This window comes from Lepidochelys kempii, chromosome 7 (assembly GCF_965140265.1).
Source record: "Lepidochelys kempii isolate rLepKem1 chromosome 7, rLepKem1.hap2, whole genome shotgun sequence".
In the NCBI taxonomy this organism is placed as follows: domain Eukaryota; kingdom Metazoa; phylum Chordata; order Testudines; family Cheloniidae; genus Lepidochelys; species Lepidochelys kempii.
The window spans coordinates 57,556,399-57,621,360 of record NC_133262.1 but is presented as its reverse complement, the minus strand read 5'-3'; the positions used below and the strand labels follow the sequence as shown (position 1 = coordinate 57,621,360).

The window sequence follows — 64,962 nt, the reverse complement described above, 5'->3', positions numbered from 1 at the left end:
TGCCTGCCCGGCAGAAGATGGTACAATAGGACTGCTAGCAATCCGTATTGCCTGCCTGCTCACCATAAGATGGTTCAATAGGACTTCCTGCAGGATTAAAGAGAATGACCTGGTCAAGTCACTTCTAATGTAGACCCTGCACCCATGTCTGCCCAGGCGCTCCTGGCCGATGTGGCCAGGAGCACCTCGGACATGACGATGACGGCTACCAGTCCTATTGTACCATCTGCTGCCACAAGGCAAGGGGTTGCTGCTGCTGTGTAGCAATGCAGTACCAAGTCTGCCAGCACCCAGGAGACATACAGTGACGGTTACCTGAGCGGGCTCCATGCTTGCTGTGGTATGGCATCTGCACAGGTAACTCAAGAAAAAAGGCGCGAAACGATTGTCTGCTGCTGCTGTCATGGAGGGAGGGAGGGAAGGGGGGGCCTGACGATATGTACCCAGAACCACCCGTGACAATGTTTTAGCCCCATCAGGCATTGGGATCTCAACCCAGAATTCCAATGGGCAGCGGAGACTGCGGGAACTGTGGGATAGCTACCCACAGTGCAACACTCCGGAAGTCGACGCTTGCCTCGGTACTGTGGAAGCACTCCGCCGAGTTAATGTACTTAGAGCATTTTCTGTGGGGACACACACACTCGAATATATAAAAATGATTTCTAAGGGTATGTCTACACTACAAAATTAGGTCGAATTTATAGAAGTCGGTTCTTTAGAAATCGGTTTTATATATTCGAGTGTGTGTGTCCCCACAGAAAATGCTCTAAGTGCATTAAGTGCATTAACTCGGCGGAGCGCTTCCACCGTACCGAGGCAAGCGTCGACTTCCGGAGCGTTGCACTGTGGGTAGCTATCCCACAGTTCCCGCAGTCTCCGCTGCCCATTGGAATTCTGGGTTGAGATCCCAATGCCTGATGGGGCTAAAACATTGTCGCGGGTGGTTCTGGGTACATATCGTCAGGCCCCCGTTCCCACCCTCCCTCCCCCCGTGAAAGCAAGGGCAGACAATCATTTCGCGCCTTTTTTCTGTGTGGACGCCATACCAAGGCAAGCATGGAGGCCGCTCAGCTCACTTTGGCAATTAGGAGCACATTAACCACCACACGCATTATCCAGCAGTATATGCAGCACCAGAATATGGCAACGCGATACCGGGCGAGGAGGCGACGTCTGCGCGGTCCCGTGAGTGATCAGGACATGGACACAGATTTCTCTGAAAGCATGGGCCCTGCCAATGCATGCATCATGGTGCTAATGGGGCAGGTTCATGCGGTGGAACGCCGATTCTGGGCTCGGGAAACAAGCACAGACTGGTGGGACCGCACAGTGTTGCAGGTCTGGGACGATTCCCAGTGGCTTCGAAACTTTCGCATGCGTAGGGACACTTTCATGGAACTTTGTGACTTGCTTTCCCCTGCCCTGAAGCACATGAATACCAAGATGAGAGCAGCCCTCACAGTTGAGAAGCGAGTGGCGATAGCCCTGTGGAAGCTTGCAATGCCAGACAGCTACCGGTCAGTTGGGAATCAATTTGGAGTGGGCAAATCTACTGTGGGGGCTGCTGTGATGCAAGTAGCCCACGCAATCAAAGATCTGCTGATATCAAGGGTAGTGACTCTGGGAAATGTGCAGGTCATAGTGGATGGCTTTGCTGCAATGGGATTCCCTAACTGTGGTGGGGCTATAGACGGAACCCATATCCCTATCTTGGCACCGGAGCACCAAGCCGCCGAGTACATAAACCGCAAGGGGTACTTTTCGATAGTGCTGCAAGCTCTGGTGGATCACAAGGGACGTTTCACCAACATCAACGTGGGATGGCTGGGAAAGGTGCATGATGCTCGCATCTTCAGGAACTCTGGTCTGTTTCAAAAGCTGCAGGAAGGGACTTTATTCCCAGACCAGAAAATAACTATTGGGGATGTTGAAATGCCTATATGTATCCTTGGGGACCCAGCCTACCCCTTAATGCCATGGCTCATGAAGCCGTACACAGGCAGCCTGGACAGTAGTCAGGAGCTGTTCAACTACAGGCTGAGCAAGTGCAGAATGGTGGAAGAATGTGCATTTGGATGTTTAAAGGCGCGCTGGCGCAGTTTACTGACTCGCTTAGACCTCAGCGAAACCAATATTCCCACTGTTATTACTGCTTGCTGTGCGCTCCAAAATATCTGTGACAGTAAGGGGGAGACGTTTATGGTGGGGTGGGAGGTTGAGGCAAATCGCCTAGCTGCTGGTTACGCGCAGCCAGACACCAGGGCGGTTAGAAGAGCACAGGAGGGCGCGGTACGCATCAGAGAAGCTTTGAAAACCAGTTTCATGACTGGCCAGGCTACGGTGTGAAAGTTCTGTTTGTTTCTCCTTGATGAAACCCCCCGCCCCTTGGTTCACTCTACTTCCCTGTAAGCTACCCACTCTCCCCTCCTCCCTTTAATCATTGCTTGCAGAGGCAATAAAGTCATTGCTGCTTCACAGTCATGCATTCTTTATTCATTCATCACACAAATAGGGAGATGACTACCAAGGTATCCCAGGAGGGGTGGTGGAGGAGGGAAGGAAAATGCCACACAGCACTTTAAAAGGTTACAACTTCAAAATTTATTGAATGACAGCCTTCTTTTTTTTGGGCAATCCTCTGTGGTGGAGTGGCTGGTTGGCCGGAGGCCCCCCCACCGCGTTCTTGGGCGTCTGGGTGTGGAGGCTATGGAACTTGGGGAGGAGGGCGGTTGGTTACAGAGGGGCAGCAGTGGCAGTCTGTGCTCCAGCTGCCTTTGCTGCAGCTCAACCATACACTGGAGCATACTGGTTTGGTCCTGCAGCAGCCTCAGCATTGAATCCTGCCTCCTCTCATCACGCTGCCGCCACATTTGAGCTTCAGCCCTGTCTTCAGCCCGCCACTTACTCTCTTCAGCCCTCCACCTCTCCTCCCGGTCATTTTGTGCTTTCCTGCACTCTGACATTATTTGCCTCCACGCATTCGTCTGTGCTCTGTCAGTGTGGGAGGACAGCATGAGCTCGGAGAACATTTCATCGCGAGTGCGTTTTTTTTTCTTTCTAATCTTCACTAGCCTCTGGGAAGGAGAAGATCCTGTGATCATTGAAACACATTCAGCTGGTGGAGAAAAAAAAAGGGACAGCGGTATTTAAAAAGACACATTTTATAAAACAGTCGCTACACTCTTTCAGGGTAAACCTTGCTGTTAACATTACATACATAGCACATGTGCTTTCGTTACAAGGTCGCATTTTGCCTCCTCCCACCGTGTGACTACCCCCTCAACCTTCCCCCCTCCCTGTGGCTAACAGCGGGGAACATTTCTGTTTAGCCACAGGCAAACAGCCCAGCAGGAATGGGCTCCTCTGAGTGTCCCCTGAAGAAAAGCACTCTATTTCAATCAGGTGACCATGAATTATATCTCACTCTCCTGAGGATAACACAGAGAGATAAAGAACGGATTTTGGTTGAATGCCAGCAAACATACACTGCAATGCTTTGTTCTACAGTGATTCCCGAGTACGTGTTACTGGCCTGGAGTGGTAAAGTGTCCTACCATGAAGGACGAAATAAGGCTGCCCTCCCCAGAAACCTTTTGCAAAGGCTTTAGGACTACATCTAGGAGAACCGCAAATGCCAGGGCAAAGTAATCCTTTCACATGCTTGCTTTTAAACCATGTATAGCATTTTAAAAGGTACACTCACCGGAGGTCCCTTCTCCGCCTGCTGGGTCCAGGAGGCAGCCTTGGGTGAGTTCGGGGGGTACTGGCTCCAGGTCTAGGGTGAGAAACAGTTCCTGGCTGTTGGGAAAACCGGTTTCTCCGCTTGCTTGCTGTGAGCTATCTACAACCTCCTCCTCCTCATCATCATCTTCGTCCCCAAAACCTACTTCCGTACTGCCTCCATCTCCATTGAAGGAGTCAAACAACACGGCTGGGGTAGTGGTGGCTGAACCCCCTAAAATGGCATGCAGCTCATCATAGAAGCGGCATGTTTGGGGCTCTGACCTGGAGCAGCCGTTCACCTCTCTGGTTTTCTGGTAGGCTTGCCTCAGTTCCTTCAGTTTCACGCGGCACTGCTGCGGGTCCCTGTTATGGCCTCTGTCCTTCATGCCCTGGGAGATTTTCACAAATGTTTTGGCATTTCGAAAACTGGAACGGAGTTCTGATAGCACAGATTCCTCTCCCCAAACAGCGATCAGATCCCGTACCTCCCGTTCGGTCCATGCTGGAGCTCTTTTGCGATTCTGGGACTCCATCATGGTCACCTGTGCTGATGAGCTCTGCATGGTCACCTGCAGCTTGCCACGCTGGCCAAACAGGAAATGAGATTCAAAAGTTCGCGGTTCTTTTCCTGTCTACCTGGCCAGTGCATCTGAGTTGAGAGTGCTGTCCAGAGCCGTCAGAATGGAGCACTCTGGGATAGCTCCCGGAGGCCAATACCATCGAATTGTGTCCACAGTACCCCAAATTTGAGCCGGCAACGTCGATTTAAGCGCTAATCCACTTGTCAGGGGTGGAGTAAGGAAATCGATTTTAAGAGCCCTTTAAGTCGAAATAAAGGGTTCATTGTGTGGACGGGTGCAGGTTTAAATCGATTTAATGCTGCTAAATTTGACCTTAAGTCCTAGTGTAGACCAGGGCTAAAAAACCAACTTCTATAAATTCGACCTAATTTCATAGTGTAGACATACCCTAAGGCCTTGGATGTAGACTGTGATTCTATCCTTTCTCCAGAGAAACTCAGAACCCTCATCAATCTAAGCTATGAAATCAACAAACTTCTGTCCCAAAAGGCTGAGTTTGCTTTATTCTGTTTGAAGCAAAACTACTTGGAATTTGGCAAGAGAGCTGGCAAGCTGTTGACACACACATTTAAGCAAAAGGCTTTCAGAAATAAGATTGCTCCTGTTCATGATAGTAGCAATAAATTATATACAACACAGTCAGATATTAATAAACAGTTTCATCTAAATGATATTTAGCTGAAGAAGAAATCAGTGAAGAGGCCCTAGATAATTTCTTTTGGTAGACTGTCTCTGCCACAGTTCTCTGACTCTCAGAAGGAACTTTTAGATGCCTCTGCAAGAGGCTCTTTGGGGCTGCTCCTGGCCCTGCCCCAGGAAAAAGACCCTGGTGATGGCGGCTCCTGCCCCACCCTCTGCCAGTTGCAGGCATACTTAGCACCTGTCTCAGGCAGCAGTGCTTTAGACTCCTCACACCTGTGTCTTAAGTTGGCCAGTGGGCCTGGGAGGGCAACAAGAGGAAAAGCCAAGATGGTGGCCGGCTCAGAGAGGGGCTGGCAGGGGAGGGGGTGTAACAGCAGTTTTCTCAGCTGTTAATTCTTTTCTTCCAGCCTCAATCTGAATCCTGCATAGCAGCATGAAAGGCACTCACCATTGTATGTTCCAGCTGGCACCATGCCTCTCAAGATACATGCAGATGGAGGATGGTGAGTTCATGGAAGTTTGGAGAGCCTTAGAAGGTTTCACATAATGATTAATTTTTTTGCTCTGTCACTGAGTACACAAGGGGCAAACACAGATGATCAGCAAACAAAGGTTCAAAGGAGTTCATTCCTAGTTTGTCAATATCCAGTAACCCTTCGTTAGCCCTAGATAATCTTGTTGACCCAGAAGAATTGAGAACTGCAATTGGCTAATTGCTTGCACTTTCCATTGTACTTTTGCACCGTACAGTATATAAAAGATGGATTCTGAAATACAAAGTAACCCCCTGTTAGAACCCAGAATAATTGTTACACTCTGCAATGGAACCTCTGGGAGCAACAAGTGTTTTCCTGGTGATTTGTGTCTCTTGCCTTCTTTTCCTTTCAGCATGGAAAAAGGTGTCTGGAAGTGGGAAGCTGCCACCTGGCCCTGTTGCTTTTCCCATCATAGGGAACACGCTGCAGCTGAATATGAGGAACTTGCCCCAATCTATACATGAGGTAAGGGGGCTTTCTCCGTATCCAGGGCTTTGGCTCAGGTGGGTTTTAAGCAGAGACTGTGGAAAGAGAACTCTGAAATTTCTGGGGTTTGCAGAGTGGCTCAACTCCTCATGTTTAAGGCTAAATATTTTTTCCACAGAAATATTTAATCTTGAATGCTAGATACAACCTGTTCCTGGCAATGTGTTATTTTTATGATAATGTGTCTTATTCACAGGTAAACCAGAATACACCCTCTCAGTTGTGCTGCAGCCTGTACAGGTTGTGCTGCAGTGGGGAGTGTGGTCTGGTGGTTAAGCAGGGAAGCAGACAGCAGCCCTAGGTTCTGGTCCCAGCTCCGCAATTGATTACATGTGTGTACCTGGGGAAACCACCAAAGTTCTTTGTATGTTTCCCTCTTGTAAAATTGATCTAATGATACTTGCCTTCTTCACAGGACAAGGGTAAGGCCTAGACTGTTGCTCTATTCTGTAAAGTTGACATATCCCTCCTGGGTGGAGATCCAGAAAGGACAGTGATTGTAGAGGGGCTCCTCTCCCCACACACATCCAGGGGTAAATTGCCTTATAGGAGGACTCAGGTCCAGTGTTCTGGTGGACTCACCTTTCCTTGGCAGCTGCTCCAGAGAGAGAGTGAGACTGACTCTATATCCTAGTGGTTAGGCCTAGGTCGCTCACCCAGGATGTGGGAGACCCAAGTTCCTTTCCCAATGACTGTTCACTTATTGATATGCAATGGAACAGCTTCAACAGGAAAGATGGAGAGAGTCCTGCTCCAGAATGACCCACAGCGTGGTGGTTTAGGGCACTCTCCAAAGAGAAGGGAGACCTGGATTCAGATCCCTTCTTCACATCAGGTATGGGGGGGAATTAAACCCGGCTCTCCCACATCTCAGGTGAGTAGCATTCCCACTAAACTAAAAGTGATTGGGGCGGGAGAGGGGGGAGGCACCTCCTCCTCCTTTTCTGGTGCATGTTGTATGGATCTAATCTGTTAGGTGAGCTTTAAGAGCAGATGAGCGAGGGAGGGCAACACTGCATTTGAGGATCAAGACAGGCTGGCTCGGGCGTGTGTTAGGCGCTGGCCATAAGGACTGAGGTAGCCGTGTGCATGAGAGCTCTTCCATCAGTTTGTAATTAGATCCACTCTCCTTCTTATTCTTAAGTGGATTTAGTAAAAACGTATTGGTCCTTTGTGTTAATCTTTTACAGCTCAGTGCAAAGTACGGCCCGGTTTTCACAATACGCTTAGGCTCACAGCGGGTTGTGGTGCTGTATGGACAGGAGGCTGTGAAGGAAGCTCTGATTGATCAAGGGGATGAGTTCAGTGGAAGAGGAAAACTAGCACTGGCTGACAAGCTTGCTAAAGGAGCAGGTATATTGCTAACAACGTCAGCATGTAGCGCTGATGTTCTCTCTTTGTGGAGAACACGACTGAGAAGATCGTTGGTGTTTCATTTAGTCCTGCTCTTTGAGGGATACTCACTATAGCCACTTATTCATGTCCAGTGTATTTCTTATTTTTACATGGTACCAGCATATGTACTTTGCTCTAATTACTGTGACAGTTTACACTGTGTTAGAGAACAAAATATAGCCATTGTGCATGGCAATCAATGGAATTATTTTTCTTGTTCATAATTGCTATAAACAGCAATGAGATTAACGTGTGGGATTTTGAGTTTCATACAGAAAAAATGTAATCCAGGGTCTCCAGTAGAACACAAATACAATAATGTTTGCCTTGACGTTGAACCTTTCAATGACCCATGTTTCCCTAGGTTAGAAATTTAGCAAATTGAGTCTGCCCCCACCCTTCTTTCCTATTCTCCTCCCTTTTCCAGGCATTATATTCAGCAATGGGGAGCGTTGGAAGCAGCTTCGCCGATTTGCCCTCACCACGCTCAGAAACTTTGGGATGGGGAAGAAAAGCATTGAGGAACGGATCCAGGAGGAAGCCTGTTTTCTGGTGGAAAGGCTCAAAAAAACACACGGTGGGGAATTGCTGCTTGTAATTCGGAAACTGAGGAGTCAGCTAAAGACTCCTGTCTTCCTTTATTTTGTGATCTTAACTTTGGTTCAAACACCTTATAACTCAAGCCATTAGCTGCACATATAACAACCTGTGTTTAATATAAAGGAAAAATATGTGAGAAAAGTGCCCGAGATGACCTTTCCTGGCTGTTATTTCCCATGTTTTCGACCCTCTGATCTGTGGCCAACGGGCAAATGGAAAATGTTTGTCCAGAGTAGGCAGAAGCTAACACAGTGAACCATGTTAGAGTGGATTAGTTTATCTTCCGTGTGTTGGGCTAATAAGACACTGAGGCCTACAGCTTGCTTATTCTGATTTTCTTCTCTGCTAGATGTCTGATACGAGTCTGACTCCTACATTGCATGGGGATGGTCTCCCGAGGAAAGTTTGAAATCACTGTGTAAATTTACAGTGCTTCCTAAGAGGAGATGATGATTTTATTATTTATTTATTTATGTTCTATTCGTTTCTAGAGGTCCCAGCCAAGACTGGGGCTCCTTCGCCTATGGGTTGTGCTAACAAACAGTTTGAGACAGTCCCTGCCCCAAGCAACGTACATATTAAATACACATGACGAAGAAAAAGTGGAGAAAGGAAGAATTATTTTCTCTCTTTTAGAGATGGGGAACTGAAACACAGAGAGATTAAGCGACTTGCTCGAGGTCACACCTGGAAGTTTGTGGCAGAGCTGGGAATTGTATCCAGATTTCCTGAGACCCAGGCCACTGCCTTAACCACAAGACCATCCCACCTCTTGCAATATACAGTACGCCATTAAGGGCTAAAATGAAGTTGACTGTCCGTCTCGGTGAATTGTGTGTATGAGAGGAGAATACACGGAGAACCTTCCCCACCCGTGATTCAGAAACAAGGGAGAGCCACTTTACTGCTGTTGCCACGTGTGTATCCTGAGCCAAGGGCAGCTGCTCCTGTAGATAATGACCCAAAAGAAATCTGCCTGGGTGAGGGCCAGGAGCAGGAGTCTGCTGTGAGGCGAGAACACACTGCATGGAGAAAATGCTGCTTCTGGATGTTTTCTCTGTGCAAAGTGGTCTCAAGTCAGAGGGGTGAAATCTTGTAGACAATTCCCTTGAATACTGCATAGGCCCTGCTGCATTACAGGAGTTTGTGACGATGCTAAAAGCAATGGCTCAGGCAGAATCTTCTGAATGCAGGATTCTGTTCTGAATGGGATACTGTCTGTCAGGCCTGTGTAAAGAGCCCACGGCAGACAGGCAGGCCTCACTCGGAGAGGGACTGATGGTCCCTGGTCAGACCAGAGTGTGTCAGGCAGAGAGCACCAAAGGAGACAGTGTGAAAACTGATTCCCAGCAAAATGGGGATAATTATTTAATATAAATTTACAGGGATAGCATTGGGGAAGCTGTAGGTGGAGAATGAGGGAAATATCTGTGTTATTTTTCATAAATACCTTGTGCACCTCAGTTTACCTGTGTGATATTATCCTGCCTGACTGTACAGAATTAAGTAAAAGGAGGCTGAAAGGGGGACAGCAAGAGGAAATGGAATAATGGCAAAGATAAGTATGATCAGAGAGAATGCCACTGGTAATAATGGAGAAGCTGTTAGTTTGAGAACAGCCCCAGCTTAGCTTCAGTTAATTGGCAAAGTATTGTCTTCCCGGACAGAAACTAGCATCCAACAGGGATACTAAAATATTAGAGATTCTCACCGAAGCAGAAAGGGAGTTGAGTGAGATGGAGGTAACTGGGCTGCATGGAACTTACCGAAGCTTGCAAGGATAGATTGTTTCGGTAAAAGGTATGTGTGTAGAAGCCTTTATTGTTTCTAGTTTTTGCTCTGTGTGCTGCATACCTTTAAGTGGATAAATAACACTTTGTTTTGGAGATTGGTTTTTTTTTTTTGAGTCGCTTTGATCACCCGCTGGTCACAGGTCCCTGGAGGGAAAGGGCTCACAGGTGTCCAGCACAGAGCAGCCTGTCATGCTAATATAGTTGGGAAGTAGTGAGTTTGCTGCTCAGCTATCCAGTCCAAGGGTGGTTAGACTGCAGGGTTCCTCCCATTCAGAGCAGGGCAGGAACTCAGCCTGTCACCTGAGGTGGGGTCTGGAGAGGGGCTGAGAGGGGTCTAAAGCCCAGCTCACCCTGGAACTGTGACACCAGAACTCACCCTCCCCAATGAATATTCGGGACTGCACTCTCGGTCTGGGGCCAGGACATCCAGAACTTTCCAATAACATCAATGGATGTGATGCTGTAGGTGAAAATACTGAATTAAAAATTGGACGCTGGTTTGGTTTTGTTACAGAGCGACCCTTTGATCCCACCATCCCTCTCACCCATGCTGTCTCCAACATCATCTGCTCCATTGTCTTTGGGAACCGGTTTGACTATGAAGATCAGAAGTTTCTGGCATTCATTAATCTCACAGAGGAAAACAATGAACTCTTCCGCTCCTTCCTGGGACAGGTGTGTTCAGTGGTTTTTTCCACTCTTCTTTGTAATGGGGGAAGAGATAGATCTTTCTTTCTTTCACTGTTACTTTTCCTTAAATAATTATTTCGTTCCCATAATGTTCCTGTTCTCCTCATAAGGCGGCAGCTATTACCAATCCCAGCCTCAAACTTGTTTCTAAGGATTATTTAAATTCCCACACAAACCACTTCATTTCCTCAGAATTACGTTTGCTCAAGGACTTTCCCTTTCAACACTCTTGGTAAAAATCAAGGAAACTGCCAATTAAAACATTAGCATCCAAATCATTGCAATTCACATGCCTTAGTATATTCACAATGGGATACCTGAATGTGGTCACATTCCTCACCTGCAAAGCAAACTCCTTTTCGTTTCTAGTACACAGCCACCCACACATCCCATTGCTGAAAATCTCACCAAATGCACAACAGTTGAACTCAGTCAAAATCAATGGAGTTCCAGCAGCAGAGATTTGGCCCCTTGACTCCAACCTGAGGACGACTAAGATATCTTTTACGTTTTATTTCTGCCTATGAAAATCTGAGCTAGGTTTGGGAACTTGAGTGTGATTTTCAAGAACAGCACGTTTGTATTGGTGATGCTTTTGTGTTGGAAATAATGGAAATTATTGTAGCGAATAGAACTGAGTGTCACTGCAATTTCTGTGAGGAATATGTGTGTATTGAGTAGAATGAGTTAGTGAAGCATGAGACGTTCTTTCGAATGCATTTGCACAGGAACGTGCCACAAAAGTATTGTATTGTGCTGCTGTAACTGAGTCAATTGGGTCAATTGATTATTTGGTGTGTCCAGATAAACCAAGATGTGCTTTTCCTTCCATCATTCTAGCTGTACAATTTTTTCCCAACTCTCATGGATTATATACCTGGGCCTCACCGGAAGTTAGTTAAAAATTCTGAGGAGTTTAAAAGATTTGTTCTGGAGAGAGTGAAGATGCACAAAGAGTCTCTGGATCTCAGCTGCCCTCGAGACTTCATTGATGCTTTCCTCATCAAAATGGAACAGGTATGTGAGGGCAGCCGCCCTTCCCCTTTGTTGTGGAGTGGGTTATACATATCGTGGGTATTTATCACTCTGTACAAGACCCAAAGGCAGACCTGGTCTCTGTCGCTGGGATTTACATTCTGAAAGGCAAGCCCTGCTCACCTCATTTGTGTGAGTAGTGCCGGTGATGCCAGTGGGACTACACCAGTGAGTAAGACAAATCTAAGCTTATGTGCACACTGCAATGAAAGACCCACAGTACAGCCATGGCTGGCCCAGGTCAGCTGACTTGGGCTTGAAGGGCTCGGTCTGCAGAGTTATAATATTGCAGTGTAGATGTTGGTGTTTGGGCTGCAGCCCAGGTTCTGAGACCCTTCCCTCTTCCTGGGCCTCAGACCCGGGGCTACAGCCCAAGCCCGTATGTCTACACTGCAATATTATAGCCCCTCAACCCGATCCCCACGAGTCCGAGTCAGCTGACCCAGGCCAGCCGTGGGTTTTTTATTGCAGTATAGACATCTTAAAAGGACAGAGCACCCAAAGTAGGTATCAAAAGCACTTGGAAACAGATTGGTTCTGTTTGTAATTAAGCCATTAAAAGAGGTTTTATTAAGTGGGTGGACAGAGGCACTTTTACTGCTCTGTGTTAGCCTCAGTGGGATTAGCAGGAGAATCCAGTTTCAAACGGCTGCCTATGCCCACACCTACAGACCTAACCTACCATCTGTTTCTTTGGAAACCCTCCTGCTAATCTCATGTAATATTTTGCAATGACAGCCTATTACAAGTTCTATCAGTGCACTCCTCGTTCAACAGGTAGCCAGGTATTTGTGTTTTTGTGGGTTTTTGCTTCCTTTAGAGCATCAGACTCAATCCATCTGGCTCCAAGATTAAAAACGGGTTAGAAACATTTGGTTTCCTTTCTAATTCAAGGTTATCAAGGCAATTCGTGCTGCCCAGGCAAACAAAATAGGAAAGCAAAGGAATCAACAAGTTCAATTTTAACCGTTGGAAATACAGATGAAAACTAACCTAGTTACTGTAATGCTCCAGTTCTCCTCTTTTACAAAAGACCACCTATTTCCACAGCAATGGCCTAAATCACCCCTGAAGTGCTACTGCAATCTCCAGGGCCATGGCCCATTTTCTGTAAGGATTTTTATAAAGATGCCGAGTGGGTCACAGAGCAGGTAGAAGATGAGAGGGTTTGGGCCTGTATGAATAGATCCCACACTTACAGTCAATGATCCAACAACTATAACAAGTCTCTCTACAGGAGCAACAGAATGGCCAGTCAGAATTTAACTCTGAAAACTTGGTGAGAAGCACAGTAGACTTATTCCTTGCTGGAACAGGGACATCCAGCACCACCCTGAGATATGGACTCCTGATTCTTCTGAAATACCCAGATATAGAAGGTACCCTACAGACACACACACAATTTTAAGTTTTGGAGAGATGAGGGGATTGCATGGCTCAAGGAATCTGTAATGGGGTACAGAGCCCTGTCCCTTAAGTCACTAGATCAAATCTGGCTTGGGCTGGAAGTGAGCCATGTCACCACTGTGTGCAGGCTGATTTGTGAGAGAGATGTTTGGGGATGGGTGTTTTAGTTCAGTTTGTGTGGACAGGTGTCTGCATTCGAAAAGCACCATCACAACTGCCATTACTCGGCCTCCTTATGGGCAGTCTCAGCAGAGGGCTTTCAGACTGAGTAGGCCCTTGTGACTGGATTCCTTTCTCACCTCGCGGTTCACATTAAGGCTCACAAGCCAGGGGAAAGTGTATGTGTTTGTGTGGGGGAAGCCTGCGCTGCCATTGGCCAGATGGTGCCTGGTCTGTGGGTAACAGGTACCTTTGCATTCTAGGGCTGTCAGACTGGCACCCTCCCCTCAAATAAAGGCAAAGCCATTTCATTTTAGGATTTAATCATCTTGTAGGTGTCAGGATTCAGTAAGGGCTTAAATCAAAACTCTGTCAGTGCAAGAGATTTATCAAAACCCAGTTAATATACAGCGCTAATTTCCACCTCATCAGCTTCCTCCATGCTCATGTGGATGATTGACTTTGGTGTGGGAAAATTTTAGGCCTCAATCTCTTGTGTAGCAGTTAGTTATATGCTCTGGTGATAACATCATACTGTGCTTTCTTTTATAACATAACCAGGCATGAGCCATATCACTGCCCTAATAATTACATTATAGACATTTTGTTCTAGATACCACGTACAATAGTTTCAGTAACCCAAAACTAACTGTTATATTGTTATAACTTGTTATATTCCCAACATGTATCTGCTGAGACATGTATATTTCTGACTGTGTTACAGAATGGGGGCAAAATTATGGGAATCCTGTTCTTTAGCTTTATTGTTAACCTTGTTCATTTGATGACAGCGAAAGTTCATGAAGAGATTGACCGTGTGATTGGCCAAAGCCGAAGCCCCTGCATGGCGGACCGAAGCCAGATGCCCTACACAGATGCTGTGATACATGAGATGCAGAGATTCATTAACCTTGTCCCGATGGGTGTCCCACATGCAGTGACCAGAGACACTCATTTCAGACAATATGTTATTCCCAAGGTTAGTTCTCAACATTTCTCCGAAAAATCCAGTTCTACGTTTTCCTTTTTTCAGTTTTGAATTATTCACAATAGAAATGTTTGCCCTGGTTTGAGCATGACAGGTGTTTTTCACAGTTACCAACAACGTTCCAGTTATTATTGCATGAAGAAGAACAGAACCCTGCATTCTGCAGACTCAGCTCTCCTTCCAGAAGACAGGCTTAGAGCCTCATTCAAGCTTTTAGATATGGAATAGATATCAAACAAGTATGCAATAGTTTCCCTCTTTTTGGGAGTCTCTTTGGGGAGTTCAATTTCTGAGCTGATTCCATCTCCACCAAGCTTTAGACATTCTGAGGTGTTAATATGCACCACAACTCGCAGTGACCATGTCTTAGGTTGCTAATTGAGTTTCACTTTGAGTTGTATAGGGCTTTTTAGCATTGTTATCTTTGTGTGTGTTAGTTATGGGGAAATTATTGGTGTGATGACTAAACTATAAAGACCAGGGAAACTCAAATGCTTTCAAATAGCAGCTGAGAGATGCACCTAACACTTCTGGATCTTAGCCAGACTTTCCCAAACCTCTTTGATGTAGAAACCAGGGCGGTAACCTAATGGGAGCAGCTTTTCTCATGAAATTTCAGGATCTAGTTGTTCCAGGTGGGCTGCAGTTTGGTGGGGTTACCTTTTGTCATGGAATCTGAGTATTTCTAGTTCTGGTTGAAGGCATGAATTTCCCGGGGATGCAAGGAAATGAAGGAAAGAAAAATGTGTCCCACTACCCAGCTCAGTGAATTCTGGGGGCTTTTCACTTTGAACAGTATCCACTTAAACTTTCTTTATCTGTGTTTACTAAATCAGGGCACTACTATATTCCCTGCTCTGCAATCAGTCCTAGGTGACAGCAGGGAATTTCCAAAGCCAGAGCAATTTAACCCGGGACATTTCTTGGATGAAAATGGTGCCTTTAAGAAGAGTGACTTCTTCATGCCTTTTTCTGCAGGTAAAAAAAGCCATGTTTATTTCAGATCCCAGACCATTCTCTCTTAGCTTTGTCTTGAGTATATAAAGAGTTCTCAGACTGTAGTCTGCAGAGCATTTTTGGGCCAGCCATGAAGCAGAGCCTCTCACAACAGCGAAGTATCTGTTGGTCTCCATTCTGTTTTTTAACTAATTGAACATGCACTACTCTCCACTCTGCCTGGCAACTTCACATCTTCCTTTGTCTGTCTGTGTCAGCTTGCAGTGGACGTATTGTGATTGAATGTGCATGCAAAAAATTGAAGGGAGTAACATGCAAGAGGGCAGAAGCCATCTGCATAGTCACTGGGAGAGAGATCAGTAGGGGCTGCTTAACTTCTCAACTTTACTCCAATCAATGAAGATCCCGTCACTCTGTTAAAAAACCCTGTTTGCTGTTCTCCATCCTAGTACTCAGTATGCCTGCACCTCGCTACCTGTTAATTCCACCTTCCACTCAAGAACCACTGTGTCATTCCCCCCTTAAACATATTAACTGACTTGGGACCTGCATTAACTCTTCCTCAAACCCCATTATCTGCCCACCTGTCTCCACATATTTGTATTTAAAGAGCTACTTACTCTGTGGAACTCAGCCTTTGAAATGATCTGTGAGTGGCTTCTTAAGACCGCAAATGCTTTCATACCTTCCTGAACTCTGAGAGACGGTCATTATCCTCCATGTCATTACCCGGAATCACTCTGTGCATCTAATTTTAATCTGGATGTTTACTTCCATTGTAACAGTATTTAACATATGTTGCAAAGAAAGATTTCCTGCATCTCCTCAATATTCCTTTTTCATTTCAGGGAAACGGATTTGTGTGGGAGAGGGTCTGGCTCGGATGGAGATATTTTTGATACTGACAATGATTTTGCAGAATTTTACCTTGAAATCTCTCGTTGACCCCAAGGACATTGATATAGCTTCAGTACCAAGTTTAGTGTCAAATGCACCAAAATCATACCAGCTCTGTGTTTTGCCTCGATAAAGATCATGAAAAGTCACCTCAATGTCCTACACCAGTAGTGAATTTGATTGTCTATGATCCCGGAGTCATTAGTACAGTGACAGAAATGAACTCATTGTCTTGAAACAGACAGATAAATAACCTGGCTTTTTAAGTAACTGTGATTTAACAAAATTAAATGCAATACCAAAAAAAAAAAAATTATTGACTCCAAAGGCATGTACAATAACCCAACAGTGTTCTTAGCCTGGCTCAGGTGCGAATCTGTTCCTCACATAAGTTGGGTATGTTTTCAGTTCATTTGTGGTGCAGTTGACAACAATTGAAACTACTTTTGACAGCCATAAATGCTGCTTTATTTACAAGGGGCTAGTATGTTTCCAGCTCTTGAGGTCTGATCAGCCAATCAGAGTAAATTGTGGTGATGTAATGCTTATGATTGGACAGCCTGCTTTGATGCGGGGAGTTTCTGTGGCACTGGACTGAACTAGAGTTCCCCCTCCCCTGCTCATTCATGTAATTTCAATTTAGCTCAGTGGAATTAAACTTTCACTTAATAAAGATTCTTCTTATTTCTCCAGCTCACCTCCATGCTCCTATATATTTATTTAATTAACATATTTATTGCAGCTATCCAACACATTGCAGGTCAGGGACTGAGCTGGGTTGATGGTGCCTAGGGCAAGAGAAGTTGTGCAACTGTCTATCTTTAGCCGGTTGATCAGACACCCTATGCTTAGGGGACCCTTACACCTATGGGCGTCACATATACATCACCCTTAGGATACAAAGTTAGAACCTCACGATCTGTGTGTTTCCTTCTCCTCTCCCTTCCTTTCTCCTTCCAGCTCTCAGTATCAAGTCATGTACTCTGCTGCCTCTGTACCTCCAGGGACCCTCTCCCTGTCTTCATTCACCAAGGGCCTTCTCTGCTCCAGCAAATCCCTCCTCAAAAACCAACCCTTCCCTCTGCTTTGCCTCATCAGTCATCCTCCGACTTCTAGTAGCTGCCAGGTTTGTGTAGCTCCTTGTGTGACATTTCACACTGGTGACGTGAAATCCCCCAAATAGTTGCAGCAGTTGTTGGGAGGCAGGCATGGATCCTTCTTTCCTTAAAATCTACGATTCTGTCCATTCCCCATACTGTCTGATTTCTACTATTGGTGAGATCTTGGGGTCTTCTTACTCTCCAGGGGTTTGCCAGTTCTCAGAAGGAAAGGTGTGCAATTGTATATAATTAGCAAGTTAAAAAAAAAAGTGAATTCAACCCAAGCCCAGTAGAATATCCATATTATAACATACAGTATTATACCATTGTTGTATAATCTTAATTTAATCTTTTTACAGACCATTCTCATTTGAATGTTATAAACATTCTAATATCTTTAACTCTGTAATCAAGCAGACTTCACGAGAGGTGAGCTGGGTCCCCTGCTCTAGCATTTGCAACTTTGTTTATTATATACCATGAACTATAACATTAAATTAACTGTAACTAAAGATGGACAGGAAAGTGAATTTCACTTTTGTGAAAAATTTCAAGGTTTGGGGAAAATCCATAGAAATTAAATTACACAATCTTTCGTTTTGCAAACACCAAAATATTCCTGCAATGGAAACATTTTAGTATTTCTGATGTGAAATATGCTCCCCTGGCTTGCGGGCTGCTCAGAAGAAGCTGGGGAGTCAGGGACATTGGGAGCCTGGTTTCCATGGAGCCGTGACCCCCTAGGAGCCCTGGTGCTGCAGCAGTCCTCCAAGTGGACTGGAAGGAGCTGGAAACCCTGGCTGCCAAGCTCCTTGCCAGGTGGGCTGCTGAGGAGCCAGGGGTACTGGGAGCCCAGGCTACTAAGGGGTCTGGGAGCCCAGGAGCCCTGGCAGGTTGCCAGGCACAGGACCTGGAGTTGGAACAGAAGACTGCCTGAGATGGCGTAGGGACAGCTTGTCTGGGGGGATTTTGTCACGCTGGAAGAGGAGGACGATATAGAGACTTATTTGGAGGGCCAAGTCACGAAGAGGGAACACCCTGAGTCAGAGAGATGGGCGGCGTGGGGGTGGAATCCAGAGAGTGGGCAACTGTCAGAAGGCAGTGCCAGACAGGGTGAGAGCTAATTCCAGGGCTTAATTTGTAATGAAAGAGGTGCCAGGGTTCAAGCAATTTTTTTACTTCCATAACCGACTCAGCAAGCCCAAAGGTGCCAGGGGTATGAACTGCCAAGCCTAGACCTATTGGGGCTCAGCCCTGGCAAGCCCTGGCACAAAGTAAGGACTGGCTAATTCCCACACAGAGCCAAAAGGAGTCGCACTTCAGTGTGTAAACCCATTTATATATAGATAGATAGATAGATAGACCTAAAAATATACTGTTTCCATGTGAATTGTTGTGGATGCTGCACATCCCCCGTCTCTGTTTAACTGTACCATGTTGTTGTTAAGTGCTGAAGGCTGGAATGTCATTGCCTTGGTAATGCTATTCAGGCTGCTCCACACTTCTGTTCACGAAGCATCAACATTACTAGTATTAGCAAGTAGTGCAGCATGTTAATTTAGCTGACCTCAATTTACTCATGAAGAAAGACCTCAGGCACTGTTTGGTGACAAAGGCCATTGGCCAGGTTTATTGCCCTGAAAGCACAGTCCTAGAGCCAAAAAGAAAAGGAGGACTTGTGGCACCTTAGAGACTAACCAATTTATTTGAGCATGAGCTTTCGTGAGCTACAGCTCACCTAGAGCCCTGGCTCTGTGTTTACAGGTTCACAAACACATGCATGTCCAGAGGCAAGGAGTGGCTCAGTCAGCAGTGGGACTTTCTGCTATCCCCTGTGCTGCACACAGGACCAAGGTGAGGTACCCAACATTTATAGACTGAGACGAAAAAACTGGGATACACAACTTACATACCACCTTACATATTTTATGGCATCTGTTTGTTCCTGATATTTTGGACAAAACATCCCTCTTCATTGTTCTGTCTGACCATCTGATCTACTAGATTGGGGTGTATCTGTACTAGCCTTCTGAAAAGTATTTATGTAAATATTGTGGCAAAATACCTTGTTCACCTCAGCAGGCTCAGTCCTTTCTTAGCCTTGGAGACTCAGGTTTGGGGCAAGGCAAATCCTTATAGGTGGCACAGGGTCCTGCTACTCCTCTCCTCAGTCGGTCCCTTGTGCTTCTTTTCTTTTCCCTTCTGGGGAGGGAGTGCAGCCTCCCTACTGGGAAGGTTTGGTGTCTTGCTGCAAACCGCCTACTAGCAGCTTCCCTGCTCCTCTCACTCCCTCAGACCCCATCTCCCTCCACCTAGGGGAGGGTTTAAAAAGGTCTCAAGTAGTTGGAGTCAGCTGAACCTAATTTGGTTCCCTAGCAACCCCTTTTCCAACTGAACCTTATTGCCCTGTGGTTCTCTCTCCACAGTGGATAGGGAAGGCCTTTTAACTCCCTAGGACTAATTACCCTCCCCACCCTCCTCCTTTGTAGCTGTTTGTCCTGGGTTTACCACAATATCTAGTGTGGTGTATTTGTGGCAAGACCAGGCCAGCTCTGGTTCACAGCCTTTGGTTCAGGCCTTAGGTTTCACACCAGGCTCAGTGCTCCAGGCTCTCTCTCTCTCCACTACATCTGTCATCATCATCATAACATCCGAATATGATATCCATTATTTAGGAAAATGCTTTCACTCATACTCTAATCATGTTCTTGTGTCTCTGGACCATTCCATTTGCTTTCATGTCTGTCCTTCCATCTTTGTTCTGCTTCTTTTCTGAACATCCTTGTACTCCTTGGTGTGCCTGGTGTCCTGTAGCTGCAGTGCCTTTATTCCCATTCAGTCTGTTGTTCCTGAATGATTCACCTTTTCTCACCCCCCAATATTACAGATTCATAGATTCCATGGCCAGAAGGAGCCTTTGTGATTCTGGTCTGACCTCCTGTATAACACAAGTCAGACAACTCTGCCCGAAGTAATTCCTAGAGCAGATTGTTTAGAGCACCGGAACTGGACACAGAATTCCAGCACCAGTTACACCAGTGCCAAATACAGAGGTCACATACACTCTCTACTCCTACTTGAGATTCCCCAGGTCATTGTCTTCACCATAGTGTTCCCCGTCTCCTCGTGAACAGGAGGCAGACCAGATCTTTGATGTGAGCAGCAGCTTAGGGCCGTTGCCTAGGAAGAGTTCCACAGAATTCTCTGCCTCCAAGAGGCACATGCAGTAGACTCCAGAGCTTTCACAGGATTTTTAACAGATTTTTAACTAAATTTCCTTCAGTTATCTCGTTGGTTTGGAAGTTTTTCTCCTCAGAACTGCTCAACTAAAAAACTGAAACCCACCTATTTTGGCTTTCTGAGGAAAGTCTGAAGGACAGCACCTCTGCTCCCCACTTCCCTCAGAAATGGCAGACGCAGGCAGCAGGCTTCAGAAACTCAGCTTCCAGCCAGCTTGTGGGCAAGGTCCACACCAAGACAGTTAAGCAGGCTGATGCCGAGCCAAATTCTGGTCAGCAGTTAGGCAAGGTCCATGCTGAGATGGTTGAGCAGGCCGCATGGACACTTCTTTCATAGAGACCCGAATCCCTGGCATGGAATTAGAGGTAAGACTTTCAAATGAGTTGTGAAGTGCTTGATGTGTAAACCAGGGAGCAGAAAGGATGTGTGTGGGGGGGTTGGGAGATGCTTACTTTGGAGTTAGACTCTTCTTCCTATTTCCATTCAATTACAGGAAAACGCACCTCTTTCAAGCTCGTTTAGATTCAAAGTTGATTGCTGTCACCCTTTCATTGGTTCAGTACCTTCCCGGGTTTCCCTCAGAAGTCTCTTCAACTTATGACTATATAGTTTGAAGGCATATGTGCATTAGAGTTGTAATTCTTTCTCTACAATTATATTTCCTTTGTCATTGTGGTGGGAGATGCTCAGAACATGTTTAAGTTTAGAGTTTTAACTTTTGTTTTTATTCAGCCTGTTTTCTGTGCTATTCTGTGCCGTTCAATTTTATTAGAATTCTACCAGAAATGAAATTCTATTTTCAAAAAGTCCATCCTGTTCTTTACAGTTAAAATTTAGAATTCTCAAAATGGTCTTTTAAAATTAAATTATTATAAAGTCTTTAGCTTACATATATCCAATCCAAACCAGCTCAAAGGTAAAACTGAAACATGTGACTTCTTGCATTCCTGAGCAGCTCCACGAAACCCATGAAGCAGGAGATACACGTCTTGTTAGTCCTTTGCATCATAGGGGAGTCCACAACCCCGTGGTGTAGCCCAGGAGTTCAGGTTCCCAAATCCAGTGGGATCACTCAGGTTTGCATGGACTTCACGAAGTTTAACTCAGTATCACAATTTGATGGCTACCTCATGCCATGTGTCAACAAATTCCTTGCACACCTTGAAAAGGCTAAATACATAACCATGCTTGACTTAATGAAAGGTTACTGGCAGATACTCCTGGCTTCTGATTCCAAAGAAAAGACAGCATTTGCTGCACATCCAGGGCCGTCCTTAGGATTTATGGGACCCTACTCAGTATTATTAAACTGGTGCCCCTATGACCGACAGCAGCCCAGACTCGCAGTTGGGGCGGGGCGGGGAGGGAGAAGACAAGGGAGCAAAGGATAGTGAGATCCCCATACCCTCTCCTTCATGCAGAATGGACATGCAGAAGGTACCTAATTAAAAACACTGAACTTGGGAATAAAAAAACGTCAGTCATAGTTTTTTTTGATATGCCCTGAAGTTTGTCAAACATTTATTTGCAAAAACTTTGTAGTAAGGGTAAGTCAGCTGTCTTGCTGAACACATCATTAAATATTATGGAATACATGATGCAGCTCTTCTGTTTTACATTTTCTTAATCAGTATTTCTAAACTGATTTTATATTTTAAATGTACTCTTAAGCCTTCATAAAGTAATCGTTCCAGATTACTACATATTTAACTCACTGAAACAAAGACATTATTTTAAATTAATCAGTCACAGAGATTTAGTGTGTTCATTGCTTTTAGAAACAGGGAACACTAATTTACTTTGTGTGATCTCCATAACAATGGACATGTTTATGAAATTTCACCAACTTTAAAAAATATGTTTCCAAAGATTTTAGGCATAACAAAGGATTTTATATCTTACTAAGGTATTGATTTTGCTGGAGGGTTCTCTTAAAAGTAGTTCATCAGCTAGTCAGAAGTAAAGAAAGGGAAATTCTTTGTTCAGCTATCTGGAAGGAAAGGGGCTCTCTTCAACGGGGTGGGGTGGAGTGTGTGTGAAGGGAGAAAGGGATGGACAGAAAGGACAGGAAGATTTTTGAAGCAATTTCTTTTTATTATAGTAATTACAATTAAAATGTGTATTTTAGATAAAGCTGATCTTTTGAAGGATTTATTTAAAAAACCATGTCTGAAGATCCAAGCATTTAAGGCTAAAGATGATTGTGCATCTAAAAATTTATGGAAGGATTTTTTTAGAGATGTGATTTTATAATCTTCACCAGCTTACTAATGACATATTTTTAAAGCAAATTTTAAACTAAGGTCCTGTAGACTAACATGTTGTGAGTAAAGAAGGAGCAGAAGCCTGGAGAAAGCGGGTAATGACAGTATTCAGTTAAAAACAGTAATGCACAACTGTTTTTGTCAGTAAATTCAGAAACTGATAGCATATACCTATGGGTTGGCAAATGCCTGTTAAATGGCTTCATTACCCCTTGAATGGGTCTTTAACAGTTTCAGTGTTGTGCTAATAGGTCTGGCAGGTTAGAGGCTTTTTCATTTCTAAAAAGAAAAGGAGTACTTGTGGCACCTTAGAGACTAACCAATTTATTTGAGCATGAGCTTTCGTGAGCTACACTCACTTCATCGGATGCATGCCGTGGAAACTGTAGCAGACTTTATATATACACAGAGAATATGAAAAAATACCTCCTCCCACCCCACTGTCCAGCTGGTAATAGCTTATCTAAAGTGATCATCAGGTGGGCCATTTCCAGCACAAATCCAGGTTTTCTCACCCTCCACCCCCCCACACAAATTCACTCTCCTGCTGGTGATAGCCCATCCAAAGTGACAACTCTTTACACAGTGTGCATGATAATAAAGTTGGGCCATTTCCTGCACAAATCCAGAAAGTGAATTTGTGTGGGGGGGTGGAGCTCACGAAAGCTCATGCTCAAATAAATTGGTTAGTCTCTAAGGTGCCACAAGTACTCCTTTTCTTTTTGCGAATACAGACTAACACGGCTGTTACTCTGAAACCTTTAATTTCTAACTTACTAGATCCCCTCCAGAGTAAGAGTCACCAGGCTGCAGCAGCTAGCTGTGGGAGCCTGCAGGAAGGGTCAGAACAGGGATAGAAAGGCCGGAAGGGTGGACACTAAGACCCAGTGGTGCCCCAAATTTTCAGGTGCCCTACGCAGCTGCGTATTTTGCAGCTGCCTGAGGACAGCCCTGTGCACGTCTTGGACTTTTTCAATTTATGACGATGCCCTTTGGACTGCACTGGTCCCTTGCCACATTCTAGAGGCTTAGGGACCAGGTCCTACACCACCATAGTGAGTTTGCAGTAGCCTATTTGCATGATGTGGTTATTTTTAGTAAAACTGGGCAGTCACATGGGTTCTGCGCTGCAATCACTGAAAAAGGCAAGGCTTACTGCTAAGTCAAAAAAAAATTGGGGTGCAGGAAACCTGCTCTCTGAGGTTAAAAAAGAGCTGGAGCTAGAACAGACTCTCTTGCAGGAAAATCCACTCAGACTGGGCAACCAGCAAGACAGTCCTCCAGAGGCCTAGAAGGGCCAGGAGGAAATACTGACAAATTGGAAAGCAGCAGGCCAGTTAAGAAAGCTTACCTGCTTTTGCTCAGAGGCAGAGCTGGGTGAGACTAGGACAGAGGAACTCTACAGGACTAACCCAGAACCCGGAGCCAGGTTAAGGCCTTGCCCTAAGCACTGCAACTAAGTGTTTATATATTTTGAAGGCTTTCCCCACCCCTTTTTTTGGAAAGCTGCAGACATCTGAGGCCTGAGTTGCTGTTTTTGCTACTTGACTGGTTAGTGACAGATGCCAAGCTTACAGCACAGGCTACCCTGCCCCAAACAGGTGGACAGACTAAGGAGGGGAATGGCTGCAGTACTGTGCATGGCCTGAAGGGGGCACTGCAGAGTAGTCCTCTCAGCCACACCACCCTTGACCTCTCTGGCACATTTCTTGTGCTCCAACTTCTCATTTTACTTCCCCTTCAGGGAAGTGGAGCCCCTCAGCCCACCTGCCTAGGCCCCTAGGTCCAGTGCAATACTGCGCAGCATAAATATATCCTCTCCCAGAATTGCACTGAAGATACGAGTCTTCTGGGTGACAGTTTAACTGTCTTCAGAGGCACGTGGTAGCAGTGAAGCGTGTCACACATGGAGACTTTACTTAGAAGTCTCACATGACTGTTTTTGCTTATTCATGTGAGGAATAGACAGAGAGTAGAGGTGATTTAAAAAACACCCTAAATGCAGTGCTCCTCCCTAGTTCACCCGTCCCTTGAGTGAGTCCTTGGTAGGGGTTAAGTATCTCAGCAGGTTTCTCTGCCTCATCAGGCTTGTGCAACTGCTGCAACAGAGGAGCTTCTCCCAGAAGCCCCCACCCCCAGCAGGCTGGTGCGGGTTTCTGAAACCAGGGCAAACAAAGGAACATAAGAATGGCCATGCCGGGTCAGACCAAAGGTCCATCTAGCCCAGTGCCCTGCCAACAGTGGTCAGTGCCAAATGCTTCAGAGGGAATGAACAGAACAGGGCAATTTATCTAGTGATCCATCCCCTGCCATCCACTCCCAAGTTCTTGCAGTCATGGGTTTAAGGACATCAAGAGGATGGGGTTGCATCCCTGATCATCTTGGCTAATAGCCATTGATGGACCTATCCTCCATGAACATATCTAATTCTTTTTTGAACCCAGTTACACTTTTGGCCTTGTTGTGATGTTGCACTCCATATGTTTATGGAAATATGCATATGAGTGTGAATATAATGTAACTAGAATATGCTTTATGCAAAAGGTCTCTTGTAAGGTATTACAAAGCTTATAATCTACTGAGTGTGTTCATCCTATTTGTATGAATGTATCATTCTTGTATCTGAAGCTAGAAATATGAAGTATTACTCTGATGTTCTATGATATTTGTGCAAAGTGTGGGCCATTAATGGTGGCTTGGAATCTTGATGGCTCCCATTGACTAGGACAATTGATTGTAACATGGCTCTATTTACTTGCAAGTCTTTCTGTTCCTGTGAGTCAGCCCAGGAAGAATGGAGGTTTGGGGTCTCACAGGACATGTTAACATGTCACCTGGTACTGGAATCCATCTTAAATCTGGTGCTTTTCCATTTAGGAGGAGGGGTGGGAACCCAGAGAGACAAAAGATTCCCACCTTGTGCCAAAGATATACAAGGGGGTGGAACAGAACAAAGGGGGCTGCCAGTCATGAGAAATCCGTAGTTACCACCTGAGCTGGAACTAACAAGGACTGTACCAGGGGAAAGGATTGGGCCCAGACTAAGAAGGAGTCTAGTCTGTGAAAGAAGCTAATTGGAACATCTCTGAGGGTGAGATTTAACTGTATTCAGTTTCTTAATGTATTAGGCTTAGACTTGCATGTTTTGTTTTATTTTGCTTGGTAATTTACTTTGTTCTGTCTGTTATTACTTGAAACCACTCAAATCCTACTTTTTATACTTAATAAAATTACTTTTGTTTATTAACAAACCCAGAGTAAGTGATTAATATCTGGGGGAGCAAACAGCTGTGCATATCTCTCTATCAGTGTTATAGAGGGGGGACAATTTCTGAGTTTACCCTGTATACGCTTTATACAGAATGAAACAGATTTATTTGGGGTTTAGATCCCATTGGGAACTGAGTGTCTGGGTGCTGAAGACAGGAGTACTTGCTGAGCTGTTTTCAGTTAAGTTTGCAGCTTTGGGGGTATGGTTCAGACTCTGGGTCTGTGTTGCAGCAGGCTAGCGTGTCTGCCTCAACAAGGCAGGGTTCTGGAGTCCCAAGCTGACAAAGAAAACGGGCTCGGAGGTAGTTTCACCACATCAGGTGACAGTCCCAAGGGGGTCTCTGTGACCTAACCCATCACACTGCTGTTATGGGAAGGGGTAAATAAATCTTCTTTATTCGCTTTCTCCACACCATTCATGATTTCATAGATCTCTGTCATATCTGTCCTCAGTCATCTCTTTTCTAAGCTGAACAGTCCTAGTCTTTCCTCATACCTAATCATTTTTTGTTGCCCTTTCTCTGTACTTTTTCCAAATCTAATGTATTTTTTCAGACACAGTGACCAGAACTGCAGGCAGTATTCAAGGTGTGGGCATGCCATGGATGTATATAGTGCTATTATGATATTTTCTGTCTTATTATCTAGCCCTTTTCCTAATGGTTCCTAATATTGTTACCTTTTTTGAGTACCACATAACACTGAGCGTATGTTTTCAGAGACCTATCCACAGTGACTCCAAGATTTCTTTCTTGAGTGGTAACAGCTAATGGTATGTATAATTGGGATTAAGTTTTCCGGTTTGCAGTTATCAACATTGAATTTCATCTGGCATTTTGTTGCCCAGTTACCCCGTTTTGTGAGATCCCTTTGGAACTCTTCAAAGTCTGCTGTGACTTAACTATCTTCAGTATCTTTGTATTGTCTGGAAATTTTGCCACCTCGCTGTTTACCCCCTTTTCCAGATCATTTATGAATATGTTGAATAGCACTGGTTGCAGTACAGATTCTTGAGGGAGCCTGCCATTTACTTCTCTGCACCATGAAAACTGACCATTTATTCCTACCCTATCGTATAACCAGTTACTGATCTAGGAGAGGACCTTCCCTCTTATCCCAGGACTGCCTACTTTGCTTAAGAGCCTTTGGTGAGGGACCCTGTTAAAGTGTTTCTGAAAGTCCAATTGTACTATATCCACTGGATCACCCTTGTCCACATTCTAATAGATTGGTAAGGCATTGATTTCCCTTTACAAAAGCCCTAATATATCATGTTCATCTATGTGCTTGACAGTTCTGTTTTTTGCTATAGTTTCAGCCAATGTGCCTGGTGTTGAAGTTAGGCTTACTGGCCTGTAATTTCCAGATTCACATCTAGAGCCTTTTAAAAAAATTGGTGTGACATTAGCTGTCTGCCAATCATTTGCTACAGCAGGGGTGGGCAAACTTTTTAGCCTGAGGGCCACACTGGGGTTCCAAAACTGTATGGAGGGCCGGGTAGGGAAGGCTGTGCCACCCCAAACAGCCTGGCCCCTGCCCCCTATCTGCCCCCTCCCACTTTCCACCCCCTGACTGCCTCCCTCAGAACCCCCGACCCATCCAACCCCTCCTGCTCCTTGTCCCCTGACTGCGCCCTCCTGGGACCCCACCCACATCCAACACCCCCTGCTTCCTGTTCCCTGACTGCCCCAACCCCTATCCACACCCCCGCCCCCTGACAGGCCCCTCAGGCCTCCCATGCCTATCCAACCTCCACTGTTCCCCATCCCCTGACTGCCCCTCTGCCCCATACAACCGCCCCCTGTTCCCTGTCTCCTGACTGCCCCACAGGACCTCCTGCCTCTTATCCAACCTCCCCACCCCCTTACCATGCTGCTCAGAGCAGCATGTCTGGCAGCCACGCCACCTGGGCGGAGCCAGCCATGCCACCCGCACTGCCCGGCAGGAGCTCGCAGCCATGTTGCCCAGAGCGCTGGCGGCACAGCAAGCTGAGGCTGCGGGAGAAGGGGAACAGGGGGAGGTGCTGGGGGCTAGCCTCCCTGGCTGGGAGCTCAAGGGCCAGGCAAGACGATCCCGCAGGGTGGATGTGGCCTGTGGGCCATAGTTTGCCCACCTCTGTGCTACAGAGACTGATTTAAGCGATCAGTTACATACCACAGTTAGCAGTTCTGCAATTTCATATTTGGGTTCCTTCAAAACTCTTGGGTGAATACCATCTGATATGGGTGACTTCTTACTGTGTAATCTATCCATTTGTTCCTAAACTTCCTTTATTGACACCTCAATTGGGGATAGTTCCTCAGATTTGTCACCTACAAAGAATGGCTGGGGTGCAGGAATCTCTCTCAGGTCCTCTGCAGTGACGACTGATACAAAGAATTCCTTTAGCTTCTCCACGACAGCCTTGTCTTCCTTGAGTGCTCCTTTAGTATCTCATTCATCCAGGAAGGATGTAATCTATGCTGTAGCTGAGGTGTCCTTGTAGTTCCCAGCACAGCAGTTTCGGAGATGTAGAGATACAGGGTCTGTTCCTGTCATCCTGTTTTCAAAGGGAGAATGAGCACTGATGAAGCTCAAGAAGGAAACACCCATCCCTGCAGACCAGAGCAGCTCAGGGAGAGTCAGGTTGTAGCCCCCACTCTTTGTGAGCCTGGTGTGAACAGGCAGCTCTCCACCTGCAGAAATTAACGATGGTGCTTTGGGCTCTAGTCATCAATAACAGGTTTGGTAACTGGCTATATGGCAATCTTTATTTCAGGATTTTGCACTGCCATGTATCGCTGTAGTGTCAGAGCACCTTCCATGTGAAACAAATCCGTTGTGGAGGTGATAAAGCCAATGTAATTTTGGGCTGTGTGCACAGAGATCTTATGAGTTAGCAAAGCAGTAGGAGGAATTCTAGAAGGCTCTGTGAGACCACAATTAGGTCATTGCCCACCAGCAGAGGCATTTAGGCGCCAGAAAGATATCACCAAACCAACAGAAATTCGGAGGGGAGAAGACTAAACAGTGAAGAGGCCTGGAAGGTTTGACAGAAGAGGATAGATTAAAATAAGTACAGCTCAGCTGTGAAAGCCATGACAAGTAACTGAAGGGTTTGCACAGCAAGGAGGGAGAGTGGCTCCTGAGTGGTCAGGGTGTAACTAGGAGCCTTGAGAAGAGATACAGCACAGTAAAACGTAGACATTTTGGCTGAATCTCCTACAACAATTCTGAAAAGCGAGTTCTACAGATGGCGGAATCATCTCCCGAGGGAAGTGATGGAAGCCCCTTTATTTGGGACAGTAAAAATTGCACAGAGAAAGCCCTTGTCAGCACTGCCATCCTGTTCATAGCAAGGGCACTTCAGGCTGAGCGCCTCCATTGATCTAAGCCTCAGGTGAATGGTCAAGGAGGGAGGCAGGACTCTTGGTCACCAGGGCTCAGACCATCTAGGCCTTTAAAGGCCAAAGCCAGCCCCTTGAATTCCACCTGGAAGCTCATGCACAGGTAGCTTCTGTGCTGTAGAGTAATTCCTCCAGGAAGTGTACAGGTGCCACACCTTCTTTACCCTCTAGCTACAGTCTCTGTTTTCCTGTGACATCTCCTGCTGGGCCAGAAACAGAGCAGCCCAGGGCAGGGCAGGATGCAGCTACTCACAACAGTGGGAAATCCCACTACTTCATTTCTGTACCTAGTTCTGCCCATAATAAAGGGTTTATCCTGACACCAGTCTGCCCATCAGTAAGATTCTACAACTGATCTGGTCCTGGAGCACTGGTGCAATATGGTCTCAGCATCAAGGTTCTCTCACTTATCAGGCTAGTGCATTTGACACCAGCTTCAGACTCTGGATAATTTCAAGGTGTAACCCTACTACACTACAGGGTCGCCTTGTATAGGCTGAGTGTATGGTACTCATCAAGGGCTCCTTGAATTCTTCGATACTCCCAACTCCCTGTGTGCCATTTTTCCTTCCCCCTCTATTTCAGGGACTCCCTAAATACTCCCACCTCTCCCTTGTGCAAGTGGCTCTTTGTATCCCCCATTGCCCAATCCCCCCACCATGGTCTTTCAGTTTCTCCCCAAGCCAGGGACTTTATGTGCCCCCTTCAGTCTCCTCCCTCCCCAATTTTCTCTGTAGCACTCTCCCCCACCCCCCATCCAGGGTCCCCAGTTCTTCTCCCCAACCATGGCTGGGGCTCTCTGTGCCCCCATTTACCCAAACCATTGTCCCCCATCCTGGCTCCCATGCCAGGGTCTCTGTGTGGACCCCTATTGCCCCCTTCCACCAAGGCCTTCCCATTCCCCTTCCCTCCACCATTTTTGTTTTTTCTTTCTCCTTCTCTTTGTTCATTTCTTTGTCTTTCAGGGTGCCAGCATCTGAAATCTGCATTGGAAAGATCGGCAGAACTGAGATGAGGGATGTTATGCTGGAAGGTTTTAATAGCTGCCGTCCACTGGTACTTTACTCTGTGGACAGTCATAGAGGTGGCTGAAGCTGTTGGCTTTGCCAACCAAATGCCCAACGGTTTGTGTGTCCACAGTTTAGCCCTTTTGTTTTTTCCAGTTTTCACCAAAATCAATAGACTTCTGGTCACTGAGGCCTAGAACATTCCCTGAACCATTGGAATCTATGGGATGCAGTGTTCAAGAACTAGCATGTTACAGACAGACAGACACACATACAGAAATGCCATTAAGATGAGCGGCAAAGAGTCTTGTGGCACCTTATAGACTAACAGACGTATTGGAGCATGAGCTTTCATGGGTGAATACCCACTTCGTCGGATGCATGTATCCAACGAAGTGGGTATTCACCCACGAAAGCTCATGCTCCAATACGTCTGTTAGTCTATAAGGTACCACAGAACTCTTTGCCGCTTTTACAAATCCAGATTAACACAGCTACCCCTCTGATAATTAAGATGAGCGTTAGCCCTTGCTTCTCTTGGCACATTATGACAGGTTTCAGAGTAACAGCCATGTTAGTCTGTATTCGCAAAAAGAAAAGGAGTACTTGTGGCACCTTAGAGACTAACCAATTTATTTGAGCATGAGCTTTCGTGAGCTACAGCTCACTTCATCGGATGCATACCGTGGAAACTGCAGCAGACTTTATATATACACAGAGAATATGAAACAATACCTCCTCCCACCCCACTGTCCTGCTGGTAATAGCTTATCTAAAGTGATCATCAGGTTGGGCCATTTCCAGCACAAATCCAGGTTTTCTCACCCTCCACCCCCCCACACACAAATTCACTCTCCTGCTGGTGATAGCCCATGATAGCCCATGTTTCATATGATAGCCCATGTTGTAGGAGATCCCTTGGCTGGAGAAGGATAACCTATGGGCTATCACCAGCAGGAGAGTGAATTTGTGTGGGGGGGTGGAGGGTGAGAAAACCTGGATTTGTGCTGGAAATGGCCCAACCTGATGATCACTTTAGATAAGCTATTACCAGCAGGACAGTGGGGTGGGAGGAGGTATTGTTTCATATTCTCTGTGTATATATAAAGTCTGCTGCAGTTTCCACGGTATGCATCCGATGAAGTGAGCTGTAGCTCACGAAAGCTCATGCTCAAATAAATTGGTTAGTCTCTAAGGTGCCACAAGTACTCCTTTTCTTTTGGCACATTATGTTAGTCTGGTCTTGAGATAATAAAAGGTCAGCCCTGAAAGAAATGGAGGGACAGAGTTAAGATTGTTTGGGTGATGTTAGCTTCAGAGTGGGAGACAGTATCCTGGAAAGCAGTTCTTGTGAAAAGCATTTAGGAGTCGCAGTGAACAAACCACAAACACTGAACACAAGCTCCCAATATGACACTGTGACGTAAAGGTCTTGTGTGGTCCTCCAGTGTAGAAACAGGGAAGCAGTGAATAGGAGTAGAGGTATGATTTTGCCTCTGTGTAAGGCATTGGTGAGATTGGCACTGGAATACTGTTTACAGGTCTGGTCACCACCTTTTGAACAATTGGAGAAGAGTCACAAAAATGACTCAATGGCTGAAGAAAATGCCTTACAGTGAGAGCTTTAAACAGCTTATTCTGTTTAACATCTCAAAATGAAGGCTGAGAGTAGACTAGATTACAAGCAATAAGTACAGTAGAACCCTGTTTATCCAACCCTCCATTATCCGGCTCTCCATATTAACCGAACAACCAGCACACACAGGTGGGTGCTTTATCCTGTGGCTACTAGATGGAACTGCAGCCGTGCACTGTCCCATTCTCCGGATTATCCGAATTTTTGATTATCTGATCGGGGCCCGGTCCCTGTTAGATCAGATAAACAGGGTTCTGCTGTACCTTCAAAGGGAGAAAATAGCGGCTATTAAAAGGCTGTTTAATGTAGAGGAGAAGGGCAGAACAAGAACCAATGGCTGGGAGTTGAAGCCAGACAAACCCAAATCAGAATGAGGTATGTTTTTAACAGTGCGGGTGATTAACCACTGGACCAGACTACCAAGTGGTGAATTGTCCATCTCTTGAGGTCTTCACATCGAGATTTGGTGCCTTTCTGGGAGATTTGGTTGTCAAACAAGTTATTGGGCTCAATACATGGTTAACTGGGTGAATGGCCTGTTCTAGACAGGACGTCAGATGAGAAGATCTAGAATCTTCTGCCTTACAACCTATGACTCGATGTTAGCTCTGCATTTCCAAACTTTGAAATCATTGGTTTTCTTTTAAGCTGCACTGTCCCTTCACATCCTGTTTCAATAATTTCTCACAGAACCTGATCCAAATCCCACTGAAATAAATGGGAATATTTCCACTGATTTCCTGGTCACATCATGTCATGCATCTCAGAGTCTTAATGTTTCAGTATGCAATCAAGAGTTGTACAGATTCAGTATAAGGGGGAGGGGAGGGTCACAACATTTTTTTAAAGGTTAACCAAACTCACATTCTTATCCTTCTATAAGTGGATCTAAGTTAAAACTTATTGGTCTTTGTGCTAAATGTTTACAGCTCAGTGAAAAGTACGGCTCGATTTTCACAATATACTTAGGTTCAGAACAGGTTGTGGTGCTGTATGGACATGATATTCTGAAGGAAGCTCTGATCAGTCCCGGGGAGGAGTTCAGTGGAAGAGGAAGTATGCCATTATTTGAAAAACATGCCAAAGAAACAGGTACATTTCAAGTAACGTCAGCATATAGAGCTGATGTTTTCTGTATGGGGAGAATGCAACTGAGAAGAGAAAAGGGAAACAGGTGGAGTTTCATTAAAATGGTAGTAAAAATTGGATAGATACTGTTGGTTCCAGGAAAGACCTCAATCCCCATTTCATCACTGGTTCACTGACTTGAATGTTTCCTAACATCTCACTAAAGGTTTATGAGAGAAAACGGTCAGGCCAACCTACCCTACAAGGCACAGAATACAGCCAGAAGAGCAGGGCTGGAGAGGCAAAGAGAGTCAGAACAAACCACAAATTCCTATCCCCTTCCTCACCTGTCCTCACTAACTAGTCAGATCCCTTGGCTGGAGAAGGATTATTTTTATTATTGTTTTATTTGGGACCCTTGTTTTTTAAGGTTCTTTAGTTATGAGGGAGTAATAAATATGGAACCAAGATGTCCTTTTCAGGAAGTCTTTTATCTGATTTATGCATTAAGTGAACTATAGTTATATTAGAATCACAGTGACTGTGAAAACAACCTTCAGTGTAGTTACTTGAAAGCAACATTATTAAGGTTGTAAAGTCAAGCACTCAGAATTTAGGGAATGCTAGAATTAAGATATGTCTGTGTAGGTGCATAGGCACTGAGTTAATGGAGTAACTGATAGCAGTAGTGGGTTTTCATCTCACATATGGACAGGCACCAGGATCTGTGAGGTGCTGGTTCACGCCTTGGGAGGACAGAACCTTTGGCGATTTTAGCTGCTAAGCTCTAAGAAGTCTCTATTGAGCATGTGTGAAATGTGATTTTTTTCAAAGGCTTGTAACTTGGGCACATTCTGGGAAACGACTGAAAATGAAGTGTCCTATAAACATGAAATGGACAATTAACACCTCTGCAGTGGTGGGATGATGGAGGGTTAGTCAGCAGGGTGTCTTATAAATAGTTGCAATGGGCCAAAAAACCAGTGTCTCTGTTAAATGTGAAACTCTTTTGCAGTCTGTCCCACCTTGTTTTTAGCTTGGACACTCTAATTACCTGCTGCAGACCTGAGGAAGAGTTCTGTGCAGCTCAAAAGCTTATCCTTCCACCAACACAGGTTGCTCCAATAGAAGATATGACCTCACCTACCTTGTCTCTCTGATATCTGGGGTCCCACATGGCAATAGCAATACTGCAATCAGTATTTGCAATGTAGCTGTAATGTCGTCTCCCTACTAGAACACAGACACAATATCAGTTAAGTTGAAATGGAACCTTTGACTCACCAATGTTTGGGTATTTTTCAAAGAGGCAAACTGAGTCTGGCCCTCCCTCCTTTCATTCCTGTTCTCTTCCTGTTTCCAGATATTGTTTTCAGCAGTGGGGAACGATGGAAGCAGCTCCACTGATTTGCCCTGGCTAATCTGAGAAATTTTGGGATGGGGAAGAAAAGTATTGAGGAGCGTATCCAGGAAGAAACCCGTTTTCTGGTGGAAAGACTCAGAAACACACACGGTGGGGATTGTTTCATGTCTGTTGGAAATTGAGGAGTCAAAGACTCTTATCTTTCTTTCTGTTTTTCATTATATTAATTATTTGGTTCAAATGTCTAATAACTCAAGCCATTAACTGCATATATAACAACCTGTGTTAATGTAATGGGAAAGGATGTGTGAAAAGTTCCAGAGATGACCATTTCTGGCTGTTTCTTTCTCACATTTTCTCCCCTCTGATCTGTGACCAATGAGCAAATTGAAAATGTTTGTCTAGAGTTTGTAGACCCTAACACAGTGAACCATATTAGAGCGGGTTAGTTCCAGTGTGCTGGGTTAAGAAGACACCCACGCCTACAGTTTGCTGCTTCTCATTTGCTCTTGGCTAGATGTCTGATACATATTTGGCACCTACCTTTGATAGCGATGGGCTCCATCGGAATGTTTGTAATCACTGTGTACATTTACAGTGCTTCATAACTGACACTCATTCTCTCTTACCGTACTCCTCTCCATTCCTTGTGGAACATAGGGCCTTCCCCAGCGCCTTCCATCTTTGCCAATCTCCTACTGCAGTCTTAGCGTCTTCCAATGTCAATTTGATAACTAACAATTATGCATTTTCAACTTACTCATGGTCTACCTATTGCCTCTTGCCAAGAGGGTTCCAGTCCAATGCCTGTCTTATGATGATATTCAGGTCTTTTGTCCATATATGTTGTAGTCATCTCCAGTTTCATTCCTGTCCCATCAGTTTTTGTTTCATCTTCCTCCAGAGTTCTTCATTTGTGATTTTTTTTAACCCATCTGATATTGAGAATTTGTCTAAAGGCAGTTGTTTATGAGAACTTGGAGTATAGATAATGAGGTTTCAGTATGTCTCTAAGTTTCAGCACGATATAGTAAGACTGCCTTTACAATGGTGCTAAATAGTAATGATGCTAAAAAACACAAGTGATGACTCAGGCAGAGCCCTCTGAGCAGGATCTTCTTGTGAAAGGGTTGGGATTCTTTCTGTTAAATGGGCCTCAAGTCAGACAGGCAGGTGTCACTCAGAGAGGCACTGATGGCCCCTGGTCAGACCAGAGTGTGCCAGGCAGAGAGCAGCAGAGCAGACAGTGAAAAACTGATTGCCAAGAAAAAAAAGTGGCACGTGTTTAATTTAGCATGTGAGAGGTAAGAGGGGGGGATTGGGGCAGCCCTAACCCACCCTCCTCAGGGAATATTACAATGAGCCCCACCTTGCCCTGGGGTAGAAAATCCACAACATCCCTGTGCTGTCAGTGACTCTGATGCTGAGGGTGAAAACACAGAATTAAAACTGACTCTTTTTGAGTTTTGTTTTGCTCCAGGGCGGCCCTTTGACCCCACCCTCTTCCTCACCCACGCTGTCTCCAACGTCATCTGCTCCATCATCTCTGGGGACCGGTTTGACTATGAAGATAAGAAGTTTGTGACATTAATAAATCTTATAGAGGAAAATGGCAAGCTCCAGTGCTCACCCTGGACAGCGGTATGTTCAAGTGTTTATTCTATTCTTCTCCTTTGTACTGGGAGAGGGGACAGAGATTTATTTCTTTAACTATTAATTTTCACTAAACAAGTGTTATTTCAGATTCCCATAATGGTCTCCTTCTCCTTGTTAAGCTGCTGCTGCTACCAAACCCAGCCTCAAACTTGTTTCTATGTATTGTTTAAATTCCCACACAAAACACTTTGTTAGGTCAGAATTAAGTTTGCTCGACGACATTCTCTATCTACACAATTGGTAAAAAATCAAGGAAATCACCAATAAAAACACTGATATCAACATCAACATCAAAACATTCCCTAGGACTTCTGCAATGTGCTAGGTGAATGTGATCACATTCCTCACATCCAAAGCAAACTTCCTTTCACTTCCAGTTCACAGCCAGCCACCACGCACTCACCCCATCCCTGAAAACCTCACGAAATGCACAATGAAGGGCCAAACTCTCTGCTGGCATAGTTCAGTCAAAAGAAATAGAGTTACACCAGCAGGTAATTTGGCCCTTTAACTGCTACCTCAGGAAGTCTAAAGTGTAGTGTCCTTTTAAAATCTATAATGGTTTATAACTGCCTAAGAAAATCTGTGGTTAGAGCTAAGTTTGGGGAGTTGTTTGTTTTTTCAAGAAAAGGATGTGTGTTATGTTGGAAAAAATGGCGTGTATCTTAGTTGCTATAACTGAATGGCACTGGGATTTTTGTGATGAATTTGTATATGTTCGATAGTCTGATTTAGTGGAGTTTGCAACGTTCTGTTGAATCCATTTTGATAGAAGATGCCTCAGAAGTATTGTATTGTACTGCTGTAGTTGAGTCATTTGAGTGCACACTATGATTATCTGTTGTGTCCAGATAAATCAACCTGTGTTTTTCTTTCAACCTTTATAGTTGTACAATTTTTTCCCAACTCTCGTGGATTACATGCCTGGGCCTCCCTGGGGGATATTTAAAAATGTTGGGGCATTCAGAAGATATTTTCTGGAAAGACTGAAGATGCACAAAACAGCTGTGCATATCTATCTATCAGTGTTACAGTGTGTGGACAATTTATGAGTTTACCCGGTATAAGCTTTATGCAGAGTAAAACGGATTTATTTGGGGTTTGGATCCTATTGGGAGCTGCCTGTCTGTTGGAGACAGCGTGGGTGAGGAAGAGGGTGGGGTCAAACCTGCCATTTGTTAAAACCAAGTGACTGGGTCTAAATAAAGGTCCATCAACAAAAGACTACCCTGGCCCCATGCTGGAAAGGCCCTTATTAAGTCCTGCTAACTACCAACACCGCTGTGAAGTGACAAGGACTGACTGCCTGGACCCATGCTTCTTACTGCAAAAAGACCCCTCCACCTCGAGATGACTTCACTTCAACTACTGATCAGCCTGTCCCTCCTTCTGGGTTTTTTTTTCTTTCCTCCTTTTAAACAGCAAAAAAACAAAACAAAAAACAACGACGACAAAAAAAACAAGGTGAAGTGCTAGTAACCTCTCACTTGTCCAATGACAAAGCTAACCTGCATTCAGTATTTGCTAAAGAAACCAAAGCACTACAGGGTGACGTGCTAGTAACCTCTCCCCTGTATAATGCAAAACCATGACTGTTCCAAGAAAAAAGAAAAAATGCCTGCTCTGCTAAAACCACCAAAACCCAAGGATTCCTGACTGCAAAAGACACTGAGAGTTGGCCTTAATGGCAAAAATGGAGCATTGTACATTGGCAGGGAGGAAGTTGTGGGATTTATTCTTGGGAATGTGAAGTGAAGTGGTGGGGTGGGTTTATTCCAGAGGCTGGAACCTGTGCTGGTAGGCAAGTATAAATACCAAAAACGCCTTACAGCCACGGACATTACTCCCACCGTCTGCCACCACTCCTTTGCAGGTAAAGGTTCCTGGATCCATCATAGCTACGTTAAGTTGGCGCTGGGACCCCCACCTGACCCTGACAAGCCATTGGACGAGCCACTTCACGAATGAACCCTACAACCAACCCATGGACTGAGCTTTCCAGCTACTGGGACCTTCACAGCCCACCAGGACTTTTTGTGTTCCTGTTTATTGGACTTACATTGGGGGTAGTGTTTTTTGTATGGTACAGGGGAGGATGCCGACATTGGTATGGTTTGCCTGGGGGGGTCCTCTCCCTATTCCCAAGTCCAGTACAAGGATGGGAGGGCTTCTTGAATTTAACCCGTGTTATCAAACAGGGTGTAAATCGAACGCAGTGTTGGTTTTGTATTCATACCCCCACATATTTAGGTCAGGGGGTCCCGTTGGTAGGGGTACCTATCCCCCTTAATCGAACACTCCAAGCTAAGCTATGGGCAAACACTACATTTAACTGGAATGTTACAATCCAAATATGGTCTATTGATATGGTGGCGCAGGATAATTATGCTTTATGTGTGTCACGACGTAAGGGCATAGAAAATACAGTTTTTGTAGGGAATTTTGTGGGGTGCAAGGACACCACCCAAATCAGCTCTGGTGCAGGAGGTCCCTTTACCTACTCCAGAACCCCGTGGCTAGTCCCCGAGGGGTCTGGCTGGTATTGGTTATGCAATCACACAGCCTATAAGGTTCTCCCAGCAGGATGGTGTGGTACATGTACCTTAGGGGCTATAGTACCCACCGTGACAGTACACCAGAACCTGACCTGGGGAGAGATCCGCAATCTAGTATGGAGGGACAGACGAAGTATTCCTTTAAACCCCCTTTCTCAACGGCCCAAAGGCTTTCACTCCTTTGTGCGTTGGTTTCTGCCATGGATGGGAGTAAGCAAGCTGGAAAAAGCTATAGTTAACATTTCAGCTGCTTTGGAACTAATGGCAAATGCTACTGCAGATGCTCTATCTGCCCTTCAAATTGAAGTCACCCAGCTATCCCAAACTACATTGCAAAACTGCCTAGCCCTGGATTATCTCCTTGCAAATCAGGGCGGGGTTTGTGCTCTGGTCAACTCAAGCTGTTGTGTATGTGTAAATCAGCACCATAGGGTGGAAACTGACATCCACATCCTCGAGCAACAGGCAGCCCTATTCCACCACATCAGCCTCGACACTACCAAAGCAGGATTCCAGGAGGTCTGGGACTGGCTCACCTCATGGCTACTGGATGTGGGGACTTGGGGACGGCATATTTTGTATTTACTTTTTTTGACTGTTATTGTTTTTGCGTTATTTTTTGTATGCCTACAATGCTGCAGTATGTGCTGTCGGCAGTTGCTAACCCTGCAGCGCGGTTACTCAGCCCCAATATAGCTTACTGATGTACAAAAAGAAAGGGAGGACTGTTAGGGAAAAGTTAGCACATGTGACTCCATTTTGGTTTGGGGCCCACCATTGTTTAAATGCCAGCACATCATACACCAGGAGGAGTGATCCTTAGATACTGAATCCCTGTGAAAATCCTCCTCCTTGTCTTCAGCCTGCCTTGACTCCCAGTATCTGGTTTTTGTTAGTCTCTAACTCCCTGTCTCTTGGCCTTGATGTGAGGCCTCCCATCCTGATAATAAAAGTTACTAATGCATGGCTTTAGGACCATGCTGTGTAATTAACATACTGGTATAGCACAAGGAATGCACCAAGCAGGGACAGGTGGTAAATAAGACAAGGGTTTGTTTATTGGCTAAGGTTTTCGATGCACGAGGGCAACATGCTTTGCTAAAAAGTATATAACCTTTGTATAATCTGTATTCAGGGTCCCCTCCTGGCTAGCAGGGGGGCACCATGCTCGAGCGTAATAAACTTAGTGTCTTTTGGGAACTCTGCAGTTGTGGACTTTGTTTCTGTGCCTCAGCCTAGATTCGAACTGTGCCTGACCTATCAGGTATAATTTGCAACATTGGTGTGTGTGACCTATCAGGTATAATTCGCAGCACTGGTGTGCGTGTCCTACCAGGTATAATTCGCAGCATTTGTGTGTGTGTCCTACCAGGTGTAATTCGTAGCATTTGTGTGCGTGTCCTACAAGGTATAATTCGCAGCAGTTGTGTGCGTGTCCTCTCAGGTGTAATTCGTAACACTAATATATAACCTACATCTCCCTTGCTGTAGATTAAGCCCATCACTACTTGTCCTACCTTCAGGGGACAAGGAGAACAACTGATTCCTGTCCTCTTTATAACAGCCGTTCACATATTTGAAGACTATAATTAGGTCCCCCCTCAGTCATCTTTTCTCAAGACTAGACATGCCCATAGGTCAGGTTTTCTACATCTTTGATCATTTTTGTTGCTCTCCTCAAGACTCTCTCAAATTTATCCACATCTTTCCTAAAGTGTGATGCCCAGAACTGGACAGGGTACTCCAGCTGAGACCTTACCAGTGCTGAGCAGAGCAAGACGATTACCTCCTGTGTCTTATATACAACACTCCAATTAATACACTTCACACTGTGGTTAGCTTTTTTTGCAACTGCATCAAATGGTTGACGTATATTTAACGGCTATATCCACTATAACCCCCCAATCCTTTTCAGTAGAATTACTGCTTAGCCATTTTATAGTTTTGCATTATAGTTGTGCAAATATTATAAGCATACTCTCCACTCCATTATCCAAGTCATTAATGAAAATATTGACTAGTACTGGTCTCAGGAAAGACCTTGTAGGACCCCATTAGATACATCTTCCCAGTCTGAAAGAAAACTATTGATCGCTACTCTTTGAGTAAGTTTTTTCAACCAGTTGTGCACCCACCTCATAGTAATTTCATCTAGACCAGTGGTTCTCAAATCCAGTCCACCGCTTGTTCAGGGAAAGCCCCTGGCAGGCCGGACCAGTTTGTTTACCTGCCGCATCCGCAGGTTCGGCTGATCGCGGCTCCCACTGGCCGCGGTTTGCCGCTCCAGGCCAATGGGGGCTGTGGGAAGCGGCACGGGCCAAGGGACTTGCTGGCCACCCTTCCCGGAGCCCCCATTGGCCTGGAGCGGTGAACTGCGGCCAGTGGGAGCCGCGATCAGCTGAACCTGCGGACGTGGCAGGTAAACAAACCGGTCCGGCCCACCAGGGGCTTTCCCTGAACAAGCGAAGGTCCGGCTTTGAGAACCACTGATCTAGACCACATTTCCCTTGTTTGCTAATGATCTCTCTTCTCTAGGCCAGTAACCCTGTTAAAGAAGGAAATCGGGATGGTTTGGCTTGATTTGCTCTTGACAAATCCATGCTGGCTCTTCCTCATAACCCTATTATCTTCAAGGTGCTTACAAATTGATTGTTTCCTAATTTGTTCCAGTATCTTTCCAGGCTGACTGGTCTACAATTCCCCTGGTCCTCTTTGTTCCTCTTGTTAAAGCTGGGTACCATGTTTTTCCATCTGCAGTCTTCTGGGACCTCACCCATCCTTCGTGAGCTCTTGAAGATAATTGCTAACAGTTCTGAGATTGCTTTCATACCTTCCTGAACTCAGAGATAGCCATTATCCTCCATGTACTTGCCCTGAATTACTCTGTGCATCTAATTTTAATCCTGAGATTTTGCTTCCATAATAAGTATTTAAAATGTGCTACAGAGAAAGATCTCCAGGATCAACTCAAAATTACTTTTTCATTGTAGGGAAAGGAATTTGCATGGGAGTGGGTCTGGCTCAGATGGAGCTATTTTTGGTACTGACAATGATTTTGCAGAACTTTACCTTGAAACCTCTCGTTGACCCCAAAGACATTGATATAATGCCAGTGATGAGTTTTGCGTCAATTGCACCAAAATCATACCAGTTCTGTGTTCTTCCTTGATAAAGGTTATCTCAATACCCCAAACCTGTGCATGAATTTGATTTTTTTTTTATTTTGGACTCACATACACAGTGAGAGAAATGAACTTATTGTCTTGAAACAGATAAGTTACTAGTTTTTATGTAACTCGGATTTAACAAAATTAAGTATAATATCAAAAAATAACCCTACAATTGACTCAAAAAGCCATGTACAATAATCGTGTAGTGTTCTCAGACAGGCTCAGGTGTGAAGAGAAGCTGGGTATGTTTTCACTTCATTTGTGATGTAGCTGACAACTGTGGAAACTTCTTTAGGCAGCCGTAAGGCTTCTTTATTGACAAGGAGTTAGTAACTGTGTCCAGCCCTTGAGCTCTGACCAGTCAATGAGAATAAATTGTGATGATGTAATGCTTTTGGCTTGGCATCTTGCATTGATAGGCAGCGTGTCTGTAGCTTCAGACTGAACTAGAGTTCTCCCTCCCCTACTCGTTCATGCAAGTTAAACTAAGCACAGTGTTAATAAAGTTGCTTCTCATCAATTTTCTAACTCACCTCAAGACTTCTATATATTGACATATGTATGTAGCTTTATGATACATATTCCAGGCTTGGGACCAAGCTGGGAGGTAGAGAAAGCAAGAGAAGATGTATGATCATTGTGACAAAGTTCTTCCTCTGCCTTGGTTGGTCCTGTCCTTATTGGCGGATTTTCTCACCTCAGAGGTTCATGGCAGCCCTCAGTCTGGCCACTTTCATAGCTCAAATCTGCCATTCACTCAGTTAGCCTCATCACTGGCCAGCATGGGGAAAGGAAGAAGAACAATCCCCGCAGTCTCTGCTGATCCACCTAGTGGATCGGGGAACAGGCCAGAGACCTTTCCCTCTGGTGGAACCCACAGTCCAGTTCAACTCCTCCGGTATCAAGTAGGGAGTTGGAGGGATGGGGGGAATGTGGGCCAGCCCTCTACTCCAAGTTCCAGCCCAGGGTCCTGTGGATTGTAGCTGTTTACAGTGGCTCCTGTAACAGCTGTGTGACAGCTACAACTCCCTGGGCTACTTCCCCATGGCCTCCTCCCAGCACCTTCTTTATTCTCACCACAGGCCTTTCCTCCTGATGTCTTATGATGCTTATACTTCTCAGTCTTCCAGTAGTACGCCTTCTCACTCTCAGCTTCTTGCACCTCTTGCTCCCAGCTCCTTGCACACGCACCACAAACTGAAGTGAGTTCCTTTTAAACCCAGGTGCCCTGATTAGCCTGCCTTAATTGATTCTAGCAGCTTCTTGATTGGCTGCAGGTATTCTAATCAGCCTGTCTGCCTTAATTGTGTCCAGAAAGTTCCTGATTGTTCTGGAACCTTCCCTGTTACCTTACCCAGGGAAAAGGAACCTACTTAACCTGGGGCTAATATATCTGCCTTCTATTACTCTCCTGTAGCCATTTGGCCCGACCCTATCACATCATGTATCATCAAACTGTTAAATTGCCTTTACACCAAGGAGCATGGTATATACATCACCCTGAGAAGATAGGTTAGAACATCCCCATGTGCTTCTTTGTTCTCTGTCTTTCTCCTCTTCCCATCTCTTGGCATCACGCCAGCCGCTCTGCTGCCCCTGTACCTGAAGGGACTGTCTTCATTCATCAAGTGCTCTCTCTGCTCCAGCAAATCCTGCCTTGAAACCCAACCCTTCTCTCTGCTTTGGGTCATCAGTGATCCCCCACCTCCTCCTAGTTCCCAGGTTTGGCAGTGTGACATGTCACACTGGTGACACAAGGTCCCCCAGACAGTTGGAGAAACAGTTAGGAGGCAGGACTTTATGGATCTTTCTTCCTTTAATAAAATGCAGGTCTACACTACACACTTACTTTGATATATCTATGTCGCTCAGGGGTGTGAAAAATCCACATCCTGGTGCAACGTAGTTATACCGAACTTAACCCCTTGTGTAGGCAGCACTACATAGCTTCTGCCTCCCACAGAGGTGGAGTTATTAAGCCAATGCAAGAGCTCTCTCCCGTCAGCTTAGAGTATCTTCACCAGAAGCGCTACAGCGGCGGAGCTGCATCAGTGGTGCTATCTGCCAGGTGGGCTGCTGAGCAGCCAGCGATACAGGGGGCTCAGGCTACAGATGAGTCTGGGAGCCCAGGAAGCCCCGTATCCCCAGCAGATCACCAGGCAGATATGCTGAAATCCACATGTTCCTATGAAGTGCTTCACTTTTTGTGAATATGCATGGATGAGACATTGGATGGTGTTTGGAGGGGGGAGCACCCAATACAAAAAGGGCTAAATGATGCAGCTTACTCAGGGCCAAGTTCTTATAGGCTTACGCATGTTGAGTAGGCCTTAAATAATATGGCTGGGCCAGTCAGGGATTGTGGTAGGCACCACCAGTAAGAGAATCTGTGAGCGGGACACCTAATGTTGATTGAGGCTGTTGTGCATGGCAGTGTGGACACAGAAGCCATGCAGCAGTCAGCAGATCTGGGTTACAGACCCAGGGACCCTTGCACTTGAATTCCAGGAAGCCTGTTTCCTGGCAGCTCACCAGGCAGATATGTGGAAATCAACATGTTCCTGTGAAGCACTTCACCTTTCGTGAATTGGCATTTTCTGCTGCCTCTCACCTCCTGCAGGACCTCAGAACAAGTGTGTATATTCTGGGTGTGTAATGCAACCTCTCCTCCTTTGTTCCCTGCCTGTCCTTCCTGGACAAGCCACACCCCTCTACACCAGTGTTCCTGTCATGAGATTTGTCCCACCAAGTCTCAGTGATGCCAGTTAAGTCACTACTTAGTTTTTATATTAACACTTCCAGTTCTTCCTTTCATTCCCAGTTCTCCGGACATTTATGTGTAGACACCTAAGTATTGAGCAGATTCCCCCCACTATTTCCCCACTTGTTGCTCTTGTCACCCTATTGTAATCCCCTTCCTCCAGCATCTAGCCCTCCGCTAATGTCGCCTTTTTTATACTTACCTGTACACTTTGTCACCTGCCCCCTTTGAACATAATTTAAAGCCCTCCTCACTAGGTTAGTGAGTTAGTGGGCAGACATGCCTTTCCTCTTCTTGGTTAGCTGGAGCCCATCTCTTTTCAGCAGACCTTCTTCCCAGCCAGAATCCTATAGTGGAGGAAGTCAAAGCTCTCCTGTCAACACCATCTGCTCAGCCATGTATTCATCTCCAGGATGCATGTCCCTGTCTCAGGAGAAGCTGGAGAGCAAGGGAATTTGGGAGCCTGGTTTCCATGGAGCCATGACCATAGGAGCCCTGCTGCTGCAGCAATCCTCCAAGTGGACTGACAAGGATCTGGAAACCCTGGCTGCCAAGCTTCTTGCCAGGGAGGCTGCTAAGGAGCCAGGGATACTGGGAGCCCAGGCTACTAAGGGGTCTGGGAGCCCAGGAGCTCTGGCTGCTTGCCAGACAGGTTGTTTAGGAGCCAGGTGGGCGGGTGAGCTGGCAGGGAACTTGGCAGAGATGCCACAATTGACACGTTTCTGAAATGTTTCACTGTTGATTAATTGGCATTTTCTGATAGAATAACCTTCTGTTAGAAAATTTGCAACTAGCTCTAACTGTGGTGTCATGGGGTGGCCACCCCATAGAAATTCTGAGTGGGGATCTGTGGACTAGGAAGGGCATATTAACATTAAATGCTGCACCTGGAGGGGAACCAGGAAGTCATAAGGCCTAATAGCAGGTGAAGCCAGTGAGAGCACGAAGGGGCTGCAGTGAGAAGGGCTGAAGTCACTCCCTAGAGGGAAAGGGCATTGGCCAGGATCAAGGAGGAAATCCAGGGGGACAGTAATCCTGCCCTGGACTGGGGAGTCTGGCAAGAGGCCTAGAGAGGTGAAGTAGCCTCATGGAGGAACATGGAGGAAGCTCTGGAAGTAAACTCAGAAATAAGCAACGGGATAAGAAGAAGCTCAAGGAAACAATAACTGGAGGTGATACCGAGCAGACCAAGCTTGCTAGTCATAGGGTCCGGGGGCTGGAACTTGGCGTAGCAGGCAGGCCCAGTTTCCCCTACCAGCCACTGGCAAAGAGGTGCAGGACCTGGAGTTGGAACAGAAGACTGCCTGAGATGGCATAGGGACAGCTTGTCTGGGGGGACTTTGTCACACTGGAAGAGGAGGACAATGTAGCGACCTATCTGGAGGGCTGAGTCATGAAGAGGGAGCATCCTGAGTCAGAGAAAAGGGGGAGAGGTCCAGAGCATAAGCAACTGACAAAAGGCAGTGCCAGATAGGGTGAGAACTAATTCCAGTGCTTAATATGTAATGAAAGAGGTGCCAGGGCTCAAGCAATTGGGTGCTGAGGCTCAAGAAATTTTTTTACTTTCATAACTGACACACCAAGGCCAAAGGTGTCGGGGCTATGAACTGCCTAGTGTAGACTGGCCCTGGCAAGCCCTGGCACAAAGTAAGTACTGACTAATTCTTAGACAGCCACAAGGAGGTGCACTTCATTGAGTGGACTCCTTTATATGGCTTTTTAGCCATAAAATATACTGTTTCCATGTGAATTGTTGTAGGTGCTGCATGGCCCCAGTATCTGTTTAACTATATCCTGTTGTTGTTAAGTCCTGAAGGCCGGAATGTCATTGCCTTGGTATCGCTGTTCAGGCTGCTCCACGCTTCTGTTTAGGAGGCATCAATGTTACTAGTATTAGCAGATAGTGCAGCATGTTAATTTAGCCGACCTCAACGTTACTCATAAAGAAAGACCTCAGGCACTGTTTGGTGACAAAGGCCCTTGGCCAGGTTTATTGCCCTGAAAGCACAGTCCTAGCACCCTGGTTACAGGTTCACAAACACATGAGTGTCCAGAGGCAAGGAGTGGCTCAGTCAGCAGTGGGACTTTCTGCTGTCCCCGAGGCCGCATACAGGGTCAAGGTGAGGTACCCCAACATTTATAGACTGAGACAAACAACTGGGATACACAACTTATGTACCACCTTACGTATTTCATGACATCTGTTTGTTCCTGATATTTTGGACAAATCATCCATCTTCATTGTTCTGTCAGACCATCTGATCTTCTACTAGATTGAGGTGTATCTGTACTAGCCTTTTGAAAAGTATTTACATAAATATCAAGTATGGTGTTATTTTGCCAAGGCCAGGCCTGCTCTGGTTCACAGCCTTTATGTCTTGCACCAGGCCCAGTGCTCCAGGCTCTCTCTCTCTCTACTACAAATATCATCATCATAGCAATATCAGAATATGATATCCATTATTTAGAAAAATACTTTAATGCATACTCTAATCGTGTTCTTCTGTCTCTGGACCATTCCATTTGCTTTCATGTCTGTCCTGCTGTTTTTTTCCTCCCTCTTTTCTGAACATCCTTGTACTCCTTGGTGTGGCTGACCTCCAGAGGTTTCTTGGGGACCTGTAGCTGCAGTGCCTTTATTCCCATTCCGTCTGTTGTTCCTGAATGATTCATCTTTTCTCATTTCCCCTCCCTCACCCACCCATGTCATAGATTCTAGTCTGACCTCCTGCATAACACACACCAGACAACTTTCCCCAAAATAATTCCAAGAGCAGATTGTTTAGAGCATGAGAACTGGACACAATATTCTTGCAGCAGTTACACTAGTGCCAAATGCAGAGGTAACATACACTCTCTGCTCCTACTTGAGATTCCCCAGGTCAGCGAGTCTTCACCATGGGGTGTTCCCTGATTTCTTGCAAACAGCAGCCAGACAGATATTTGCTGTGTGCCTTAGTTTAGGGTCATCCCCTAAGAAGAGTTCCGCAGACTTCTCTGCCTCCAAGCCAGACATGCAATAGACTCCAGAGCTTTCACAGGATTTTTAACTAAATTTCCTTCAGTTATCTCATTGGCTTGGAAGATTTTTCTCCTCAACATTGCTTAAAAACCCACCTATTTTGGCTTTCTGAGGTGAGTCTGAAGGACAGCACCTCTGCTCCCCACCGCCCTCAGACATGGCAGACTCAGGCAGCAGGCCACAGAAACTCAGCTTCCAGCCAGCTTGTGAGCAAGGTCCACACCGAGACAGTGGAGCAGGCTGAAGCAGAGCCAACTTCTGGTCAGCAGCTAGGCAACATCCACACTGAGACAGTTGAGAAGGCCTCATGGACTCTCCTTTCATAGACACCTGAATCACTGGCATGGAATTAGAGGTAAGTCTTTCAAATGAGTTGTGAGGTGCTTGCTGGTTAAGCGGGGGAGCAGAGAGGATGTGCATGGGGGGTTGGGAGTTGCTTAGAGTTCTCATGCTCTTCTTCCTATTTCCATTCAATTACAGGAAAACGCACCTCTTTCAAGCTCGTTTAGATTCAAAGTTGGTTGCTGTCACGCTTTCATTGGCTCAGTACCTTCCCAGTACCTTAGGAGTCTCTTCATCTTATGACATACATAGTTTGTTAAGGCATATGTGCATTAGAGTTGTAATTCTTTCTCTACAATTATATTTCCTTTGTCATTGTGGTGGGAGATGCTCAGAACATCTGTAAGTTTAGACTTACACTTAGTAGTTTTACACTCTTCGTTTTATTCAACCTGTTTTCTGTGCTGTTCCTTCAATTTTATTAGAATTCTACCAGAAATGAAATTCTGTTTTCAAAAGTCCATGCTGTTCTTTACAGTTAAAGTTTAGATTTCTCAAAACACTTTTAAAATTAAATAATTATTAGAAAGTCTTTAGCCTATATTGTTTTGAGAAGTTGTGGATTCTTCATACACATTTTTGGAGGAATGATTCTTCTTGACTTTCTGAGCTGAGTGAAGGGGTTGCTTGAGCACTCCCATCAATTAATTAATTAATTCACTACAACATGATATTCTCCAAACAGCTAGGGCAAACACATTTTATGGAACACCCAATTCAAACCAGCCCAGAGGTAAAACTAGAACATGTGATTCTTGCATTCCTTAGCAGCTCCATGAATCAGTAGATACAGGTCTCGTTAGACCTTGGCAACACTAGGGAGTCAACAACCACGTGGTGTAGTCCAGGGATTCAGGGTCCCAATCCAAACCCAATGGGACCACTCAGGTTTGCATGGACTTCACGAAACTTAACTCAGAATCACAATTTGATGGCTACCTCATGCCATGCATCAACAAACTCCTTGCACAACTTGAAAAGACTAAATACATTACCACACTTGACTTAATGAAACGTTACTGGCAGATACCCCTAGCTCCCAGTTCCAAAGAAAAGACAGCATGTGCCCCCCGTCTTGGACTTTTTCAATATATGACTATGCCTATTGGGCTGCACTGGTCCCTGACCACATTCCAGAGGCTTAGGGACCAAGTCCTACCCCACCACAGCCGGTTTGCAGCACCCTATTTGGATGATGTGGTTATTTTTAGTACAATTGGGCAGTCACATGGATTCTGTGTTGCAATCACTGAAAAAGGCAAGAGTCAGTGCTAATCCAAAAAAATGTAAGTTTGGGATGCAGGAAACCTGCTCTCTCAGGTTGAAAAGAGCTGGAGCTAGAACAGACCCTTGCAGAAAAAATCCACTCCGACTGGGCAACCAGCAAGACAGTCCTCACCCACACAGGCCACACCCCCTCACCCCTGCTGGGCATGCTTGGACTGGAGACGTTCATCTCAGTCTGGACAGACTGAGGAGGAGAGTAGGCGTGTGTTTACAGGCTCCTCCCAGGAAGCTGCAGGAGCACCCAGCTGCAGAGGCCGACTGTGCTGAGGCTCTTGCAGACACCCAGGTGACTGCTGAGGATGACACACAAGAGTTTGTTGACCCCAGGAGATTAGCAACGCTGGAAGTGAGGGTAGGAAGCGACCCAGGGAATGGAACTGTTCCAAAGAGTGACCGAGCCTGAACATAGGAAAATTGGTTCTTCCGGGCCCTGGGTTGGGACTTGAGTACGGTGGGCCCGGGTCCCCCTAATCCACACTTCACCCACCATGCGGTGCGGTCACCATTCCAAGGAGCATGCTCTACTGCTCAAGTGTAGTCACATAGACTGACCATTGGGCCACACTGCCTTGAAGGCAAGGGCAGCCACAAAGACTCTGGCCATTTGAGCCGTAACTCTGGTTTTTCATCTTTCTCAGTCTGATGCCCGTGGAGATGTGCATCAACCCCACAACACTCCCTCTGTGTTGAAAGGGGAAGACGGCTGAGTCCTGAGTTGCTGTTTTTCTACTTGATTGGTTAGTGACTGACGTCAAGCTTATGGCACAGGCTACCCTGACTCAAAAGAGGTGGCCAAACTTTGCAGACTAAGGAGAAGAGTATTATGCATGGCCTGAAGGGGACACTACAGAGTAACCCTGTCAGCTGCACCATTCTTGGCCTCTCTGGCACATGTCCCAGGCTCTGACTTCTCATTTTGCTTCCTCTTCACAGAAGGGGAGCCCCTCAGCCCACCTGCCTGGGCCCCTAAGTGCTGTGCAATACCATGTAGCTTAAACACACCTTCAGTGCAATTCTGGGAGAGCGTATGAGCTTTCTGGGTGACAGTTTAACTCTCTTCAGAGGCATATGGTACCAGTGAAGCATGTCACACATGGGGACTTTACTCAGAAGTCTCACACGACTGTCTTTTGCTTACTCATGTGAGGAGTAGACAGAGAGTAGAGGTGATTTAAAAAACACCCTAAATGCAGTGCTCCTCCCTAGTTCACCCGTCCCTTGGGAGTCCTTGGTAGACTCATCCGGGGTTAAGTAGCTCAGCAGGATTCCCTGCCTCATCAGTCTTCTGAAACTGCTGCAACATGGAAGTTGTTTCCATCACCCCTCCCCTCCCTGCAGCAGGCTGGTGCAGGTTTCTGAAACCAGGGCAAGCAAAAGAACATAAGAACGGCCATGTTGGGTCAGACCAATGATCCATCTAGCGCGGTATCCTGTCTGCCGACTGTGGCCAGTGCCAGGTACTTCAGAGGGAGTGAATAGAACAGGGCAATTATTGAGTGATCCATCCCCTGTCATCCATTTGCAGCATCTGGCAATCAGAGGTTAAGGACACCAAGAGCATGGGATTGTGTCCCTGACCATCTTGGCTAATAGTCATAGATGGACTTATCCATTAGGAATGTATCTAATTCTTTTTTTGAACCCAATTATACTTTTGGCCTTCACAAAATTCCTTGGCAACAAGTTCCACAGTTTGACTGTCCATTATGTGAAGAAATTCTTTCTTTTGTTTGTTTGAAACCTGCTGCTTATTAATTAAATTGGCATAGGTGCTGGAATTACAGGTGTGGGGGGTGCTACTGCACCCCCTGGCTTGAAGTGGTTTCCATTATCTGCAGGGTTTACAGTTTGGTTCAATGGCTCTCAGCACCCCCATGATAAAAATTGTTCCAGCACCCCTGCTCATTAGGTGAACCCATATCCTTGTGTTTTGTGAAGGGGCACATAACACTTCCTTCTTCACTTTCTCCACACCAGTCACAATTTTATAAATGTCTGTCATATCCGCTCTTAGTCGTCTCTTTTCTAAGTTGAACAGTCCCACTCTTTTTAATCTCCTCTGACATGGAAGCTGTTCCATACCCCATATCATTTTTGTTGCCTTTCTCTACATTTTCCAATTCTAATACATCTTTTTTGAGATGGGGCCACCAGAATTCCATGTGGTATCCATGCCAGTATACCATGGATATATGTAGCATCATTATGATATTTACTGTCTTATTATCTAGCCATATCTTAATGGTTCCTAACATTATTAGATTTTTTGACTGCCACTGTACACTGAGCAGATGTTTTCAGAGAACTATCCGCAATGACTCCAAGATCTCTTTCTTCAGTGGAAAAAGGTAATTTAGACCCCCATCATTTTGTATATTTAGTTGAGATTATATTTTCCAATGTGCATTGCTTTGCATTTATCAACATTGAATTTCATCTCCCATTTTGTTGCCCAGTTTTGTAACTTTTCACAGTCTGCTATGGAGTTAACTATCTTGAGCAATTTTGTATCATCTGCAATTTTGCCACTTTTTAAAATTTTTGCCTCTGTTTTGCCCTTTTCAAGATTGTTTATGAATATGTTGAATAGCCCTGGTCCCAGGACAGATCCTTGGGGGACTCTGCTATTTATCTCTCTGCACCATGAAAACTGACCATTTAAGCCTACTCTTTATTTCCTATCTTTTAACCAATTACTGATCCACGAGAGGACCTTCCTTCTTGTCCCATGACAGCTTACTTTGCTTAAGACCCTTTGTTGAGAGACTTTGTCAAAGGCGTTCTGAAAGTCCAAGTATACTATATCCACTAGATCACTCTTGTCCACAAGTTTTGTTGACCCCGTATAAGAATCCTAATAGATTGGTGAAGCATGATTTCCCTTTACAAAAGCCATGTTGACTCTTCCCCCGTATATTGTGTTCATCTATGTGCCTGATCATTCTGTTTTTTACTATAGTTTCAACCAATTTGCCTGGTGCTGAAGTTAGGCTTACCAGCCTGTAATTGCCAAGATTGCCTCTGGAGCCTTTTTAAAAAATTGGTGTTACATTAGCTGTCCTCCAGTCATCTGGTACAGAGGCTGATTTAAGTGATAGGTTACATACCACAGTTAGCAGTTGTGCAATTTCATAACTGAGCTCGTTCAAAACTCTTGGGTAAATACCATATGGGCCTGGTGACTTACTACTGTTTAATCTATCAGTTTGTTCCAAAACCTCCTCTAATGACACCTCAGTCTGGGACAGCTCCTCAGATTTGTCACCTAAAAGGAATGGCTCGGATGCAGGAATCTGCCTCACATTCTCTGCAGTGAAGACCAATGCAAAGAATTCCTTTAGCTTCTCCACAACGCCCTTGTCTTCCTTAAGTGCTTCTTTAGCACCTCGCTCATCCAGGAGGGAAGTAATCTGTGCTGTAGCTGAGGTGTCCCTGCAGTTCCCAGCACAGCAGTGTCAGAGACCTAGAGATACAGGGTCTGTTCCTGTCGTCATGTCTTCAAAGGGAGAATCAGCACGGATGAAGTGAGAGGTGCCCATTTTACTGCAGCAGCTCTTTATGGGGTGACATGGCCTGCAGAGTTTGATGTGACCTCAAGAAGGAAATTTCCTCACTGCAGACCAGAGCAGCTCAGGGAGAGTCAGGATGTAGTGTCTGTGGCAATCTCTTCTTTGGCAGTTGTGATGTCCCTAGTGGCTGAGTGAGACGAGATGCTTGTTTTATGTGCATATCAGGCAAACACTTTATTACAAGAAAGGTTGAGCCTTTAAGCCAGTTGAGATTGTGGAAAAGGATGATCTTGTGCCTAAAGCATTGTTCTGAGATCTGCCACTAATTGACCAAGCATCTGGTAAACTTTGTAAAGTCCTGTTTATCACAGCACCTCCTACTAGATGCCTAGGGTAATATTCTGCTCTCATTGCATGTTAGAAATCTAGAATCACCCCACCAAAGTCAGTGGAGTTATTCTAGCTTTTCATGAGTGTAAATGAAAGCAGAATTTAGCCCCTGGCTCATAAAATAGCTCCATCCCCATCACCATCTGTCCTTGGTTCCCCATCTCCATTGGAGGACAAGGCCACCTATACAAGCTAACCAGTTCAAGAGAGTGAGTCCAGAGCAGGTAGTCTGTGCAGGAGAAATACTAGAAAAGCAATTGCACTAAAAAAGACTTGGTGTATGTGTGTGTGAGAGAGAGAGAGTAGCAAAATGGATAAGAGTTCGCAATGCAAATGCGGAGGAAATAAAGGCAAAGTAATTTTGGGCTGTGTGCACAGAGATCATATGAGTTAGCAAAGCAGTAGAGGGAATTCTAGAAGGCTCTGTGAGACCACAGTTATTGCCCACCAGAAGAGGCATTTTGGTACCAGAAAGGTATCCCCAAACCGACAGAAATTCAGAGGGGGTGAAAACTAAACAGGGAAGAGGCCTGTAGGCATTGACAGACAAGGAGAGATTAAAATCACTACATAAGTACAGCTCAGCTGTGAAAGCCATGACAAGTAACTGAGGGGTTTACACAGCAGGGAGGGAGAGCAGCTCCTGAGAGCTCAGGGTGTAATTCGGAGCCATGAGAAGAGATGCAGCCCAGTAATACCTAGACATTTTGGCTGAATCTCACATAACAATTCTGAAAAGCAAGTTCTATGGATGCCGGAATAGTAAAAGCTGCACAGAGAAGTTGCTTCTCAGCGCTGCCATCCTGGTTATGTCACAGGCACTTCAGGCTGAGCGCCTCCATTGATCTAAGCTGCAGGTGAATGGTCAGGGAGGGAGGCAGGACTCTTGGTCACCAGGGCTCAGACCATCTAGGCCTTTAAAGGCCAAAACCAGCCCCTTGAATTCCACCTGGAAGCTCACGCACAGGTAGCTGCTGTGCTGTAGAGTAATTCCTCCAGGAAGTGTACAGGTGCCATACTTCTTTTACCCTCTAGCTGTCGTTTCTGCTTTCCTGTGACATCTCCTGCTGGGCCAGAAACAGAGCAGCCCAGGGCAGGGCAGGATGCAGCTACTCAGAACAGTGGGAAATCCCTCTACCTCATTTCTGTACCTAGTTCTGTCCATAATAAAGGGTTTATCCTGACACCAGTCTGCTCATCAGTAAGATCCTACAGCTGGTCTGGTCCTGGAGCACTGGTGCAATATGGTCTCAGCATCAAGGTCCTCCCATTTATCAGGCTAGTGCATTTGACACCAGCTTCAGACGCTGGGTGATTTCAAGGTGTAGCCCTATTACACTATAGGGTCACGCATTTTGTTCCTTCTATAGGCTGAGTGTACCGCACTCACCGAGGGCTCCTTGAATTCTTTGATACTCTCAACTCCCTGCGTGCCATTCTTCCTTCCCCCTCTATTTCAGGGACTCCGGAAAACCCCCACCCCCTCCCTCATGCAAGTGATTCTTTGTATCCCCTGTTGCCCCCTACCCCCCCCCCCACCATGGTCTGTCAATCTCTCCCTAAGCCAGGGGCTTTGTGTGCCCCTCTCATTCTCCTCCCTCCCCTATTTTCCTCATACATTCTTCCCCACCCCCATCCACGGTCCCCCATTCTCCCCCCTCCCCAGAGGTTCTGTGTACCCACCATTTTACCATTCCCAGCCATGGTTCAGGCTCTCTTGTGCCCCTGCATTTCCCCAGACCATTCTCCCCATTCTGCCTCCCATGCCACAGTCTCTGTGTGCACCCTTACTGCCCCTTTCCACCCAGGCATTCCCATTCCACCTTCCCTCCATCATTCTTACATTTTTTTCCCTTTCCCTTTGTTCCATTCTTTTCTTTTAGGGTGTCAGCATCTGAAATCTGCATTGGAAGGATCAGAGATGAGATGCGGGGTACGTTGCCCTGTGGACAATGACATAGGTGGCTGAAACTGTTTGCTTTGCAAACCAGATGCCCAAGGGTTTTGTGTGTCCCCAATGTAGCCCTTTCATTTTTTTCCAGTTTTCACCCAAATCAATTGACTTCTGCGCATTGAGGCCTGGAAAGTTCCCTGAAATGTTGGAATCTATCGGCTGTAGCGTTCAAGAACTATCATGTTACAGACAGACAGTCACATACAGAAATGCCATTGAGATGAGTGTCAGCCTTGCTTCACTTGGCACATTACGGTAGTCTGGTCTTGAGTAACAAAGGTATGGGTCAGTGTAACAAGGTCCCTGCATGTGAACCCGGCACACTCACCTCACCTAGTGCACGTGGAAGGACATGTACCTGACTGCTCTGCTACCCAAACATTGAGGAACAGCCCTGGCTCTATTTTAAAATGCACCCTGGAGTCAGTCCACCTGCTTCGGATCTCAGACACAGTGGTGAGGGGTAGGTGCCGCCTATGATGGACAGTCTAAACACCCAGCTGGGACAGAAGGGGTAAATTTTACCCATTACAGATTACTTGGGAATTGAAGGGGCCCTTCTTGGTGGAGACAACGAAAGGATGATGATAGTGGAAACATGTCCGCTTCCCCCGCCAGGAGTGAATGCCCCACTGGGGCTTCTGGTCCAGCTTGATGGTGGACTCTGCCCTCCTTGGGTACTGCTTGCCCTATGCCAAGGCTAGGCTGGATTCTCCACATGTGGGGCTGCTGCTCCTCTGCTGCAGGGAATGCTGGGGGGCTGCTGAGAGCAAGTCCCTTCTCTCAGTCCTCACACCTATGGCTCCAGTTGGCTAAAGCTGTTGGTGGGGGGCACAATGGGGGCCAGCTCAGGAGGGGCCTGACGGTGTGTGGGTGGGGGGCACCAGCCCACTTCCCCAATTCTAAAATAGGGATAAGAACATCCCCTTTCTCCCACCCTTCCTATGTTTGGCCTGTTTAGACTGTGAGCTCTTTGAGGTAGGGACTGCCTCCCACTTCATGTGTATGTACAGCCCCTAGAGCAACTGTGCCCTGTCTTACTTGCAGCCTCTACAGGCTACTGTAATACAAATCATTAATAAGAATAAGAAGGGCCCTCAAAGGTCATGATCACCCCTATAGAGTCCCCAGCTTGTCACCTCCTGTTCTGAAAACCTTATGGGGGTATGAATATCTATTCAATATCTCAGGTTAAGTCATGCACTGGATCTCTCCAAGATCACTCAAATAAACCTCATTTACAGTCTCCTTGGGCAGTGACACTCAATAGATGGCCTGACAAGGCTTCCTGTGGGGCCTGCCAGCCAGTGCTTAATTTGTGCCAGGGCTTGGCAGTTCATAGCCCCTGTAGCACCTCTGGGCGTGCCGCATCCGTTACCAATCCTGGTGTGGGCAGCAGGAGTCTCATGTGACCGCAGAGTGCCCTTTCTGCGTGGGAGCTGGAGCTGCTTTGCCCACAGGCTCTAGGGCCCCCACCTTGCCCATGCCTTGCCCAAGGCCATCAGGTGCTGAGCCTGCCTGACACCCATCAGATGCAGCAGTGGCTAAATTGGTGCAAGCTGAGCTCCCACATCCTGGGCCATGAGTCCTTCAGGGCCAGGGATGCCACCCCCCAGCAGCGTTTCTGCCATTGCCCCATTGGCTTCCTGAGGTGGGCAGAGACTCCCCAGTGTTGGCAGTGTGGAGGTATCAGAGACTGGGGAGGTGAGTATGCAGCTGGGACGGGGGAGCTGGGCACCAGGGAAGGAGGGAGGCTCCGGAAGGTGGCCCCAGTGCCACAGGCAGTGCCTTGCTGCAGGAGGCAGAGCAGGGACACGGAGCAGTCGGAGTGGGGCAAGCAAGTTGCACCAGGCAGGGAGGCAGCTCTGCATTCCGGCCAGGGGCCGCTGACCCTGCCATCGTGCTTGCAATCCCAGCTGCTGCAATCCCAGCTGCCACAACCCCAGCAGCAGCTAATCTCGGCGGGGGGCACTGACTGGCCTGCCCCCTGCCGGGGACCCGCACCGGGAGATGAGAACTGGGCCCAATCCTGGACCCTCTTGGGCAAGGGGTGGGATGCTCTTCCAGCTGGGCACGTACCCTGATCCAATTTGAGAGTGGTGCAATCTGGGTTCAGGTGGTGGGGAGAGCTGCCCCCTTTGTATGGGAGCAATGGATCATGTGGGGTGGAAAATTACCCCCTTCCCCCTGGCATTGAGACAGCGATGGGGGTGAGTTGGGGGTGGGCAGCGCTTTCTCCTGTGTCTCTTGCCCCATTTGGAAACAAAAGCAAAGGTGATGATTATGATTTATAAATTTTGTTAAAAGATAAAAACACTATTACTCATGTTGCAATCAAGGCCTTTATTTATTGGCAGCTGAATTAATTTTTTTTTTATTTTGTGAGTCTTCTGCGCAAATGGCCCATCTCGTATCATAAAATTCTCCAATCAGCCCACGGGTAGATCTAATTGAGTATCACTGTCCTAAGTTATGTCTACTCTAAAAGTGCTATGGCTCTGCAGCTGTGACGCTCTAGAGCTGCAGTGTAGATGTTTCCTACACTGAGGGAAGGGGTTGCTCTATCAATGTTGTTCATCCACCTGTCCGAGACATGGTAGCTAGGTTAATGGAAAAATCCTCCTCTCAACTTAGCTGCATCTACACTGGAGGTTAGGGTTGTCTAACTATGGTGCTCAGAGAGAAATTTTTCATAGCCCTGAGCAACATAGCAAAGGCGATCTAATTTTCAAGTGTAGACCAGACGTAGCAGTCTGTGGCTAGGATGTGGCAAAAGAGTGCTACAGAGAAGAAAATATAAGTCCTAGAAATGGAGGCAGAGTTAAGGCTGTTTGGTGATATTAGACATTCACTCCAGAGTGGGAGACAGTATCCTGGAAAGCACTTAGCGTAAAAAGGATTTAGGAGTCACAGTGGCCAAACCACTCAACACAAGCTCCCAGTGTGACACTGTGGCATAAAGGTCTTGTGTGGTCCTCCAGTGTATAAACAGGGGAGCAGTGAATAGGAATAGGGGTATGATTTTGCCTCTGTGTAAGGCACTGGGATACCGTGTACTGGTCTGGTAGCCACATTTTTAAAAGGATGTTGAAAAATTGGGGAAAAGAGTCAGTCACAAAAATGATTCAAAGGCTGAAGAAAATGACTCACAGCGAGCACCTTGAACAGCTCATGATGTTTAGCTCCTCAAAATGAAGACAGAGGTGACTTGATTATATGGAATAAACACCTTCAAGGGGAGAAAATAGCGGCTATTAAAAGGCTGTTTAATATAGAGGGGAAAGGCAGAACAAGATCAGTGACAGGGAGCTGAAGCCAGTCAAACTCAAATTAGAATGAGGCATGTTTTTAATACTGAGGATGATTAACCACTGAAGAGACTACCAAGTGGTGAACTGTCCATCTCTTGAGGTCTTCACATTGAGATTTGGTGCCTTTCTGGAAGATCTGGTTGTTGGTTATACCCAGGATGTCAGAATAGAGGATCTAGATTCTTCTGCCTGAAAATCTCTGACTCGATGTTAGCTCTGCATTTCAAAACTTTGAAACCACTGGTTTTCTTTTAAGCTCCACTCTGACCTGAAGAGTTGGTCCCTTCACATCCTGTTTCAATAACTTCTCCTGGACCCTGATCCAAATCCCACTGAAATAAATGGAAATATTTCCACTGACTTCCAGGTCACATCAAGTCTTCCGTCTCAGAGGCTTAATCATAGAATCGTAAACTTTAAGGTCAGAAGGAACCATTATGATCGTCTAGTCTGACCTCCTGCACAATGCAGGCCACAGAATCTCACCCACCCACTCCTGTAACAAACCTCTAAGCTATGTCTGAGCTACTGAAGTCCTCAAACCATGGTTTAAAGACTTTGAGGTGCAGAGAATCCTCCAGCAAGTGACCCGTGTCCCAAGCTGCAGAGGAAGGTGAACCCCCCCCACCCCCCGGGCCTCTGCCAATCTGCCCTGGAGGAAAATTTCTTCCTGACCCCAAATATGGCGATCAGCTAAACCCTGAGCATGTGGGCAAGACTCACCAGCCAGACACCCAGGAAAGAATTCTCTGTAGTAACTCAGATCCCATCCCATCTAGCATCCCGTCACAGGCCATTGGGCATATCTACCACTAATAGTTGAAGATCAGTTAATTATCAAAATTAGGCTATCCCATCATATCATCCCTTCCATAAACTTATCAAGCTTAGTCTTGAAGCCAGATATGTCTTTTGCTCCCACTGCTTCCCTTGGAAGGCAGTTCCAGAACTTCACTCTTCTGGTTAGAAACCTTTGTCTAATTTCAAGTCTAAACTTCTGATAGCCAGTTTATATCCATTTGCTCTTGTGTCCACATTGGTACTGAGCTTAAATAGTTCTTCTCCCTCTGTGGTATTTATTCCTCTGACATATTTATAAAGAGCAATCATATCTCCCCTCAGCCTTCTTTTGGTTAGGCTAAACAAGCCAAGCTCTTTGAGTCTCCTTTCATAAGACTGGTTTTCCATTCCTCGGATCATCCTAGTAGCCCTTCTCTGTACCTGTTCCAGTTTGAATTCATCTTTCTTAAACATGGGAGACCAGAACTGCACACAGTATTCCAGATGAGGTCTCACCAGTGCCTTGTATAATGGTACTAAAACCTCCTTATCTCAACAGGAAATATCTTGCCTGATGCATCCCAAGACTGCATTAGCTTTCTTCACGGCCATATCACATTCGCAGCTCATAGTCATCCTGTGGTCAACCAATACTCTGAGGTCCTTCTCCTCCTCTGTTACTTCCAAGTGGTGCGTCCCCAGTTTATAACAAAAATTCTTGTTATTAATTCCTAAATGCATGGCCTTGCACTTTTCACTATTAAATTTCATCCTGTTACTATTACTCCAGTTTACAAGGTCATCCAGATCTTCCTGGATGATATCCCGGTCCTTCTCTGTATTGGCAATACCTCCCAGCTTTGTGTCATCCACAAACTTTATTAGCACATTCCCGCTTTTTGTGCCAAGGTCAGTAATAAAGAGATTAAATAAGATCGGTCCCAAAACTGATCCCTGAGAACTCCACTAGTAACCTCTTTCCAGCCTGACAGTTCACCTTTCAGTGTGACCCGTTGTAGTCTCCCCTTTAACCAGTTCCTTATCCACCTTTCAATTTTCATATTGATCCCCATCTTTTCCAATTTAGCTAATAATTCCCCATGTGGAACCGTATCAAATGCCTTACTGAAATCGAGATAAATTAGATCCACTGCGTTTCCTTTGTCTAAAAAATCTGTTACCTTCTCAAAGAAGGAGATCAGGTTGGTTTGACACGATCTACCTTTTGTAAAACCATGTTGTATTTTGCCCCAATTACCATTGACCTCAATGTCCTTAACTACTTTCTCCTTCAAATTTTTTTCCAAGATCTTGCATACTACAGATGTCAAACTAACAGGCCTGTAGTTACTCAGATCACGTTTTTTTCCTTTCTTAAAAACAGGAATTATGTTAGCAATTCTCCAGTCATACGGTACAACCCCTGAGTTTACAGATTCATTAAAATTTTTTGCTAATGGGCTTGCAATTTCATGTGCCAGTTCCTTTAATATTCTTGGATGAAGATTATCTGCCCCCCCCCAATTTAGTCCCATTAAACTGTTCAAGTTTGGCTTCTACCTCGGATGTGGTAATATCTACCTCCATATCCTCCTTCCCATTTGTCGTCCTACCATTATCCCTAAGCGCCTCATTAAAGACTGAGGGAAAGTATTTGTTTAGATTTGTTTAATGTTTCAGTTTGAAATAGAGAGTTGTACAGGTTGAATATAAGGGGGAGGGGAAGGGTCACATTTTTTAATGGTTAACCAGACGTTGTGAAATCTCCAAAAAGGTTCAGGATTCAGTTTGAATTTTTATCAAACATTCAGCTTGGTGTTTTTCTTAAGTGTCTGCTGCTCAGCAATCCATAGGCTAAATCCTGGAGAGCAACATAAAAAGGGATCATCATTGTATGTCTATAATGTTCCAGCTGGCACCAAGTTGATGAGGAACGTTTAACCCGATGGGTGCAGAGAGAGGATGATTTCATGATAGTTTGGGCAGTTTGACAGGGATTCAGTTTATAATTAATTTTCATGCTCTGTCAGTGAGTACACAAGGGCAAACAGAGATTATATACCAATAAAAGTTCAAAGGAATTCATTCCTAGTGTGACAGTTCCAGTCACCATTGTTAGTTCAGAGCTTATCTTGTTAACTCAGAGGAACTGAGAGCTCCGATTGGCTAATTGCTTGCACCCCCTTTTTGATGTGTAGAATATAAAAACTGAGGAGTCTGAAATACAAAGTAAACCCCTGTTCAAACCCAGAATAATTGCTACACTCTGCAATGGAACCTCTGGGAGCAACAAGTGTTTTCCTGGTGATTTGTGTCTCTTGCCTTCTTTTCCTTTCGGCATGGAGAAAGGTGTCTGGAAGCGGGAAGCTGCCTCCTGGCCCTGTTGCTTTTCCCATCATAGGGAACACGCTGCAGCTAAATACGAAGAATTTACCCCAACATGTAGATGAGGTAAGGGTGTTTTCATGGTATCAGTTGCTGGGTTGTAGGTGGACATTTAAACAGAGCCTGGCTCAAGCCTAGCCTGGCGGCAATTCCACATTAGCTCAAATTTCTGACTTCTTATTTCACAAAACAATCAGTCTTGGAGGGTAGATGTAAATGGTTGGTGATAATATACTGCTTGTTTTAGAGGGGGTCTTATTCACAGTTAATCCAGAGTGCTCCCTGCAGCTGCACTGCAGTGAATACACGTTATTACAGGGTGTGGAAAGTGGTCTAGTAGGTTATATAAAGAACTGGCAGTCAGGTGCCTTGGGTATTGTTCCTACCTCTGCTACAGACTCCAGGTGTGCTCTTGGGCATGTCACTTAACCCCTCTGTGCCTTAATTTTCCCATCTGTAAAATTGCTCTAATGATACTTGTCTGCATCACAAAATGATGGTAAGGCAGAAACTGCAGGTCAGCTTTGGAGAAATGACATTGTAGTGCTGCATGTTCTGACATTTTAGCCAGCTCTGCAAACACACCCTGGGATTGGAGAGACAGGTTTGATTCTTTCCTTCTGGCAAATCATCACAAATAATGAGGATTGTACAAGAAAAATTCTGCCCCCAGTTACAGCCGTTTACCCTCATTGTCTTCACATCATGCCCTGAGATACAGATGTGTTTGTCTGTTTATTTGCACAGATGTAATCAATTGGAAATTGGATAATAATTCTGTTGATGATATAAAAGGGGAAACAGAATCTCACTTCTGTCTGTCTTTGGCTCTGCAGGGCTGACAGAAGTAAAATGAAGGGAAACCTCTCTCTTGCTATTGTCAAATCAGCTGCCATGACTGAATAAATGCAAGCAGCGTTTCTGTGGAGTTAAAATGGTCATTTTAACATAGCACTCAAGATCACCATTGAAAGGCCCTATATTAATGCAGTCTGCTCTTATAATGAGATAATTGTATAACACGGACAGAATTATCCTGGGAGCACTCAGACACACACATCTATAAGGAAAAATGTTTAAAATATGAGGATAACAAAGTGAAGCACTGAAAAGTCAGGAAGTCCCAGATCCTCCAAGATATGTAGGTGCATAACTCTCATTGAAATCCTTGGAGTTAGGCTCCTAAATACCTTGGAGGATCTGGGCCGAAATGGCCAACTTTGGACGATGATCAGTAGTAAAACTTGCCTAGTATTAGTTCAGTGGCAAGAGAGCAATTCATCAGTTTATAATTTGATTTTCTCGAATTCTTATCCTAAATAAGTGGATCTAACTTAAAACTTATTGGTCTTTGTGCTAAATTTTTACAGCTCAGTGAAAAGTACGGCTCGATTTTCACAATATATTTAGGCTCAGAACGGGTTGTGGTGTTGTATGGATATGAGATTGTGAAGGAAGCTCTCGTCGGTCTTGGGGAGGAGTTCAGCGGAAGAGGAAGTATGCCATTATTTGAAAAAATGGCACAGGAACCAGGTACATTTCAAATAACTTCAGCATATAGATCTGATGTTTTCTGTATGGGGAGAACACAATTGAGAACTGAAAAGCGGAAACAGCTGGAGTTTCAATGATGCAGTTGTAAATATTGGATAAATAGTCTTGGTTCCAGAGCTCATTCCCCATTGCACTACTGGTTCACTGACATGAATGGCTCCTAGCATCTCACTAAAGGTTTATGAGAGGTAACAAACAGCCAGGCCAATCTACCTTCCAAGGCCCAGAATACAGCCAGGAGAGCAGGGCTGGATTGGCAAAAAGGGTCAGAACAAACCATGAATTCCTGTCCCCTTCTTTACCTGTCCTCCCTAACTAGGTAGATTCCATGAGCGGAGAAGGATTATTTTTATCCTTTCATAATAAAAAGTGAGGGAATAATAAATATGGAAATTCCAAGATGTCCTTTTCAAGAAGTCTCTTATCTCATTTATTCATTAAGTGAAGAATAGTTATATTACTATCACAGTGACTGTGAAAACAACCTTCAGCATAGTTACTTGACTACACAGGAAAAAAACTATGTGAAAGGAACATTATTAAGGTTGTAAAGTCAAGCTCTCCGAAATTAGGGAATGCTAAAATTAAGATATGTCTGTGTAGTTGCATGAGTTAATGGAGTAACTGATAGCAGTAGTAGGTTTTCATCTCACATGTGGACAGGCACAAAGTGCTGTGCGGCGCTGGTGCATGTCTCCGCAGGACAGAACCTTTGGAGATTTTAGCTGCTAAACTCTATTACGTGAAAAGTGATTTTTTTCAAAGGCTTGTAATTTGGGCACATTCTGGGAAACCACTGAAAATGAAGTGACCTATAATGGCCAATTAACACCTCTGCAGTGGTAGGATGATGGAGGGTTAGTAGTCAGCAGGGTGTCTTATAAATCATTGCAATGGGCCATAAAAACAGCGTCTGTTAAGTGTGAACCTCTTTTGCAGTCTGTCCCACCTTGTTTTTAGCTTGGACACTCTAACTGCTGCAGACCTGAGGAAGAGCTCAGTGCAGCTCAAAAGCTTATCCTTCCACCAACACAGGTTGCTCCAATAGAAGATATGACCTCACCTACCTTGTCTCTCTGATATCCAGGGTTCCACATGGCAATAGCAATACTGCAATCAGTATTTGCAATGTAGCTGTAATGTCGTCTCCCTAGTAGAACAAAGACACAATATCAGTTAAGTTGAAATGGAACCTTTGACTCACCAATGTTTGGGTATTTTTCAAAGAGGCAAACTGAGTCTGGCCCTCCCTCCTTTCATTCCTGTTTTCTTCCCATTTCCAGGTATTGTTTTCAGCAACGGGGAGCGGTGGAAGAAGCTCCGCCGATTTGCCCTCACTAACCTGAGAAATTTTGGGATGGGGAAGAAAAGCATTGAGGAGCGTATCCAGGAAGAAACCCATTTTCTAGTGGAAAGGCTCAGAAACACAAATGGTGGGCATTGTTTCATGTCTGTTGGAAACTGAGGGAATCAAAGACTCTTGTCTTTCTGTTTTTCATGATGTTTAGTTCAAACGTCTTATAACTCAAGCCATTAACTGCACATATAACAACCCGTGTTAACGTAATGGGAAAGGATGTGTGAAACATTCCAGAGATGACCATTTCTGGCTGTTTTTTTCTTACATTTTCTCCCCTCTGATCTGTGATCAATGAGCAAATGGAAGATATTTGTCTAGAGTGTATAGACACTAACACAGTGAGCCATATTAGAGCGGGTTAGTTCCAGTGTGCTGGGTTAACAAGACACCCAGGCCTACAGTTTGCTTCTTCTCATTTTCTCTCGGCTAGATATCTGATACACATTTGGCACCTACATTCGATAGTGATAGGCTCCATCAGAATGTTTGAAATCATGGTGTACTTTTACAGTGCTTCATAACGGGCACTCATTGTCTCTTATGTTATTCCTCTTCATTCTTTGCGGAACATAGGGCCTTCCCCAGCACCTTCCATCTTTGCCAGTCTCCTACTGCAGTCTTACCTTTTTCCAATGTCAATTTGCTAACTAACAATTCTGCTTATATTGTGCATTTCCATGTTATTCATGGTCTACTTATT

At 45.4% G+C, this 64,962-nt stretch overlaps 2 protein-coding genes and 1 pseudogene across 2 annotated transcripts in view; all 3 read left to right on the top strand.

The window, feature by feature from the left end:
* The first annotated feature begins 5,718 nt into the window (after window positions 1-5,718).
* On the top strand, window positions 5,719-16,589 carry LOC140914641 (cytochrome P450 2H1-like). Its single transcript, XM_073352994.1, has 9 exons — window positions 5,719-5,950; window positions 7,162-7,324; window positions 7,794-7,943; window positions 10,274-10,434; window positions 11,290-11,466; window positions 12,722-12,863; window positions 13,842-14,029; window positions 14,875-15,016; window positions 15,844-16,589. Exons 1-9 carry the CDS (start codon window positions 5,771-5,773, stop codon window positions 16,023-16,025), a joined length of 1,485 nt encoding a protein of 494 aa, XP_073209095.1. The 5' UTR covers window positions 5,719-5,770; the 3' UTR covers window positions 16,026-16,589.
* Window positions 16,590-16,667: 78 nt separating this feature from the next.
* On the top strand, window positions 16,668-39,637 carry LOC140914642 (cytochrome P450 2H2-like; annotated as a pseudogene).
* Window positions 39,638-61,064: 21,427 nt separating this feature from the next.
* Window positions 61,065-64,962, top strand: part of LOC140914640 (cytochrome P450 2H2-like) — a 13,839-nt gene continuing 9,941 nt past the window's right edge. The window contains exons 1-3 of the mRNA XM_073352993.1: window positions 61,065-61,414; window positions 62,719-62,881; window positions 64,186-64,335. Coding sequence (XP_073209094.1) covers window positions 61,235-61,414; window positions 62,719-62,881; window positions 64,186-64,335 — 493 coding nt within the window. The 5' untranslated portion in view covers window positions 61,065-61,234. The remainder of the gene's footprint in view (window positions 61,415-62,718; window positions 62,882-64,185; window positions 64,336-64,962) is intronic.

Excerpts from the sequence above, each read along its gene's own strand:
- LOC140914641 (XM_073352994.1), top strand. The coding sequence starts at position 5,771 with ATGGAACCTCTGGGAGCAACAAGTGTTTTCCTGGTGATTTGTGTCTCT. Across the intron at positions 7,325-7,793 it reads CAAGCTTGCTAAAGGAGCAG|GCATTATATTCAGCAATGGG; the intron begins GTATATTGCTAA and ends TCCCTTTTCCAG. Across the intron at positions 14,030-14,874 it reads GACAATATGTTATTCCCAAG|GGCACTACTATATTCCCTGC; the intron begins GTTAGTTCTCAA and ends TTACTAAATCAG.